The sequence below is a fragment of the Arachis hypogaea genome, chromosome 13 (genome assembly GCF_003086295.3).
Source record: "Arachis hypogaea cultivar Tifrunner chromosome 13, arahy.Tifrunner.gnm2.J5K5, whole genome shotgun sequence".
NCBI lineage: Eukaryota > Viridiplantae > Streptophyta > Magnoliopsida > Fabales > Fabaceae > Arachis > Arachis hypogaea.
Window position 1 is genome coordinate 30285301 of NC_092048.1, and position 72089 is coordinate 30357389.

General features: G+C 33.2%; 2 protein-coding genes and 1 long non-coding RNA gene across 4 annotated transcripts; 1 reads left to right on the forward strand and 2 right to left on the reverse strand.

Annotated features, from left to right (window-relative positions):
• Positions 1-7286: 7286 nt before the first annotated feature.
• On the reverse strand, positions 7287-12040 carry LOC112733280 (peptidyl-prolyl cis-trans isomerase FKBP62-like). The gene is made up of 12 exons (XM_072210648.1): positions 12034-12040; positions 11596-11635; positions 11407-11528; positions 10901-11161; positions 10722-10817; positions 10580-10660; positions 10461-10474; positions 9586-9708; positions 9345-9491; positions 9129-9267; positions 8628-8735; positions 7287-7348 (listed from the first exon to the last, which is right to left on the reverse strand). Exons 1-12 carry the CDS (start codon positions 12038-12040, stop codon positions 7287-7289), a joined length of 1200 nt encoding a protein of 399 aa, XP_072066749.1.
• A 31477-nt stretch (positions 12041-43517) lies between these two features.
• Positions 43518-53967, forward strand: LOC112737905 (protein SEEDLING PLASTID DEVELOPMENT 1). Of its 2 annotated transcripts, none has more exons than XM_072211563.1 (9): positions 43518-44176; positions 46046-46260; positions 48780-48930; positions 49908-50099; positions 50700-50862; positions 50938-51164; positions 51988-52167; positions 52286-52408; positions 52822-53967. In XM_072211563.1, exons 1-9 carry the CDS (start codon positions 43778-43780, stop codon positions 52828-52830), a joined length of 1659 nt encoding a protein of 552 aa, XP_072067664.1. In that variant the 5' UTR covers positions 43518-43777; the 3' UTR covers positions 52831-53967. The 2 variants fall into 2 exon arrangements, with proteins under 2 accessions (XP_072067664.1, XP_025643841.1); XM_025788056.3 differs by having other exon boundaries at positions 53452-53967.
• Positions 53968-62782: 8815 nt separating this feature from the next.
• LOC112737906 (uncharacterized) lies at positions 62783-65115 on the reverse strand. The gene is made up of 3 exons (XR_003169145.3): positions 64897-65115; positions 64245-64330; positions 62783-63430 (listed from the first exon to the last, which is right to left on the reverse strand). It is a non-coding gene; the product is annotated as an uncharacterized lncRNA (long non-coding RNA).
• Positions 65116-72089: the final 6974 nt, after the last annotated feature.

Genomic DNA, 72089 nt, shown 5'->3' on the forward strand with positions numbered 1-72089 from the left:
AGCCTTTAAATTTGCATTGTTTATCTCGTGGGTTTTGGCGGGAGACTGTTTTTTTTTTTTTTTCTTAAAAATAAAAGCTCAAATTTTAACCATTCTTCTTATTATTTACTTTGAGATAATATATCGATACCCAAATGATTTAAACGCTAACAAAATAGTACCTAAAAGACGTTATTGACAAAAAATTTTTTAAAAGATTTTAAAATTTGACAAAATAAATAGACGTTAATTCCTTCTGTTTCCATTAACGAAAAATGCTGAGATAGCTAACTCTCCCAACAATATATTTACCTAAAATTTTTAATTAATTTAAATAATACCAACGTGGAAAAACAATAAATTCCTAATAGAAGAGAGAGAAAGCTAAAATAGAGGAGAGAGAAAGGAAACGAGAGTGATACCGAGTGAGGCAGCCATCGATAACGCAGAAAAAGAAGACGAAGATTTTAAAGCGTAGCCATATCTCGATATGGGCACGCTCTAAAACCGTAGTTATATTTGGCACATATGGCCACACTCTAAAACCGTAGTCATATCTGGCACATATGGCCACGCTTTTAAAGCGTGGCGATAAGTCACAAAAAACGTGGCGATAGAGCAACCAGCACCCTCGCAGATGTAACCCTTTCAAAAGCGTCTCAATAGCTCTAAAAACGTGACGAAAAGCTATTGCTTCGATTTTTCAATTTTTCGCTACGCTTTAAAAGCGTAACAAAAGACGTGTTTTGTTGTAGTGACAGGTTGAGAAGGCTCGATACAAACAATATATTTTGTCCGCTTATTATAAACATAAGAACTTCAAATGAAACATAAGAAAACTAATTAAAAAGATATAAAAAAAATTACTAAAGATGTCAAGGTATCATATATATATATATATATATATATATATATTCTTACATTGGTAGAATACCCAATCTGAGTCACTTCACTTTTTAGTTTGAGAAGGGTAGCAGAAAGAATATCTAAAGTTATTAGATTAGCGAAGAATTTAGGGTTTAGTTTGAGTTACTTTGTAGTTCGAAGAAGATTTGAGCAAATAATATATCATGTTTTTTCTAAGGTATCCAATCTAACTCTTATTTGAGAAAGTTAGTAAAATATTAAAAATCCTTAAATTAGGTTGTAATTTAGTCTGAGTTAAAAGTACAGGCTGAGAAGGCTCTATACAAACAATATATTTTGTACACTTATTATATTTGATGAATGCTCAATTATCATTTTAAGCTGAACAATTATATATTGTGGTGTACTTCTTCTTAATCCTTATCTCTTGCATTTACTACCTACTTATTTTTTTATGTTTAAAAGCCTTTCTGTTACATCTAAGATAATTGAAATAACCACCTTAAAAGTCGTCTAAAGTTTGCCAAAATCAAAGAAAGTGTTTTTTTGAAAACCCAGTATCATTGAATCTATTTTAAAAAGAACTCAAAGCCATCTTGTCTATTTTACACTAACTTGCATCTTCTTCACACAAGTCTAAAGACTTGAAGTACTTTTAAGTTTTTGTTTTAGATAAAAAAAAAATTTCAAAGTACAATTCAATCCCTTCTATTTAACTCCCTTTCTCGTGTGCTTTTCATAGTTTTAGTTGAATCATGCTTTGACTTAAATTACTTTCTCAACCCTTATCAAAGTAAGCATTGACTTAAATGGAATTGTAGCCCAATTTTAAAAGTAAAGATAATATTATTTTTTCTCAAATCTTCTTAGAACTAAGTAGTGATTTAGATTGAATACTACATCAATTTAAAAACTCTAGATATTCAACTCACTAATATAAGAATATTATAAATTCTTTCGTTGAGCCTTCTCAGGACTAGAGGTCACAAAAAACTAAATCAATTTACATAATGATTAATGAATTACATAGACTCATAATGTTTACATAGGAGTGTTGAGAAGTTTGAAAATTAACAACTCGATTGGAAAATCTATCTTAATTTTGAGTTAGTTCAAAGATGTTATCAAATGAGTTTATAAATAGTACATTTTATTATTTATTAAAATATAAATTATTTTAAATAATTAAAAAATATTTAAAAATTTATATTATATTTTAATATTAATAAAATATAAAATATTACTATAATTTATCTGAAAAATATTTTATATTTTATATTATATTTTAATATCTTATAAAATTTTAAAATTTGTGTGTTGATATATTTTGTATCGTATCCTATGTTGGTATCTTATATCCGTGCATGATATCGGAGGCTAACATTTGGGATATAAGAATTTAAACTCTCACACGATAATATATATATATATATATAGCTAGCCATTTGTGGTGATGCTTTTAGCTATATATATATTATTAAAATCTTCTAGGTCATCATTATATTACTGTTTTCACTAATAGAATTCGAGTGTAGTGTTACATAGAACAACCATAACTTCAGGAGACCGGCTCTTAAAAGAGAATACTATATTATATATGAGCCGCAAGAGACTAATATTTAATTTGGAAAAAAGGCACTATATATATCATGACTCATATGTAACAGCTATCCCTAAGTAAAGACATATATACGTTGCTATCTGATGATCGAGAAGTTTTATTCTTCTCATGTAGTTCATATATATTGGAAAAATTACTAATGATTCCTTAAATCTTGACAAAATTAAATCGTCATGTTTTCTGTCCAACTAGCTTTTAATTTTGAAAAATCGCTTCGACACGAAAAATATTCGTGTCACGATAATATGCAAAAAATAAAAGGTCAATTAAGAATTAAGATGTAGTTAGGGGCCTCGTTAGCATGAAAATTATATAAAATTTTGGTGCATATCAAACATCGAGTTGCTTATATATAATTTGAATTTGTTAAGTACGAATAGGCAGGGTGCCGTCTCAATCATGCATGGCATTGTGGGGTTTGAATCGTGTAACTACTCATTATATGTACAGCTAGATGGAAAAATCCAGGTATAAAATAATTAGTATCTTATTTTTGTTCATTTAATTTATAATCATTATAGGTTAGATTGTATTCCCACTTAAATAATGTACTTATTTCATTTTAATAAGCTATAAAAATTAATTAAATTGGTGTCTCTAATAGAAATTAATTGAAGTATATAATAAACATTATCAAAAAGAAGGAAACTAATTATAGGTGACAAAATACATGCAGACAAACATATATACATTGTGATCATGACCAATTATAACGTACGATAAATCATTATTCTAGTGAGCAAGACCTATCAACCAACATCAAGTTTGAAAATGCAGCAAATATATTAAACAATCAATAATTGTACATCTAATGATTATTAAGATCATATTAATCAAGTTTGTTCGTAAAAGAATTTATTAATATATACTGTCAAATCAAATAATAATAATTAAAACTAATTACTTTATATTCATTTTTGAGGTTCAATATGCAATTAATGAATGCACTGTCGTTTCTTTGAACCTTTTGCTGCACGAACCTCATAAAGAATATAAAGAAAGTATACATATGTAATATTATTCCATCCTTCATAATCAATGCATCAACATCAAATCTGATTCTTCATACATTATTTGCATGGTACACACTTCAATTCTTTTTTCTGTGTCATTATTATACAGCTAATGGTGCATCAAGTAGTGTCGGGTGGATATAAAAGGCGGTATTCGTGTGCAAATTAACCAATAAAACAAGAATTTAATTTGAATGCAATATAAATATAAAATACATGTGAATTTAACTACGTAATTATGTATTAATAAAAATAATTATTTTTTATATTAATTGTATATATAATTATTTAAAAAAATAAATATAATTAAATAATTATATAAAATATTTTATATTATTATGAGTGCATCAAAAGTAAACAATAAAACAATATGAAATTAAATTAAAGAAAGAAAAAAAAAAGTAAAATATAAATGAATGATTTTTATCTAATAATAAATACTTTTTTCTTTCTAGGTTGAATCTCATATTTATATTTTTTTTCCGGCCCCAATCTTGTTATTCTACTATTAATGCTGCATCGTGACTAATATATTACAGTTTATAATTCGGTCAAAACAAATTTATTTTTCATGCCGCTTTCACGTTTAATAAAAATTATAAACAAAAATGCTATTTGAATATTAAAATAAATTATTAAAATTAATTATTATATATTTGTATATATTGTTTAACTTAATTTTAATGTATGTTTTGTATTTTAATATATAATTTTTAGATTTTTTAAATAAATAAAATAAATATTTTAATTACACTATACGTTAATTTGAAAGTATATACAGATTTTTTATCAAGTGACTTATCTCGTTTACAATGTAAACGAGATAAGTATGACCATATCTTGTTTATATTGTAAATGAAATAAGACACGAACACGTGGCAACGTATCACGTTTATAAATGTGATATCTAAAAAATAGCTATTTAGTCATATTTCGTTTACACTGTAAAGGAGATACGTGGTATTAAAAAATATTTACACAATAAACGAGATAGAATATGACAAAAATCAACCCCTTATAAAAGGATCAGAAAATCGTTGGTATTCTTCATAAATCTCTCGATTCTTCTTTCTCTTCCGTTTTTCTTCAAAAAACATAGCAAAAATGTCTAATAGCAGTAATTTTTTTGTTGTGATGGTGTATCCCAACTATCATAAGAGAAACAATGACAGAGGGGTTATATTTGAGTTATGGTGTATCCTAACTCTGATTCGGTCAACCAGTTCACACTTAATTCACACAAATCCTAAAATCCAGTCTTCTTCTCCTTCGCCTCTTCTCCTTCGACCAGGTAGTCTCCGCCGCAGCCGGCACCGGAGCAGGCAACTAGCACCGGCACCCTGTTGTCTCCTTCAACGTTGAATGGACCTCACCTCTGTTTCTCTTCTTCTGCCTTTGGTCTTCTCCGCCGTCGTCTTCACCGTCGCCGACTCGCCGTCACAGGTGTGGGCTTCCGGTTCTTTTGCTTTTCATTTGCCTCTAGTCGTGCTTCTTGCCTCTAGGTCACAGCCTCACAGGGTTAGTACCACCCATTTCTCCTTCTTCTTACTTTGCCTCTGCCCATGTTTAGTTGTTGTGCTATCATTTCAAAAGAATAATATAAACTTACCTAGAAACCCTTATTTTAGTTTATCACTCTAGTGTGGCCTAAGAGGTATGATTTTTTTCTCTTTTTCTTTTTGACTGTAAAATTGTGATAAACTTAAGTTTGGTGCATTTTGTTCTTGTAAGTTTTCAATTGCACAGTTTTGTATGCAATGTATCAATGAACATAGCCAAAATTTCCTTTTTCTATTATGTTAAGAACATCTGTTGATAGATCATGAACAATACACTTAGAAGTGTTTCTACTTTTTTTTTCTGACTAAACATGAATTAAGTTTTAAAATTAAACGGATTTTTTGTGTGTGGAATTTGACATTGAAATTACCCAAATGCAGAAAAGTTATATATTTCCCCTGTAACTATGGTGGGTTTGGTTTACTGATAACTAAAGTTGATCTTAAAGTTGTACCATTTTAAAATTTGAAATATTTTGTCTAGTTGGGATGAGATCCAAATTGTTGTGTTTAACTTTCATGAGATCTATAATTATGTAAGGTGGAAAAAATATAAGTGGGGAAATATACACTTTTGATACTTGATGTAAAGTAGACAATGAGTCTGCTTATTAAATGCTATTAGGTTGCTCTTAAACTTCTCTAAGATGTAGTTTCATAGTGCTAATCCTTTCATAAATTAAGTACTAACTAGGCAGGATGATTGTTTATATGTAATTATGTTCATGAACTTGTGGTTTAAATTTATTCTTTCATTTCTATATGTTCTGAGATCAAATGAACTGTGCTTGAATATAATGCTCTGTAGCTATATAGCTTACAAAATTTATAAGTTCTTCTTTTAACTTCAGTAATCTTTTCTTGCTTCGGGTACTTGCCTTATCACTGAAGAGTGTCTCTTGAACAAGAATAGGAATCCTCATATGAGTAAGAACCAAATAGAGGATCAACTTAAGACATATCTTGGAGTCAGCAAGATTATATGGTTGCCCCGTGGATTGTATGGTATATAAACTTGATGCTGATCTTTTAGACTAAGAATCCTCCTATGAATTGATATTATAATGATCAGAATTTTGAATTTGGTGTAGTCACATATTTTTGTAAAGACCGTTTAAATTGGATTTAAAAGTGGTTTTAAAAGTGGGTTTTTTGTTAAAAAATCTGATTTGGAAATTGGATTTTAAAAAATTAGTTTTAAAACTGGATTTTTTGTTGAAAAATCTTGTTTTAAAACTGGATTTTTGGTTAAAAAATCTGGTTTTAAAATTGGATTTTAAAAAAAAAACCAAATTTTAGATTTGGATATTAAAAAATTGGATTTAAAACCGGTTTGTAAGTAAAACTGGATTTAAATTCTAAAACTGGTTTAAAATCGATTTTTGTTTTTTCAAACCGATTTAGAACTGGTTTTTCTCTTCAATCCAGTTCCGGTTTGGTTTCATGAACCACAAAACTAGTTCTGAAGTGAATCCAGTTTGGATTTTTAAAAATCCAAACCATGCCAACCCCTATCGATAGCCAAAAAAGTGGTTCCTCTGACGATGACGACGACAATGAGTTCATACCTAAGACTCCTGTTGGTGGATCAGTTAGATACCTTTTGCCTACTCTACCTCCAACTCCAAAGTTATCATCTGTACCCAGCCACTATCATATTTTGGAATTAGATGTGATGCATGAGGATACTCTGTATTCGAATATGGTTGCCAACAATTACAATACCGACGGTAGTGTAGAGTTTCGGGTTGGTTACAAATTTCAGAGCAGAGAGGCAGTGCTACAAGATGTGAAGAATTACAGCATCCGGGGAAGTGCCGAGTATTGAGTAGTCGAGTCCGATCGGTTAAAGTACCACGTACGTTACCAGCAATTAATGGATGGTTGTCCTTGGAGTCTCTGTGTTGCCCTCCGATGGTGTAAACTAATCAAATCAAAGTAATTAGTTATCTAACTTTCACTATGAGTAAATTATACGCCTAACTCATGTTACTAATTTGTCAATTAACCTAAACTGTGTTACCTCAATATTATCTAGTTTACTCATGTGTTAAAACACTAAATCTATAAAAGTTCTCAAAATAAAATCACATACACTTATTAATTTAAACAATACACTACAACAGTACCGACAAATAGCGGCAGTTCCGGAGGCATATTGCAGCGGTTTTTGCCCGCCATTAAACATATTGCGGCGGTTAAATACCCGCTGGGAGATCGGCCGCAGGCAAGCGGTTAGCGACGGTTTTAGCTAATCGTTGGAATAACCGCCACGTAATAAGAAATGGTTTTGCGACGATCATTACCCGCTGCCATAGGGGGTTTGCAAAATGTATAATAATTTTGCAAACCGCCGCTAAATAGCAGGAAAATGAAAACAACAATCGTTTTGCGACCGCCACCAAATTCCGGATTCCCATTAAAGTTTTAGCTTTTTTCATTATTTTGCCTCTTTTATAGTTGTCTGTTTTATTCAACTTTAATTTATTAATTACTGATTAATTTAAATAACTTCCAACCAAATAAAACAACAAAATAACATAACAAACTAAATTATATATATATGCAAACATAACATATATAATGAAATTGTCATAAGTGCATAATTTAATATAAAGTAAAATTTGATAATTTCAAGAAAATAAACATAAAATATTTAAACCATTAATAAATTCAATAGTATCTAATAACATTGACTGAAAGTCGTTATTTTTGTTGCAGGTTATGATTGCCAGAAGAAGATGGCCTTGCGTGCGATGAGCTTGGTGTACTGCCCAAATATTCCAGCTCACTACAAAAAATTATGGTAAAAACGGCGGTTTTTTTGGTATTTACGGTGGTTTGAACTGCCATTATTACCAATAATGGCAGTTTCGTAAGGCGACGTAATTCTGGGTGCCATTCTGGTTATTACGGCGATTTTTTGAAAACCGCCACAATTTCCTGGGTTAAAACGGCGGTTTTTGAATAGGTTAAAATGGCGGTTCAAAACCGCCGTTATTTCCAGGGTTAAAATGGTGGTTCTTAGATATGTTAAAATGGCGGTTTGAACAGCCATTATTACCCTGACAGAGTGGCATTTTGGTTGGTTAAAATGGCAGTTCAAACCGCCGTTATTTCCAGGGTTAAAATGGCAGTTTTTGGATAGGTTAAAACAGCAGTTTGAACCGCCATTATTACCCTGACAGAGTGGCGTTTTGGTTGGTTAAAACGGCATTCTTGTGTGAGTTTTATCCCGGGAACTTGTTCCAACATCTTTGTTTCTTGCTCCATCTTGTAAAGAGAATCTGAGATAGAAAATGACTCAAGTTCAGAAAATGATCATATACTAAGTGTATATGTATACAAAAAAGATGAAATACACTCTAATTATATATGGATATGAATGACATATGGAAAGCAGAAAAAAATAATTAAGATATATATATATATATATATATATATATATATATATATTATTGATCTTTTGGGTACATTATTATAAGGTTCAGGGATGAGAGAAAATCCAAAGAACGAAAGCACAAAGGAAAAGCACAAAGGGTATGAGATGAATGGCCTTTTCTCCTTGGGACTTATAATTAGACTTACCATTAATAAGATCGGTGATGCTCTCCTTCTTGCTATCATCATCATCAGAAACCGATAATAATGCAGAGTACAGATTACTATTATGCATTACTGGCAATCCAACTGAAGCTGTAGTTGACAAATCAATGAAGAATGTTAATAGGATAATTCTATGGTAAAGAAATTTGTGTAAAGAGAAGTGTATAAATTTATTTTTAAAAATTAATAACAATAAAATGACACATTTTCCTAAACTAGTATCTAACTATCTATGAGAGTAAATCTTCATCTCTTCACCATTTTTCCCCTTCACAATAACATGCACCTTAAAAGAAAAGATTCATTAATATGGAGAGATGAATAACACAAGATATAGGATAAGAGAAAAATCATAGCTTTCTATGTCTTAACATATCAGCGGAAAAGGAAAATTCCTCTACAAAAAATGATGAGCATCACACCAAATGGATGCCAACTGTCTAGTCACATAGAGGTGAGATTAAATATAAGTAAATTGCAAACAGAAAATATACCTGTTATTAGGGTCAATCTCAAGTGCTTTCTTGATATCAAATTCTGCCAAATCCAAGTCAGTTAACTGGATATATGCTTGTGCTCTTCTATAGAGTGCTTTCACATTTGTGCTCTCAAGGTCCAAAACCTGAATGTCCGCACACAAAAAAAGTTGTTTATTATGCAAGGGTCGATACTATACAAGATGTGATACGAGAGCCATACCTTTGTACACAATTTCTCTGCTTGTTTATAATCTTTCAACTTCAACTTGCAAGCTGCATCATTCAAATTGCAAGCAATCTTCAAGTCCTTGGCACTCTTCTTCTCTTTAATGCTGAAGTTGGTATCATATTCTATGAACTTAATAGCCTGCAAAAAGGTTTTAATAGTAGAAGCCTCAAATTACAATGAAACTGAAATTGAATATATGTGTATATTCCTGTATATGTGCGTGCATGATTACCTTCTCATATCTTTTAGAAGCTTTTGCATATTTACCAGCTCTAAACAGTGCATTCCCTTCTTCTTTCTTCTTACCAGCAGCTTCAATTTTCTCTGGAGTTTCTATGTCCCAAGATTCCTTATCCTATAAGAAATCATGAAGATTGTTCCAATGTGGGTATATGAATAGATACAACGAATGGATAAAACGGGATAGTAAAATGGTATGCCATTATTCTTATTTTGCCTTTTGTGCCAAGAACAGCAATTCTCTAGACAGATTTCCCCAAAGTTACTGTATATTTGACTGCTCCTATGTTTTAGGGAGGATATGCAAAACAGATTTAAGAATGAGTAGAGAAATCCAATTAATCTTTTACACTCAATTGGCAAGGCTTGACGAAAATTAATTAGTATATAAGAGATGGTTCTAATTCACAAGTAACTTGTATATAGGAATAAAAACAAGCATAAAAGGAGAAGCATATCAAATCTGGAATTTGCAGGTAATATAAGAAAGTGCAGTTTTATTATGCTATTTTTTTCAAATAATCACTCATCAGTACTTTCTTTGGAATTATGTCCAACAGCAGTTGCATGCTTAATATGAACGTTTTAAAAACCAAAGTACCGAAAATGGATATTAAATCACAGGATCTCTATTTGGATTTGTACTGATCATATCTCTGAGAACCTGTGATTGAATTGTCATTGAACTGGAAATTTTTCAAACTAAAAACATGGCCCACGTTCTGAACAGTTCAACCAATCAATTCAACCCAATTTTTAAATTATTGGCAAGTCTTACTTTACAAAAATATAATTTCTTCCACTGAAATTGAAACACAAATATGACCAAATCTTAATAGATCTCACAAGTCTCAGTTTTCGGCATACCTTCATAAAAGATACTAATTCAACCTCATAATAAAATGAAATGAAGTTATGAACAAAATAGCATTCATATCTTTCGCCGAAACACAAAATAAAAAATCACCAAATCATTGACAACTCACATTGTGGCTTTACAGTCAAAATTACTTTTTGTCCCTTCTTCATTGTTTTGATGGCCTTTGACAATGCAGGGTAAAAGTGACCTATCATAAAGTAACGACTAACATAAGATACAACACAAGCATAAGTATAAATTGAGATAACAAAGATGTGTGCCACACTTACCGTCTTCTACTGTGAACTCTACCCCATCAGATTTCTTTACAAGTGTTCCATCTTCAAGGCGTGCCTCATAATTAACTGTGGCACCAAGAGGGCAACACATAGTAAGGTACAGATGTCGACGAACTAACGGAGAAATCAAATATGAGAAATATGCATACCCAGAACTTCATCAGGATCCTTAGGGTTCTCCCATTTCTCTCCCTCAACAAGTATCTTCTTAAACAAACCACCATCCTTACATATGTCCTTCACACTAGTCCAAGACAACAGCTCAACATCAAATTGAAGAGTTGCTTTGGGCAGAATTGTGGGAGGAGAACCGGATTCACCATAAGCTAGCTCAGGTGGGATGGTGAAAAGGGCATTTTCACCTTTCTTCATGCTTCTAATACCTTCATCCCATCCTTTAATTACTTGCCCTACATATTTGAAAGTGTCACTTAGAAATATATTAAATGATGACTAGAGGTGCATCTCATAAATCAGCTACACATTAGTAGTATCAGCTGCACAAAGTTGATTTCAAATTAACAATCAAAACAACACAAAATCCATCAAACAATCCTGCATTGCTAACAGCTAAATCATTTCATAAACCAATCAAGCAGTCACTCTTCCAAATTCCAAAGCTTTCAACAAAGATTAAAGCAAGCACATCACTCACCTTGTCCAAGTGTGAACGTGAAAGGGGCTCCCATATCTCTTCTGGAATCAAACTTGGTGCCATCAAGCAGAGTCCCGGTATAGTGAACTGACAATAAATAAATAAATAAATAAATCAAACAACTCTAGTAAATTCCTTAAAAAAATTTTCTACAAACAGAAAACATAAAGAATAGATCTACTTGTTCACCTTTCTTTCAACTTCGGATCATGTATTCTTGGGTAAGGTCCTGCAGCAATTTTATGCAAATATAAATGAAAATCAAATAAGTAATAAATAAAATATTACAAGCAAATAAAATCCATAAAGAAAGGGCACAACAGCGCACAAGGATCCTGCTTGGTGGGCTCTAGGGAGAATGTACACAGCCTTATATTTAAAATCATTCAAAACTAATAAGTAAACTTGTGCTTTAATTAAATTTGGAGTAAACTTCAGATTAGTTTTGATTAGTTATCCTCTCAAATTGTTTGAATTTCAGTTTTCTTCATGGCATAGATTCTAACAAAGAGCTGAATTTATTTCATAGCTACAACGACAATAATGAAAAGTATGCCACCAAACAAGGAGATTGAAATTTATTAATCTCATATTGCCAGAGACAAAAGGAAAATGGAGATTAGCTACCTCCCATTTAGATCCCCACACCATATCAAAGGCTTGTCTGAATTTTGTGTAACAAATTCTAGAATCCTTTTGTCCCATTTTCTTCTCCTTTGAAATGAGTTTGGTTCCTCTTTCCACCCATTATTTGGAGCATATGTATTCAACAACCGAAGGGTTTCGAATTCAACCAAGATTACTCTGCCATCTGGTTCATGCTTTGAAGCTGGCAGCAAAAAAAGTTTTCTATAAGCATTAAAGAAAACTTATTGGTTAGAATATAAAATATAAAATATAAATAATACAATAGTTTAGAAAATAATTGTAAAATCTCACATTCTACAAATAATTCAGCCACGTAAGATCATGAAGGAGAGATTAAACCACCAATTTAGAAGCACAACAAAAGCTGATATACAAAACCACCAATTTAGACACATTAACCATCACACACACATAAAAACAAACACATGGTGCTCAAAACTCAAAATAAGCTACAATTCCTATCTCTCAAAGCCCTAACAATCATACAATTAAGATTTCATGCCTAAACTTTAATTATTAATCAAATTGAACAATCAATATAAGAACAAATATATAGTAATTAATTATATTATTATACCGCAAAATAAAAATAAAAAATTAAAGAAGGGACAAGAGAAAGGACGAGAGAGATCTATAATACTTATAGAAGAACTGAGGAAGTATGGGAGAGTTGTGCTTGTTCTGCTTGTGATGGCTTGGATTTTAGAGATCTTCAATAGAAAGATGTCACCAGAGAAGACGCTGAGGGAGGCGCTGAGGATTTTGGCGGAGAAGGCGCAGAACTAGGACGGAAAGGAGAGGAAGTTGGAGGTGATGTCACTAGAGGAGATTACCACGGGAGGAGATGTCGCCGAAGGAGGTCGTCGCCGGAGAAGATCCGAGATCCGAAAGAAGATCCGAGATCGTCGCACTAGCTAGGGACAGTGACTATGGGAAAACAACTTCGACAATGGGAAAGAAGGAGTGTGTGGCTTGGAACTTTCGACAGTTGAAGACGAAGCGGTGGTGGTAGCAATGGATTGAGGAGGACGACAAGGGAGAGATAGAAGCGAGATTGAGGCATCCGTTTAACGTATATTCACAGTGTTTCAGTTAGGGATTGCTTTTTTCATTTTATATATGTGGGATAATGGCGGTTTAAAACTGCCATAATCACTAGAACCGCCACCAAATAGAAAGTCAGTTACGGCAGCAACAAAAAATGTCATAATGTTTGAATATTACGGCGGTTCTTCAAACCGCCGTAATATAAATGCCATTTTAAACCATTTTTTTGTAGTGGCTCTTCAGCAACGTCAGAGGGCAAATCGTCTCCTTGCTATCAGATTAGATATCCTAAAAGCTTCTTTGTCGATTGTCTCTTCGCCTTTTCTTCTACTACCTCAGCCTTTAATTTTGCAATCATCCTCTAATACTCTTCAGTTAGTACACTAGAACCCGACGGTTGTGCAGCAGCATTACCAAAAATTTGGGTGGGACATGGTCCAACACCTAAGGCACGAACTCGTCCTGGGTGCTCCTTTCCAAGAACTTGTGCTAGCAAATTATTTTGTGAAAGGTTCTTAGAGGATCCATCTTGGCTCACGATATTCGCAATTGCTTCCTATAGATATACAAGAAATTAGGTTATGATGATTTAAAATTAGCATGATATATACAATAAGAGAAGTTTAAAATTTTCAAACATTACTTACACCAACAACATGCGCATCGACATGGATATACGAGCCATTTTTTTTCTTATGAGTGATGATAAACAACTCTCCTCTACCAACGGGCCTTCTTTGTACTTTCTCTTATAATGTTGATATCGACATAATTATATAAATAACAACACCATATTCAGGAAGATTAAGCAAAATCTCAAAGCAAATAATTATTTATTACCACTTCGTCTTTTTTCTTGCTAATGTTTTGGAGCTCCCAGTATGTGTGTAAAGTTGCTTACTTTGATTTAAAGCGTTTTGTTTACACTTTTTCTATGAAAAAATAACAGAACAAATATAAATGAGAATGAGATGTTGAATATAAAATGTAAGGAGTCTATTATGTATACACATGTATGTTTTCGTGGAAATAATAAAAATTACCAAGGCTTACCTTTGTTTCTTCCTTCTGGCGATATTCAATTAACTATTTCCAGTGATTTTCTTCTATTCCTGAAGAGCAATGCTTAAGATTTTCCTCAAGAGTCCTTGTTTCTTCATGAAACTTATGATACAAGTTGTGTCTTATATCCTTTCAGTTTTTTCCTATCCTTTGCATAATTTCCCACTTTATCTTTCCTCTGGCATCATGCTCATACTGAAAGACCCGCTGTAATTATTTGCCATTGTCATTGACCAAAACCAATCAACAAGCATAAGATCGGTAATTTGAAGAATATCAATAACCAAAACATGCTACTTTAAATTGAAAAAGTATAACACTCACATCCAGTACAAGAAGTCGCAATTACATATAAGATATAAATGCTAACATAAACATGTGAAATATGAAATATGAAAATTTAACTAGCAATATAATTTACCCATGCAAAAGTTCTTACCCAAAAAAATTTGAATACTAAATTTTCTTAATATGTTGAAAATAAAAGATGTACCTTATTCATGTCGTATGCATGTTCCTTCTTAGCTTTGTTCACGTGCTTCCAACTTTCTTCACATATGGGAAATTGGGAATAGTCAGCGCCGCCTAAACTCCCTAAAAAACCACTTAATAATCCAACTGCCAGACCAATTGGTTGCAACCCTTTGTTAAATAGGAGTATTATCTTTGTATTGGAAAGAAGTGCTATAGCCTCCTTCACGTTCAACTTAGACCCTTTTCTCATGCAGTCCTCTAAGAAGTGTATGGAAAAAAAGTACTATCTAATCATTGCACAAAAAGGAGATAGAAGTAAAGGACTTTTCAAATAAATATTAACTAAAATAGGAAGAAAAAAAAGTATACAGATGACAGTAACTTCCCAATAATATGTATCTTTATGCTTCTCGTTGTTGCTCTGATCTTCGGCTTATTGGGCAGCAAAAAAGTCATCAATATGGTCATCAAACGATTGAAATTCATCTGCCTCCGGGTTGTAATCCTCATCCTCTGATTGATGATCAGCCACTTCATCGCGATGCCGAGTCTTTGTGCGTTCTGTGGGAGTTTGAGGGTCATCAGCTGTACTTGATGGCGCGAGCCTTTTATCATTGTGCGGTGCACAAAATGGTTCATTGACACAGGATGCCGAAGCTCTATTAGCTGAGGACAAAAATGGAGGAGCTCTATCACGTGGTTGCTCACGTGATATCTGAGCTCCTCTAATCATGGATCTAACTTTAAGGCAATATGAAATCATTTAGAATTATATTGAACAAAAATAATTAATTTAGAATATTAATTGAATTCATAAACTAGTAAATTTCTGCAAAAAAAAAATTACAAAACAGCTCAATGATACAATTGAAGGCTACATAATTTTTACATAAGGTTACGTAAAGAAATGTTAACCACAAACACTTACCAATGTGTTTTTAGCCTAGAATTCGTACTTTATGAAATTCGATTTTAATATAAAGCATGAATGTTATGTGGTGCCAGGTTCCAATGGAAAGTATGCTTCATTCAAAAGAAATGAAGTTGCTTGCATGCGCTCCCATGTTTCAGGCAAGACGTTTTGGGGCGTACAACATTAACGGTTACAAGTTTAAAACTATCAAAAAAGAATACAAGCTAAAAACCTAAAATAGTGGAGTATATGTATCATCTAATACAAGAAGTTATGCAAGCATGCGTGATAATACAGTGGCTATTGGTAGTGTTCCGTATTATGGAAAAATTATGGACATAATTGAATTGAATTATAGCTGTCATTTCACAGTGGTATTGTTCAAATGTGTTTGGGTTGATATCATTACCACCAGAGGCATCAAACAAGACCATTTGAACCTTACCAGCGTTAATTTTTCTCATCCGATACACACTGGTGATTAAGAAGACGATGAACCGTATATATTGGCATCAGAAACTCACCTTGTATACTATGTGGATGATGAAGTAGCTAAGGAATGAAGTGTTGTGGTTCATGTGAAACCATAAAATTTTTATAACATGGGAGAAGAGAATGAAGAAGCTAAAGTTGGATTTTCTCCACAGCCAGGGTTGAGTATGTCAGCGGAAGGTAACATTGGAGATTTACAATTTACAAGGGAGGATGATATATAAGAACCCACAGAAAATGCTTTAGAGAATTTCGATGATGTTGGGTAATGCTTATATGAAAAAAGTTAACGTAATTTAAAAAGGATTTTTGTGTCATGAATAAGTTAAATAAACTCAACAATGTATATTATTTTCTTTGGTTACAAAAAACTTGTGCATTTTCGATTTGCAGTTAAGTCTTTAACGTATTGTGCGTTTTTATGAATAAAAGCAGATGTTCCATTTCTTTCAATGGTTGTTTTCATCAAAAGTTAGTTTACATTAAATCTTTAATGTTGTTTTAGTTGTTGTTGTTCTTAATGTTGCAGTTTTGATAATCTTGATATCTAATATTCGATAACAATTCCAATAGTATTACGATTTTTAAACATTAGTAAACATAACATGAAAGTGGAACAGGACAAATAAAAACTGAGTTATTTTCATCATGTTGTGCAAGCACAACATTTGCTACAGAGCTTCTATCTAAGAAATTTGCCCAAACTACCAACAAGAGATGTAATTGTCAATAATTTACGTTTAGTTTTAAAATTGTCTTAGCATATTGTCATCCATTTTTTTCTAAATTACTATTTAATGACTTGGGAGTTCTCAGTTTCTTCTAGGTATACTTATTTTATTGTATACATGTTGATATTTTCAGTATTACCTGAATATTCTGGGAAAATAGTTCCTAACAATCTAGATGGGGAAGAGTTTGATTCAGAAGACAATTTAGATGATATCTCCTCTGTTGAAATTAATAGATCCATGTAGTTGATCTTAATAAGATTCCGAAAGAAGACAATGAAACTTTAGAAGACCAACAAAGAGAAGATGATATACATGTTACGAAAAGGTGCTTTAATATGAACAAAAAACCTATGGTATGGAGATGAAATATCAGATCTTGTAAAACGTGAAGCCCATAGATTCTTGATAGAGTATTTTTCTCCAGGTCAATACGATGTTGAGAATATTTGACCTTTCATTATAAGAGTTACGTTGATTCCATTAATTTAATGGTTTGGGTCGCAGTTTTACATATTTATCTACTTTTAGAATTTCTTGATTTAGGTTTATTAATGCATAACTTCGAAGAAGAGTAACTTTAATTTATGCTCGTTAGAACTTTATTTTAAGTTTATAAATTCAAATTATGACTTTATTTTGTTCTCTTACATTTATGTTTGAATGCAAATTTAAATGATAATATAGTAAACGAAGAAATCTTATTGGTAAATTTGTTCACATGAGTTAACATATATAACTTATTTAACTTGTGAACTTTTTTACGTAAAACGATACTAGAAATAGTGTTACGAGTTTAAGTAACAATGATTTAAATATATATATATATATATATATATATATATATATATATATATATATATAGTTTAAAAAAGTAGTGATAACTTAACTAGATTATACCCAGAGGGTTATTACTAAAAAAAAATATTAAAATATGTAGTTAAATGCATTTTGCGGCGGTTGAAAGAAAACCATCGCAAAATATAAAATAATAATTCAGCCCAAGTTACATATCGTAGAGGTTCTCCTAGAACCGCCGCTAAATATAAGGTTGATTGCAGCCCCATTCCTAACTGACGCGATATGCGCCGCAATTATTTCATTTGGCGGCGGTTTTATAAAACCGCCCCAAAATTTCCGCCACTATCTGCCGGAAGTGTTGTAGTGATAAAGATAACACTAACCTCAAAGTTGATAGCTCATGTAATATGCCAACCAGCGTTGAGGCGGTTGATGTCAGGGTCTCGTATGTCTGTGTGTGCGTCCCTGTATGCCATAACGTCTGGAAAACTAATAAATATCAAGAAAACAGTGCAAGAAAGAGAGATGAGAAAAATGTGGGGTTAGGAGCACTGTGAATGACTACCATTTATAGTTGCTCTCTGGACTTATCTCGTTTATGTATGACCATATTCTTATTAAATGAGGTAAGGTTCGTGTCATATCACACTTGTAAACGCGTATTCGTGTCTTATCTCGTTTACAGTGTAAAGGAGATATGGCCATACTTATCTCGTATATACTATAAACAAGATAAGTTACTTAATAAAAATCCATAAATACTCTCAAATTAACGTATATTCGTAATTAATATATTATTTTATTTATTTAAAAAAATTCTATATTTTATATTAATAATTAATTTAAGTGGCTGATTTTAATGTCTACCTAGCATGATCAAATTATGAATTGAAAGCCTTAGCTGCAAGACAATAAGTCACTAATGAGTACAACAATGATTTTATATATAAACATATATTTTTATCGTAAGATTTTAAATTGATGTAAAATTTTATAAATTGATCTAAAATATATAAATTTTTAATTCAATAATAAATATTTAAAACATAATTCGAATAAAAGCTACTTTAATAGAGTAACATTTATTCGAATCGTGTACAAAATTGTAAGTCAAATTAAACAAGTAGTAAATTCCTACCAATTTTCACGTTGATTAGAGAGGAAAACAAAATATACCTTATAAGATATATATCACAACCAGAAAATTGCTTATCACAAATAGATTTACAAACAGATTTGGTCTTTTTTACTAACAAATTTTTGGTTACCGACGGATTTTGTCCCTCTGTAAAAGCTTCGTTGGAAATTACTTACTGACGGATTTTTTTCTGTCGATAATTTATCGACAGACTTTTTTCTGTTACCGACAGAAGTTTCCTCGATAATGGTCCCCTTTTTGCCCAAAAACCATCTGTCTGTCAGAAATTTACTAACAGATTTTTTTCCATTACTGACAATTTTTTCTCGGTAATCGTCACTTCAATTTCGCTTAAACCATTTGATTTTCTGACAAATTTTTCGTCGGTAACTAGCGTCAAATTTTTCGAGAGATTTTTTGTCGGTAGTTGAAACCTGGGAAAGCACTTTCAACTCTGAATACAGATGAAAATCTGTCTGTAAATCTGTCAGTAAGGTAAAATAAATTTTTTTTAGATTTTTTCATTGCAAAATAAACCTGATTTAATACAAAATAAATATAAATTTAAATAAGTTCATCATATTATCAAACTAAAAGAAAAGTACTATAAACAAGCAAGTCAATATAGTTCAAAACATAAACAAAATGTATAGATACATCAACTATAATAATAAGTAACAACCATACATCAACAAAGTGTATTGATACATCAACTATAATTCAAAATATAAACTCAGTGTATTATTCAACCATACTACATCAAAAATAAAAGAAGATTCTGTTTTTCAAAATTTCACAGTTTATTGGCAGCATGCAGAAATCTTACAACTGATTCAATGCAGTGCAAGAGCTTATATTATGCGGAATAGGCCCTGCAAGATGGTTGTTGGCAAGATTCCTGAACATAAGAAACAGGAGGAACTTAATACAACTGACACACAAAGAAGTGAGTCTATTTTTTTTTCTTTTGAAACAAGAATGAATCATACTCACATTTCAAAAAGGTGTTCAAGTTTTCCAATCTCATTAGGAATTCTATCCACCAGTTGATTTCCATTTAATTGCATACAATAACAAATTAATTTTCAATAATTACATGCAGTGAAAAGAGGACCAAGATGATACAATCAGAAACAGACTCACAAGTAGCTCAATTTCTGTAGGTATTGGACCAGTAAGCTTGTTTCCATGAAGGTACCTGTATAATCAATGTGCTCAGGCAAGAACAAATAGTGAAGCAATTTCAATCTTCTTTTAAAACTATGATTTTTTATAACATTTTTCCTTTTATTATAATGAAAATCTAGCTTGATTATATAATCTTTAAGAAATTTGGTTACAAATGTGAATATGTAATATCGCAACTTGTAGTACATCACGCTTAAATCATAACAGTGCTAATCGCAACGGAGTTTTCAATTTGTGAACTTATAATAATCTTTACATATACCTATATATAGTTCTTATGGAATATGAGATTGTAGCATTAGTCGGTTATAATGTCCAAAAAGATTAATTTTAAGCATCACAAGGCTAGTAAGGAGAATAAGTAGCAAATATAGATATAATAAGCACAAGTCTAATCTACAAACAGTCATAGCATACACAGTGCCACAAAGGCTTAGTATATACATCACAAGAATTTCAGGAAGTCACAACAACCCATATATAGTCATCACTTACAATGAAAGATGTAAAGTATATAGTATATGAACATATAAAACCACAAATCTTGATTCATGAAGCAGCCCTTAGTCTAGATCTCCGGTTAACTAAAATAGGAATATCCTATCTCTCAAACAAAATGCTAACAAGAAGAGAGAAAAAATACTCTAGCCTCCAAAACGTCATGTCATATCGGATGCCTTCAAAAGTAAAAAAATATCTCTCAACTATATAATTTTGACCAAGCATAATATAATACCTGTATCTAACTATCTACCGTACCAGCATATTACTCCCTACATTCCTCATCAATTCGTTTGACTTGTTTAGAACATTCATAAATCAATGTAACAGGATAAAACTTGTATCCAATACATTGAAATTATATCATATCTTATATAAGTCAAAATGGAGGAAGTACAAAGCATCATATATAAGAATGCATGTCTAGTTGTCCACTTCCCATTATTGGACTAGCAAGAAGTGTGTGCGTGTCAAAAATTATAGAAAAATATTACTATTGGCTATTTTGTTACGACTGTTGTATACTATATTACTATTGTGCATTAATATTCTCCACCAAAGCATGAAACAACTTAAAAAAGAAAAAAGAAAAGCATGGATGTGACAACAAAGAAAAAAGTTGACAAACCTATAGATCATTAGATCCTAGCTAAAATTGGACAAGGGATGTACAGGACATAAAACAACAGTTATTAGGACAAAAAACTCCTTTAAAATCACAACTAAAATTAATACAATTTCTAAATAGAAGCTAGAATTGTACTATGGGAGGAGTTATTTTAAAAAAATGCAAATTTGTGATAGTTGGATGGAGGACTAAATTTGGAAAAATAATAACATAAAGCACGAAAAACAAAATGCAAAGAAGAAGTAAGTAGTGTCCATCAACAAAAAAACAATTTGATATTTCTGCTAATCAAAAAGTGAGTGACTAGTCACATACTTAATAAGTTCATGCAATAGACAACTACTGACTAGCCCCTAACAAAATTGACATACTAGATTTTGGGACACCAAACAAACTATTCAATGCAAGTACGGGCTACCTAGCAAACATATAACCATAATGCATTCAAATATCTAGAATGATATCAAGTCTATGAAAAAGCTCAAAGAAGAATAATGAGCAAATAGATTGTAGTATGTCTTTATTTACTCAAGAATTGAGAATGTAAACTAGTGACATGAATACTTTGCAATACAAACTTGATATAAAATCATCAACATATTCAGCAGAAATCTTTCCATGAGCCATTACACCAACCTCAATAACAGAAGCATACAATTGATCATTATTTCATAATACAATCTTCCAAGCTGACATGAGACAAAAGGTATTTCCTTATCATGTTGAAAACAAGTAGTCTACTATTGCATTTTATAGTAAGTGATATAATCAACACTACCAGCTTATGAAATAGCAACATATTTTCTATACAAAGCCTAAAAAGAACCATATTAATTGTGCTTCATAATACATTGAAACTTGAGAATCATGTAAACTAAAGTTCGAAGGACAAGTACCTTGCAAATTGTATAAAAGACAACATTGGTTTCAACAAACTGGTTCTTAAGATCTCCATTCAAAGTTACAGGAACACCAACCACCTGCACAATCCCGAATACCTTAGTCTTTTATGACATAATAAAAAAACTAACGAGTTATAAACCAATCAATTTGAATAACAAAAGATATTATGCTATTGTTTCGCACATAGGTCGACATTATTACAGAAGTCCAGGGCCACTAGTAATATACCTTTGTAGGGCATTTTGCTACTACAAAAGTTTATACAAGCTACGCAGCATCCGTGTTTCATGTAACACCTAAAACATCATACATCTCAATGGTTAGAAATCTCTTTTGAAGCTCAACGCTAAGCAACATATGAAGTTCCAAAAAAAGTAAGTATACCTCCATTGATAACAAGGCCATCAAGCTTCAAATTGTTGCATGCAACAAGTATAGCATTAACTTGTTCTGTTGTCCTAATATGATCTTTTGTTCGTCCAAGCAAATCATAACCACTTAAAAAATTAATAGCCATAGAAAGATAATAAGTGAAAGAGCCTTCGGTCGAAAGCAATGGCCTACCACTAAGTGTTCTACCTAAAAACCATGAATTTTAAGTCAAAAAATCTTCGATTGCAGAAAAAAATTAATCAAAATCAGAGTAAACCTGCAGATTCATAAAGCAAAAAGCAGAGTATGATAAACCTAAAACTGGCACAGAAAAAATAAACCCTAAGGTTTACCATGAAGAACAGAATCACAAAATCAGGATATATATACTTGAAATTCGAGATGGTTACGAGAAGAACTAAGAGAGCGAGTTGAGATTAGATGGAAAATGTGCCAGAGGAAACAATGCGATGAGAGCGGCGGCGAAGAGAGCTTTGCGATGATGGGAGTAGACGCGACGAGAGCGGCGGCGGAGGGAGCTCGTGCGACGCAAGGGATGACAGAGAGAGATCGTGCGACGCAAGCGGTAGCGGCAGCAGCAGAAAAAGCTCGTACGATGGAGAGAAGAAGTAGCTCGTGGACGGAGAGAGGAAGAAGCTCATTTTATTTGTGTAGAATGTGAATAGAGCTCGAGAAAGTGGGGGTAACGTTAGGTTTAATTCAATATTTTTTGACGCAATATTTTAAATTACAAATAGATTTTCTGTCTGTAATAATTTATTAAAATGCTGTATTTTTGTTCATTTAAATACAGACGGATTTTTTGTCGGTAACTATTTCCTACAAATAAAAATTAATTTTTCCGATAGAATTATCGATAGATTCTCTTTTTTGTCTGTAATTTATGCTAATTCATTTTCTTTTGTTTTCGAAAAAAATTCTCTCGCAAAATCTGTCTGTATTTTCGTGGGATAAAATCTATTAAAAATATCCATTTGTAGTAAGTAGTTTTCTAGTAGTGATATCACGAGAATAATGTTAGTAATTTGAGTTAAGTCTTAAATTAGTCTCTAAATTTTCAAATGACTTAATTTGATACTTAAATTTTTATTCCATAACTCATATTAGTCTATCGAATATTTTTGCTTAACAGCATGCTAATGTGAATCATCAATATTATATGTCAAAATGTGGTTCAACCACGTGTAAAAATATAATAATGTGTCACTTAAGAATACGTGGCATTTCAATGTGAAAAGTTGTATCATGTGTTATAACATTGTTTGTCGTCCATGGATTACAGCATGCAGTGACAGATCCAAAAAATTTTGACAGTGAGGGCAATATATATATATATAATATAATATAATAATAATTTTTATAATAAAAATATTATGTGTACATAAAAATTAGTTATCAAATTATTTATTAATCATTATGTATTCGTATATAAATATATGTATTATTTAATTTATTTTTAATGTGTATTTTTTATTTCGATATGTATACACAGGTAGTTATTTTCGATGTAAATATAACATGATTAGTTTTTATAATATCTAATTTTACAAATTAAAACATTAAAATAATCATTTATATAAATAGGGTAAAGTATATTTTTTGTCCTTAAAGTTTAACAAAAGTTTTAAAAATATCCATAAATTTTATTTTGTTTCAATTTTGTCCCAGAAGTTTTTGATTTGCATCAAATATACCCCTGACGGCTAATTTTTCAAAAAATTTAAGATCGATTCAACAACAATTTCATAAGAATAACTCCTCAACACAAGCAAATCAAGCATAATTTTCATGCATTATTGTTATATTGGTCTTAAATTTTTTGAAAATTTAGCCTCCGAGGGTATTTGATGCAAATCAAAAACTTTTGGGACAAAATTAAAACAAAATAAAACTTAGGGGTATTTTTAAAACTTTTGCCAAACTTCGGGGACAAAAAATATACTTTACCCTTACAAATATCTGTCTTTTTATATAGGATAATGCTACATATTCATAATTTTTTTGTTAATTAAGTCCAATCAAATTTGTCTAAGACAACAAAAATCAGTTATGACTAATATTATTTTAAATTTTATTGTTTAACTTAGTTAGACTTAGTTCATAAAAAGACTTGGATGTGTAGTATTTCTTTTACATATATATAAGTAAATACTTATTTAAAAATTTACTTCTTATACAATTAGAAGTCAATTCTTATTGAGATTCACAGTTGAAAAAGTTCTTTCAATTAATGTAGTTACAGAAAAAAATTAAAACTAATATAAAAAAAGATAAATAATACTCTTTCGAGTTGATTTCTAAGAAAAACACAAATTTCATTTAAATTGAGAATTGATCATTCTAATAACATCTAATATGAAATTTTTAAATTGACTATGATGTACCAAAAGTTGAGTAAAAAATTATTGTGGGGTCAAATTTAATAATTTAGTGGGGCAAATAAATATTATTATCATATATTACTCAAAAAAATTTCAAATCGTAGTGGGGGCGATTGTCCCAACACTCATATAAATACATCCGTCCCTGACAGCATGATTTGTCCATGTTTCATTGACATATCATTATTATAAGTGACTTTGAATTTTGTTAAGTCACTCAATTTAGTTCCTAAAATTAAAATTCGTGAATCAAAATAGTTCCTACTAGACCAATATTTTTTAATTTTTTTTTCTTAAATTCAAAATTCTCATTATTTTTTTAACCTACTCATTTTTCATTTATTTTTTACACGTAACTTAGTCTATATAAAAATAAATTTAGAATTTTTTTAAACTATTTTTCAAACAAATTCTTTTTAATAATTTTTATATATATGGTTATTTTTATTAATTAATTACAGATCTAAGTAGTCTCATGTATATTTTGATATGAGTATGTATTTTAGTGTGAGATGTATAAATATTCAAAATTATAATTATTCTAATATTTTTTGTTCATTTATTAAAAATATATTTTGTTTACGGATAATTTTTATTATTTAAAAAATATTATATATTATTATTATGTATTTATTTTTATGTTATAATATTTGACTAATTTAATTAAAAATGTAGGATTATATATATAAAGTGAGGGACATAATTAAGGTTATGCTTATATAGAGTAGTTATAGGTATACAATGTTGTTACATTTCTAAGGTGATACGATAGTAAAGATAAGTATAGCCTATTCTTTTGATTTCTAGTAAGCATGAGTGATGAAAATCGTAGCCTTTAGTTCTCAAGCACATCACTTGAAAAGCACAGTCTATTTTAAACGCCAAAAGCATAATTTTTTATACAGAAAAGTGTAGCCTTTGAGAACAGATAATGTCTGAATAGGCATCCCCTACTAAAGCGTCTCCAAAGCAAAAAAAAAAAAAAAAGCATAACTTTTGTCAAAGACATCATTCTTTTTATTTTTAACTACACTTTTCAAGAGTAGTTGAATGGATGATTTTCTTGTAGTAAGATAATGGTTCTTAATAAGTTAGATAAAAATTAAATAAATTTTCTGTAAGACTTCGAATTTTTGAAAATTGAATATTAAATTATTTGTGATTTAGTATATTTATTTATGATTTTATTTTCAGAAAATTATTTACAAAAAGATAATTAAATCAAAGTTACGAGAGTTTGAGTTTAAAATCAATTGGGATTTATATAGTTTTCATAATGATCGATTATTTTCTTATTTAAAAATTCAAAGTTTTAGTAATTCAAAAATAATAAAAATTTTATATGGTTTAAATTGAATATTGAGATTTTGAATTTTATTTTGATGAATAAGAGAAAATTTATTTGGTTATCTCTAATTTTTTAAATTAGATTACTTATTTGAAAATAATTTATAAGTTGATAAATAAACAATATTTTTGAAGATGGTTATATTGAGTTACAATTGATTTTCAATTACTACCCTACCCTTACCCCTTCCCCTTTTTTTAATTCAAAGAAACCCTAACCATAAAACTACCCACACACTATCATTAACCCTGAACAACACACCCAACCGCCACTCTCACTTCTCCTCTCTCTCTCACACACACACACACACGAGCTGAAAGAAAAGAAAAGAGAGAAAGAGAGGCAACGAGAAGAAGATGGGAAGGAAGGAAGGATGGTGGTAGCGGGGCTGGGAGCCGCCATCACCGTCGAACACGAGCAAGAGGGAAAGAGAGACAAACAAGAGAGAGAGAGAGAGAGAGGCCAAACAAAGAGCAACGCGCAATCAAAGAGGAGAAGGACGCTGCCCCCCCCCCCCCCCCCCCGTGCACCGTCCTCACTAGAGTAGGGCCATCGTCATGCCTGTCGCAGGCGTGGAGAACCGTCGTCGTCGCTGATGGGGAGCCGAGGAGAGACAGGACGCGAGGAGATGGAGAGAGTGTGTGGTGCTCATTGCCACCGCGCCTTGCTGCCAAGCTGCCATCGTCGTTCCTCGTTGCTACCAGAGCCGCCATGGAGCCGTGAGGAGTTGACGTTGCTGGAAAACACTACCGTCGGAGCCACTACCCATTTGCCCTAGCTTCCCTAGCTTATGTTGGTTATGTCCTTCCCGGTGAGGGACACTAGAGATGTCGCTGCTCCATTTTCTTATTTATCTTAATTTCAATAAGTTGTTTTGCTCTGAAACTCTTATAGTTGTTGTTCTGTTATATATTATTGAGGATTTTGCGACGTTAATGTCTTAGTGTTGAGTCACGATACTTGCATGCTGTGTTTAATGGTTGTTCCTACTGTAGAAAACGGTCGAAATTGATGTCCTTCTCTATCTTTTTTTCCAGCAACAGGTTCTCTCTCTTTTTCTATTCTTTTTCTTTTTTTATTTTATCATTTTTTATTAGGGATAACTTAGTTCAGAATTTTAAGATTTAGGTAAAAAAGATGATTTTAAAACCAAATAGAATGTTAAGATAATTGAGAGGATTCCTTCCCTACTGCCTCATTGTCTCTCTCTTTGTTGTGCTCGCCATGGAGCAAGAGAGCAATGGAGAGAGAGACCAAGTGAGAGATAGAGGAACAAAGAGAGGGAGATCTCTAAAATAGAAACAACAATGCTATAATCAAAAGGAGAGATACAGGAGAAGAGGAAGGTGGCGATGACACCGATGATGGAATATGTTGCGCACCACCGTCATCGATTTTGCTCCTGCGCCAACGCGTCCATGAGCAATTAGAGGAATGCAACACCAAACGACAGTTTCATGATCCACGACAACATGGCGGAGACGACGTCGACACAAGAAGATCAGACAACAGAGTCAGAGTTACGTAGGTGGCAGAGCATGGTTGCGATCATCTTGGATAAAAATAGAGCTAGTTCATTGCTATGGAAGCGTGTGAGAAGTGAGAGGAGGTTAACACATTGTTTTCGGACCATGATTTGGAAGAAGAATAATTATTGTAGATGCAAGAGAGAAAGAAGGATAATGATTCAGGGCTGAGAGTTCTGGCGATAGACTCGAGCTCCGCTGTAGTGATGGTGAGCGTGTCGGATGATATGGAAAAAGTGTGGTGATAATGGTAAAGATAATGGTGAATAGGGTTGCATTAAAAAAGAGTGGTGGTGTTAGATGAAGAAAAAGAAAAAGAAAAAGAAAAAGAAGAAGAGAAACTGGGTATGTTGGTGAAGAAGGTTATTGAAAAAGAGTTGTTTGAGAAGGGTATTTTAGTCCGAAAGAAGATTTTAAAACTAAATTGAATGTGAGGATTAAATTTAAACACAAAAAAAATCTTGGAAACAATTTTAATTTTCAAACTAAATCATATTAGACAAAATCCTAGTTAACCCATATATATATATATATATATTGCATCGTCTGCTTTTACTAATATAGGAGGAACTAATGAAATCGAACACTACAACCAAAGCTATCATTAAGACAACTTTTATTTTGTACCTTTCTAATTTTAAATTGCTTAGCTTCAACACATTTTTGCATACGCATGACTGCATGAGTGTAAATTTTTAAAACTCACATACGTGGACCATCTTCGCGTATGCGAAAGATTTGGGCAGTAGAGCTTGCTCGCATACGCAACCCATGTTTGCATATGCATGGGTGTGGGCAGTGGCCAACTTCTGTGTACACATGAGATATCACAATGTGAAAAAACAGATATGCTGTAAAAACCAATTTTTCAGTCCAAATTTTAAACATTTATATCTTTTTCCAGTTAACCATTCTTGAACCGTTGGACAGATCGATAAATAAAATTTCATAAAAGTTCAACTTTGAAATATTTTCTACTCCGAGAACCAAGTTATGGCCCGCCAAAGTTGGCCAAAAATCAGTTTTAACCAAAAATAGAATTTACCAACTTTTTCAAAAGTTCACAAGCTAAAAATAGTTTTAACTCAACAAAATAACCCCAAACCATTTCAATCCACACATTCACAATTAACCAAACTCAAACCTACTCCATTCACACATTTTAACTCAAAATTTATCCACTTCACATCTCAATTTCACTACTCTGACAATCATTATCAAATCTTACACACTCAAAACCAAATTTTCCATTCAAATTCATGCATCATCATACAATACATTCACCAACTTACCATTCTTACCTTTTTCGGCCTTCGACCCAATATCCATCAATTCAATACATAACTCATAAATGCACAATTAACCATCCAATTCAATAATTTCAACAACACATCAACTACACACATCAATCCCAACCAAATACACAATTTAAGCTTATTCCTATGGGTCATATCTAACCTAGGATTTCATATTACAATATACGATATTTAAATGGAACTTAAACCATACCTCTTGAAAGCCAAAATCAAGCCTTTCACTTGTGAATTCCCACCAGGCCTTAGCTCCAAACTTCACCAAGGATCAATTTAATGGCTCTAACACCACTCTACATTATTTTCATACAATTTACACAATACTCAATACACTAGGGTTTCATAAAACACCATAAATACAAGAGAAGTGGTTCTTATCTTTTGCCCACTAGAATATATGATGAAACCCAGCTAGAGCTTATTTTAGAGCACCCATAAACCATCAAAATCACAAGATTTCTCAATACCTAAAGCTCAAACTCAAATTTAACACATACTGCAAAAATGGGGTAAGAGAATTCAAAATTGTTACCAATATTTTTAGATAAAATTATAGAGGATGAGATGGGCTTCGCTGGCCACAAACAGTGCGGTAATCAGAGCTCCAGAGAGAAAGTTTTGGTGGATTGAATGTTGGTGAGCTAGAATTTTCTCTCTTCTTCCCTCTCTTTTCAATTTCAGCACAAAGCACTAAATGAATGGGTGTTGGTGATGAATGGCCATTAGTAAGGGTATATATATGTTGGGCTTGGGCCCAACTTGAGTTTGGTTCACATATATGGCCTGTTTGGCCCAGCTTTGGGCCAAAATCTTTAAGATTAGCCTTTTAAGTTACGTTAATTTTTAACTTTTTAACCTTCTTTACACATAATTAATTTTCTCAGCCGCAGTATCGTACAGATCTAAGCCGATACTGCCGGTCAAATTTTTAATGCGCGTTTTTACGCGAAAAACTATGTTTTTCGACTCAAAAATTCTCTGAGTCAAAATATCATCTTTAAATTTTCAAATTACGATTGCTACATTTTCTAACCCATTTTACCCTTATTTAATTAATTACTTATTTAATTATGGTTTGACCGGATTTCACGTTCCACTTGCTCTGGGTCAGTGATTGAGACACCTGATAGTAGCAGTAGTAGTGGTTTATTCCACTTGCTTTGAGTTGAGTCGGTAAACACCCGCCTGTGTAGTACGCAGCAGTAGTGGTTCGTTCCACTTGCTCCGGGATAAGCGGGTAGTATGCAAGGAGTTATAGCTCAGTCCCACTTGCTCGGCGAGGTGGTGTTTCTGTCCATGGTTTGCTACTGGACATGTCGGATTTGGCTGTATAACCGACAGATGATATCTTCGGCCATAGGGCAGACATATATCATATGTACTTGTATGTTTTATTTGAGTATACTTTGTTTTGACTTGCCTAATTGGTTAACTGTAGTTAACTGCTACTTATCCTATCTGCTGTACTTGCTATCTATATTTTGTGTTTTTCTTGATTGTATTGTATGTGTTTGCATCTGAGAGACCCCTCATATGGTGGAGGCATGATGGGGGTTCTTCCACCTGGTGTTTAGGAGATGTGAAGGAAATGGAAGGTGAATAGTTAGATTAGAACTAGAATCCCTTAGATAGATTACCGATATTTCTGGTTAAGAAACAAATTTTAAGTTTGATTCTGAGTGTCAGAGTTTTAGGAACGCCTCTGCCTTTTTCGAGACCTTATATATTATCTATGTGGGCACCTTTACCATACATGTTATTTTCTATATGCAGGATATGAGGCGCCTTGCTGAGCGTGCTGGAGACTCTTTCAGAAGTGAAGATATACTTTTGAGGTTTTTTTATATTATGTACTTAGCTTTTATATATATATATATTCTACTGTTGTATTAAAAACATATTTTGTCCTTATTAGAAGTTGACTTTGGAGAATTAGGATTTTATATTTGCCTTTTGATTTACTTTTTCGGGTTGTATATATATATATATATGGCCTTTACTTCACAGGTCGAGTTTAGAGCTTGATTTTGTATCTATCTTTTGAAATTCTATTTATATACTTGTCTCTTTGATTTTCTATATAAGCCTTCTATCTAATCGCTTTTCGAGTGTAACTCATTTTCGGTCTTGTTTTCATCCTTTCTTCCAATGCTCCTAGTTAAACTATTCTTCATATATATCTATTTACGTATTTTTTTTGTTTTAGAGGTCGTAGCGCCTCAACACCTTTGATTTACGTCCTAAACATAAAGGTTTGTGTGGTAGAGTGTTACAAAGAATAGGATAGTTGATGCGAGCGACAATGACCTCTTGTTGGAGTACTCTTATCACTCATCATTGATATGAAAAAAAAAAGAAGAATGAGAAAAATAGGAGGAAGAATAACTAGAAATTAACGTTCAAATGAAAAAGAATTAGGGTTAAATAGAGAAATAAAGACTAAATCAGTAATAAATTGCAATCTGTCAAACTAGCCATTAGACCTTCGAGTGTGGCACATGATAGCTACGTCAATATTAAAATTATTGAGTAATCACTAAAAAATAATAAAAAATTATTATGATATCCAAAACTCAATCTTAAATACTATTATAATAAAAGTTAAAATTTGAAAAACTAAGGCCCAATTTGGAAAAATAACTTAATTAAGCTCCTTTTGAAAAAATAGCTTAAACAATAAATGATTATATTAAAAGTAGCTTATAAATAAGTTATTTTGTGTTTAGATTTTTAGTTCTAAAAGTCCTTATTTTAAAATGTGATAATAAGTTACTTTTGAAACTTCCCAAACGGGCCCTAAGGACTTCTCTCATAATACAACTACTTTTGATCACATTTCTATAAAATAAGCACTTTTAGAGCTAAAAACCCAAATACAAAATAACTTATTTATAAATTACTTTTAATATAGTCATTTATTATTTAAGCTATTTTATCAAAAGGAACTTAATTAAGCTATTTACCCAAACTGAGTCTAAGGGCTCATTTGGGAAACTTTAAAAGTAATGTTTTTGAGCTTTTGACTTATAAAAAGTAGTAGTATTAATGTCTGGTACAATTTTTAAAACCAAATTGTAACTTTCTAATAAGCTATTTAGGAGTGATAAACCACTATTTTATGGTTTATCTTGTATTTAATTGAGTGGTTTCATCAAGTCTTTACCCACTTATTCATATGATTTGCATGATTTTACAATTCCTTCCTAGTTTTGTTCTATGGTTGAAAACTTGCTTCCTAGAGATCTTTAATTTGTATATTTTAACTCTCCTTTATACCATTCGATGCCGTGATCCGTGTGTTAAGTGTTTCAAGCTTCATAGGGCAGGAATGGCTTAGAGAATGGAGAGGAAGTTTACAAAAATGGAAGGAACACAAGAAACTAAGGAGATAACCAGCGAGCGCGCGATATGAAGAAATTTGCAGCAACGCATGTGCGTGCCTGACGCGTACGCGTGGATTGGAGTTCTGCAAGATGACGCGTGCGCATGCCTGACGCATACGCGTGACAAGGAAATTCGCCAAATGACGCGCACGCGTGACTGACGTGCACGCACTGCAGAAATAACAGAAAACAATGGGGGCGATTTTGGGCCGAGTTTTGACCCAGTTTTCGGCCCAGAAACACAGACTAAAGCCAGGGAACATGCAGAGACTCAACACACATTCTCATTAGGATAGTTTTTAGTTTTAGATCTGAATCTAGAGAGAAATTACTCTCCCTCTAGGTTTTCTTTACATTTATAGTTTCATACTTTTATGCTTTACTTTGGATATTGAAGAGTCATCACATCCGTTGAAGATACTATTCTAGTTTGTTTTCTTACTTCCTATTTATTTATTCCATATTCTTAATTCTTGTTTAGAGTAACAATTGGATTATTTTCATGGATTGTTAATGCAAAGAGTACTTTTCCTTTAATTAAATTTCAGATTCTTATTTTATTTAATTTATCATGTCTTCTTCTTATACTTCTATGAGCGTTATATTCATGTCAATGGAGTAGAATTCCCACTTGACATGGGGGTTGATTAAGAGGAGACACTTGAATTGGAATGCTCAAGTGATTAGTTAAATTGGAAGTTGTTGGCTAATTCTGTATTTACTAACGCTAGACCTTCCCAAGGGAGAGGACTAGGATTTGCGAATAAGAGTTAGCTCAATCACTTGACTTTCCTTTATTTAGTAAGGGTTAACTAAGTGAAAACAACAACCTCTTTACACTACACTTGAGAGAATTCCAACAAGGATAGAACTTCCAATTAATCATTCCCCCAATAAAGGCTTTTTAATTAGAATATATATTTCTCTTTTAAATTACAATTGTTTATTTTCTGTTACTCAACTCTCAAATTTCTCGAAAAACTCCTGATTAATAACTTAGCACCCTTTCTAACAACTCGTTGGGAGACGACTTGGGACTCATGCTCCTAGTATTTTTATTCTAAACTTTTGTGACAACCTTTCTAAATTGATGAGGCGGATTTTTGCTGGTTAAGAGCTTTATTCGTAACGCTGTTCTTATATTATAATCTCTTAATTGGTCTAATCTCCGCCGCTCATCAATTTTTGGCGCCGTTGCCGGAGAGTTACAATTGTGTGCTAAATTACTAATTAGTGTACATATTTCTATTTTATTTGCATATTTTATTTTATTTTATTACTATGAGCTGTATGTTTCTTTCATTGAATGACGCGTTCACTGCCTGATCCGAGCTTAGCTGCATTTGATCCTGAAATTGAAAGAACTCTTTCACATATTAAGCGAGCTCGGCGCAGGTTAGCCTCAGAGGGTAGTGAAGTGATTGTTATCGATTCACCAGTCTCATTTGAGGGCGAATCTGAACCGTCATCTGAGAGCGAAACAAGCTCCTTTACTACTTATTCAGTTGATTCACGTGCAGATAAAATGGCAGCACCTAGAAGGATTACTCTCCAGGAAGTTGAAGCCCCAGACTTTACTCTGAAACTGTATCAAGTGCGTCATCCAAATCTGGCTGAAGATTTTGAATTGAAGACTGCACTAATCAACTTGATGCCCAAGTTTCATGGCTTACCTGCTCAGGAGCCTATCAAGCACCTAAGGGATTTTCAGACAGCCTGTTCTACTGTTAGGCGTCATGGTACAAATGAAACTTCTATTCTGTTAACCGCCTTCCCGTTTTCTCTGGAGGGAAAGGCGAGGGAGTGGTACTACTCCCAACCTGAAGCAACTGTCACCAACTGGGATATGCTCAGGAGAGAATTCCTGGAAAAATACTTTCCAGTTAAAGTTATAGATAGATTGAGAAAAGAGATCTTCTGCATTGTTCAAGGAGAATCAAAGACTCTTTATGAGTACTGGGAGCACTTTAAAAATCTTTTGGACGCATTCCCATCATATGATTGACAAGTTAGTATTGATCATCTACTTTACCCAAGGCATGAAGCCTCGGGATAAAACTACACTAGATGGTGCTAGTAACGGTTCTCTGAAAAAGTACAAGATCACAGATGAAGTATGGCAACTGATCAGCGACTTAGCTGAGTCCACTCGGAATCACAGGCACAGGAACAACCATTCAAAGGCTGTTGCAGAGGTTTTCTCTAGCATTGAGACTTCTGCTTTTACACAGAGTATATGTGAGATGACCAACCTACTAAAGCAGATGCAGTTGAATCAACAACAAACTCAGCCCCCCACCACAACAAAGCCAACAGTTAATTCCCCAAAGAGTATACAGAATTTGTGCTAATTATAGTCACTACACTGATGAATGCCCGCAGCTCTAACAAGAAGACAACACTGTGGCAGCTACTCATAACTTCTATGACCGCCTGAATCAAGGATACAATCAATAAGGCGGCAACTACAACCAAGGTGGGAACTATAACCAATGATGGCAGGACAACTCCAATCAAGGTTGGAGAGATAATTTCAACCATGGCTGGAAGGACAACTATAACAGAGGAGGCAGAGACAACAATAAAAATCAAAGGTGGAATAACAACAATAGACAACAAAATCAGAACCAGCCTTACAGAGCTCCTCACATAAGGCAGTTACAAGGACCCCAACATAACCAACAATAGGTCCCACAGATCACCTATCCCCCTTCCTCATCAAATGACGAGATACTTCGTTCTCTTGCACAAGGACAACAAGACATGCAGACTACGCTGAACTCTACTCTAAATAGTCTGAATGCCATTTTACAAGCTCTCGTCTCCCGAATAGATTCATTACCTGCTTCCACCAACCAGCCTTCAAGCTCCAGTGGAATTCCTTCTCAACTCTTACCTAATTACAAGGGTGGCATCAATGCCATCACTTTGAGGTCCGGAACCACACTGTCAGAGAGGAATAATGAGGAGCCAAGCCCACCAGAACACGCCCCAGCTGAGGATGTGGTAGAAGTAGAAGATGCTAAAGAGGAAGAGAAAGTGCAAGACATGGTTGAAGAAGAAGTAGCTCATCCAAGGAATGAAGCACCAAAGGAAGCAGAAGCTGCAAGTGGCGCCATTCCTATCCCATTTCCACACCTTGCATGGAAGTCCAGAAAGCAGATGGAACTTGATCCCAAAATGGTAGAAATTTTCAAAAAGGTTGAGGTAATTGTTCCCCTTTTTGATGTTATTCAACAAGTACCTAAATATGCAAAGTTTCTAAAAGATTTATGCATACATAAAGAAAAGATTAATGAATTAGAAACTATTCCTTTAGGTAGTTCTATATCTGCTTTAATGAGAAGTATACCTGAAAAATGTAGTGACCCAGGTCCATGCATGGTTAACTGTACCATTAGAGATGTAATATTTTCTGATTGCATGTGTGATTTAGGAGCGTGTGTTAGTATAATGTCATTGTCTATATATGATGCTTTGAGGCTCCCTCCTTTAAAAAGGTCAGTAGCTCATTTTGTGTTAGCAGATAAGAGCATTATTACAGTAGTTGGAATTGCTGAAGATGTATTAGTGAGCATTAAGGGGCTCACATTTTCCATTGACTTCTATATCCTGGAAATGCCCCCTAATGACTCAGGAAGACCCTAATCAATCCTGCTTAAAAGACCATTCCTGAAGACTTCGAAGTTCAAGCTGGATGCATTCTCAGGAACTTACTCCTTTGAGATAGATGGCAGAGCAGTGAGTTTCAGTTTAAATGAAGCTATGAAGCACCCACCGGAAGATCATTCTATCTTCCAGTGCAACATCATTGAAGAAACTGTAGCTGAAGTTCACCAAGAAGAAATAGAAGAGAAGCACATGGAGCAAGGTCCAAGTGTGGGGACACCCTCTGAACATAATGAGGACACTTTACCATTATCATTAGCCCCGGATGATCCAGAACCTAGCCATGAGCAGAAATTGGAATTGAAGCCCCTCCCTCCACACCTCAAGTATGCTTACCTTGAGGATAATCAGAAGTTCCCAGTTATCATTGCAAGGGAACTCACTTCCCAACAGGAGAAGCAGCTGCTCAGTGTGCTGAGAAAACACAAGAAAGCGATTGGGTGGAGCTTGGCGGATATAGTAGGCATCAGCCCTCAGGTTTGTAAGCACAGGATATTCTTAGAAGAGGGATAAAAGCCTGTCCGTCAACCCCAAAGAAGATTAAATCCCACCATCTTAGAAGTTGTCAAGAAAGAAGTGACCAGGCTACTTGAAGCAGATATCATGTACCCCATCTCAGACAGTGAATGGGTCAGTCCAGTACAAGTGGTGCCCAAGAAGTCCGGAAAAAAAAAACAAGAGAAAGAGAGAAAAGCACGCGACGTGCAAGCGTCGCTGACGCGTACGCGTCATTAGTGCTTTCGAAACAAAGAAGAAAAGAAGAAGAGAGTCACGCGGGAGCTTGGCTGGAGGCGTGCCTTAGGCACAAACACGCCCACTCGAACGCGTCCCTGACGCGTCCGCGTCACCCACGCGCATGACCCTGTGAAATCGACGTAAATGGATGTATGGCAGAGAGTTATGATGGAGTGGGGCTGGAATTGTGCAAGAAGCCCAAGCCCTATCACGCGTACGCGTCCCCCACGCGTCCGCATCGTTTTTCAAAATAAGACCATTCACCCGTGCGCGTCTCCCACGCGCACGCGTCACCCTGAATTTTGGCAATGTGCGTATGAAACAGAGAGTTATGCATACGCGAGGCTACTCTCGCACCAATAGCACAAATTAAGTCACGTGTACGCGTCACGTGAAAATAGCGCCAACCACGCGAATGCGTGATTCACGCGTCCGCGTCACCTACGCTGCACAGTTTATCCAAATCAGCACCAGAATTCCTATCTTTTCTTCCCCAATCCAAATTTTTCTTTTCCCTTCTTATTTCTTTCCTATTCCTTCTTTCTTCTTTATTCTTTCTTACTTTTTTTACCTTCTCTCTCCTTCTTTATCATCATCATCAAGGTTCTTTTTCTTTTCTTCTTCCCTCTTTACTTTTCCATTATTATTTTTATTTATGTTTTTTCTTCTTTTTCTTTTCACTTTCATTATCTATGTTTCTTTTTTCTTTCTTTTCTTTTTTATATTATTTTAATTGGTGTTAGAAATTTAAATGGGTGATTGTTTTCTTCTATAATTGCTTGTGGATTATTAAAGAATTGTTTGACGATTAATATTACTTCTTAAGGGTTGCTTGCATGTTCAAATTTAATACTTTTAATAACATATTTACCATGCATGCTAAGTGTTTGTGAAAAAATCCGTGTGGCATTGTGTATATTTAAATACTCTATTCTTCTACTCTAATACCTGTTTTTCACAAAAGCCCTTTTTATATTTTATTGATTGAATATAATTATCAATACAAACAGATTGTTAGTTTGAAACACTTGATAATCAAATTGGGCAATTAATGCTTGATCTATGCTACTCATGCCTTTGTCGGCATGCCAATAAACACCTTGCATTTAATTGCCATAACATGCACTTGCTATATTTCCATTGATGAACTTTTCACATGTAGTCGCGACCATGTGTTAACGACATCCTTCTTTACCGTGCATTGATTATCACTTGTACCATTCTCTTCCTTACTCTAACCCTTAGCTTTAAATGTTACTTACTTTTTCCCTTTTCAGGATGGCTACCAAGAAGGGTAAAGAGAAAGCTACTCCCAAACCACCAGCAAGGAAAGGAACAAAAAGAGCACTAGCTGCTGAACTATCTTCAACAGCAGTAAATCCCTCAACAAAGAGAGTCAAGAGGATCATCAAGGTCGATGAAAAAGAGAAAGCTTTTTCAGCAAAGGACACTGCGCGGTTCACTAATCGCTACTGTGAGCAGATGTTCCCCATCCTGGCTGAGCGGAACTATAATAATGAGTACCTTCTCATCCTCCCGACCAACATTGTTGAATTTGTTGAGCCCCGAATTGAACGAAGACAATGGGTATTCCTACGGAGACAGCCACGGCAGGTCAATCTTTCATGGGTAGTTGAATTCTACTCAAACTTTCACATACCAACCCTGCAGTCTATCTATGTCCGACAGAAGCAAGTCCCCATAACTAAAGAAGCTATTCAGCAAGCTTTAGATCTTTCGCCTGCTCCAGAAGGATTGGACGTATTCTAAAAAGTATCTTTTAAGCGCCAGACATACCAATTTGACTGGGACGCCGTTCTCAGAATTATAGCACAACCTGGCAGCAGATGGATTTATGGATATCATCGATCCCGACCTAAGGGAATATTGGCTTCAGCACTCACCTTGGAGGCTCGAGTATGGGCACAGATTATGTCTCATTACGTTTTTCTGAGCACTCACGAGTCCTCCTTCACTGCAGACATGGTTGTTCTACTATGGTGTATCCTTACAGACCAGCCTCTCAATTTACCAAGACACATCCGGAATGCTATGGGACACGTACAAATTGCGGGCAACCTACCTTTTCCCGCTTTGGTTTCAGATCTAGTCTCAGCAGCCGGAGTCTCCTACAGAGTTGGGGACACCAAGACCATGATTCTGCGGGATGATCAGTACGTCCCCAACGGGAAGTAGGGGTGTGCATGGGCCGGGTGAAACCGGGTTTGATGTGACCCAGACCCGGTCCGAAATATATACCGGGCCTATTTGTTAGACCCGAACTCGACCCTAGACCCGATGAAACCTATACACTTTCGGGCCACGATTATACCGGGTGAAAATCGGGCCGTTAATATTATATTACCTTGATACCTTTTTATAAGTTAGCATGTAAAAATATCCAAATTTCCAAGACTCCAACCATTATTTGACATGGTAAAATTCACTTAGAAAAATATAATAAGAACTAACTCTTCTCTAAAATTAAAGTATAACCATAATCAATACTAATATTGCCTAATAACACCAAATATTTAAATCAATACAAATAACACAAGATTATGCATTAGTCTAAAGTCTTATGCATTTTAAACATAAAATATTAACTTATAGTCTTATATATAATGACTAATAACACAAAATATTAAGGTTTACAATACTTAAATTTCACATAATAATAGCCATCATCCATCACTAATAACACAAAATATTAATTGTGTATGATGACCGGGCCACCAGGCCGATTTCGGGTGACCCGAGCTATGGCCCGGACTCGACCCGAAATAATGACCGAGTCTACTTTTGAGACCTATATCCGACCCTAGACCCGATGAAATCACATCAAATTAGCCCCTAAAGTGTTCGGGACCGGGCCGAGTCTTCGGGCCGGGCCGGGCCATGCACACCCCTAACGGGAAGTACATCAGACCTCCAGCAGCCACTATCAACCGGACCACAGAACCGGCGGAAGATATTCTTTCTCATTCCACATCACAAGAACCTTCAACAAATCAGCTACTCCTACAGATAATTCAAAGATTAGACCGACTAGACCGGCAGGGAAAGCAAAGAGAGCGCCGTAACAAGCATTGATTTACATACCTCAAGGAGCTGATTGTTGGTAACCACCCACCTGAAGAAGGCCCAGACACTCCGGACTCCACTTCATTTACCAGCATAGGGAGCCATGACGGCCCCAATTGTGGAGATGCTGCTACCAGCCCCCCTTTGTTCCTGACTGATGGCACCGAGGACGGTACCAAGCTTTAAGTGTGGGGAGGTCGGTCAGTACCTGACTTCCGGAAGTAATTTCTCTTTCTTAACATTAATAAGTTAATTTTATTTTGTTAGAATAGGATAAATTGCATAGTAATAGGTATTTGCATGCATGTTCTAATTGGTTGAAAAATAATAAGTTTTCTTTTCAAGACTCTATTTTGAAAAATTTCACTAATTTAAATCAAAACCTTTGTGTTAAAACCTGTTTGAAGACTATAAATTGGAACATAAATGATAGCTAAGAACACACAACCCGTGAGACTTGAGCTTAATTACATGGTTACATTATTTAACCATAATATTTTATTCTTGTGTGTTTGCTTCTCTATGATTGTAATCTATATTTTGTTCCATCCTATATGTCCAATGTTTAATGTGTTATATGCATGCATATGATTGAGGCCATTATTTGTCTATTAGCTCACTTATCCCAAATAGCCTACCCTTTCAATTACCTTTGTTAGCCACTTTGAGCCTTTTTATCCCCCTTGTTCTATATTTTACCACATCACTAGTTTTAAGCGTAAAAACAATTAAATACCCCAAATTGAATCTTTAGTTAGCTTAAGATGGAGATTGTGTGTCAATTAAGTGTGAGAAAATTGTGGGAACATGGATTAATAAGGGGATATGTCATGATAAAATATTGGAAATTTGGGTACCTACTCATGTGAAACTAGAAAAATAAAAAATCCACGAGCATTGATAATGTTATGTTTACCTTTTTCCTTTAAAAAAAATCCAAAAATATTCAATAATTAAATAAATAAATAAGGGGACAAAATTACCACAGTGCTAAGTTAAGTTAATGAAAAGATCAATGCATATGTGATACAAATTAAAAGAAGAGTTGATGCATGAGTATGTAATGCAAAAGTGGGAATTTTGGGTAGCTAGGCATGAACTTAAAAGTATGTAGAGTATGTATAGGTGAAGCTTAGGTTGATCAAGGATTCAATTTATAGCTCACTTAGCCATATGTGTACCCTTACCTTTACCTTGGCCCCATTACCACCTTGAAAAGACCTCATGATGTTTGCATTGATACATTGAATACTTGTTGATTGGGTAGGTGAAGAACAAAGTTTAGAAAGCATGACTAGGGAAGAGTAGAGTGATTACCCTATACACTTGAGTGATTAGAGTGCACCTATACTATCAGTGAGGGTTCAATGCTTGATTCTATGTTCCCTCCTTTCATGAGCTGTCTTCTTACAAGTTTACTTGTTTTTACTGTATAATTTGAATTAGTGAAATTTGAGTTATTTTTATCTTGAAGAACTTATTTATTTTTAATCAAGTAGGCAGAATCATCTCAACATATAGTTGCATTCATATATAGGTTGCATTGCATTACACGAGTCTTACTTTTCTCTGCTCATTTACTTTATCTCCTTGAGCTAAGCATGAGGACATGCTAATGTTTAAGTGTTGGGAGGTTGATAAACCACTATTTTATACTTTATCTTGTATTTAATTGAGTGGTTTCATCAAGTCTTTACCCACTTATTCATATGATTTGCATGATTTTACAATTCCTTCCTAGTTTTGTTCTATGGTTGAAAACTTGCTTCCTAGAGATCTTTAATTTGTATATTTCAACTCTTCTTTATACCATTCGATGCCGTGATCCGTGTGTTAAGTGTTTCAGGCTTCATAGGGCAGGAATGGCTTAGAGAATGGAAAGGAAGTTTACAAAAATGGAAGGAACACAAGAAACTAAGGAGATAACCAGCGAGCATCGACGCACACACATGGCTAACGCGAGCGCGCGATATGAAGAAATTTGCAGCGACATGTGCACGTGCCTGACGCATACGCGTGGATTGGAGTTCTGTAAGATGACGCGTGCACGTGCCTGACGCGTACGCGTGACAAGAAAATTCGCCAAATGACGCGCACGCGTGACATGCGCGATCTGCAGAAATAACAGAAAACGTTGGGGGCGATTTCGGGCCGAGTTTTGACCCAGCTTTTGGCCCAAAAATACAGACTAAAGCCAGGGAACATGCAGAGACTCAACACAAATTCTCATTAGGATAGTTTTTAGTTTTAGATCTGAATCTAGAAAGAAATTACCCTCCCTCTAGGTTTTCTTTACATTCATAGTTTCATACTTTTATGCTTTGCTTTGGATATTGAAGAGTCATCACATCCGTTGAAGATACTATTCTAGTTTGTTTTCTTACTTCCTATTTATTTATTCCATATTCTTAATTCTTGTTTAGATTTACAATTGGATTATTTTCATGGATTGTAAATGCAAAGAGTACTTTTCCTTTAATTAAATTTCAGATTCTTATTTTATTTAATTTATCATGTCTTCTTCTTATACTTCTATGAGCGTTATATTCATTTCAATGGAGTAGAATTCCCACTTGACATGGGGGTTGATTAAGAGGAGACACTTGAGTTGGAATGCTCAAGTTATTAGTTAAATTGGAAGTTGTTGGCTAATTCTGTATTTACTAATGCTAGACCTTCCCAAGGGAGAGGACTAGGATTTGCGAATAAGAGTTAACTCAATTACTTGACTTTCCTTTATTTAGTAAAGGTTAACTAAGTGAAAACAACAACATTTTTACACTACACTTGAGAGAATTCCAACAAGGATAGAACTTCCAATTAATCATTCCCACAGTCAATGCTTTTTAATTAGAATATATATTTCTCTTTTAAATTACAATTGTTTATTTTCTATTACTCAACTCTCAAATTTCTCGGAAAACTCCTGATTAATAACTTAGCACCCTTTCTAGCAACTCGTTGGGAGACGACTTGGGACTCATACTCTCAGTATTTTTATTCTAAACTTTTGTGACAACCTTTCTAAATTGATGAGGCAGATTTTTGCTGGTTAAGAGCTATACTCGTAATGCTGTTCTTATATTATAATCTCTTAATTGGTCTAATCTCCGTCGTCAAGGAGCTTATAGAGAAGTTAAAAAAAAATAACTTCTCTCATAATACAACTACTTTTTATCAGATTTCTATAAAATAAACACTTTTAAAATTAAAAATCCAAATACAAAATAACTTATTTATAAGTTACTTTTAATATAGTTATTTATTATATAAATTATTTTTTTAAAAAGAGCTTAATTAGACTGTTTAGTCAAACTGAGCCTAAACACTTTGTTTGGATGTAAAATGAAAAATGGATGGAAAGAAAATGAGAGGAAAGAAAATAGAAAGAAAAATGAAGAGAAAATGAAAGAAAAGAAAGTAAAAAAGAATTTTCTTTTTGTTTGGATGGAAAGAAAAATAAGAAGAGAGAAAATCATACCTAAATGAAATTATATTAATACCATTTATAAATTATAATATACTAATGTTATAATGACAAATTTGTAATTTTACCTATTTTTTCACTCCAATCTAAATTTTCTTCTCAATTTTAAAAAAAAAATTAACATGAACCCCACATATACTGTTATATTTTTCATTTATTTTTTTTCATCCAAACAATAAAAATTAATTTTTCCATCTATTTTCTTTTCCTTTATTTTTTTTTTCCTCCAAATTCTTCTAAACCAAACAAAGTGAAAATGATAATCCATGAATTTAAGGAACCAATAATTTACAATTTACTCCGTTTCCTTCTCTTCAACATTCATCTCCAATTCATTTCCATTCGAAACGGATATTCTGATAGATTCCGTTTCATTTCCGTTGGCTTTCTTCCCTCTTAACATCCAACCATCCTTCACCAGTTTCTCTTTCCCTTCTCTTCAACGTTCATCTCCCGCTTCCAAAAGGAAAAAAAAAAAATACTGACTTTCTGAAAACCAAGTTCGCTGTTCTTCCCGCCAAAGCAGATGCTCCTTCAGCTTAATCTTCTTCATCTTCCTTACTACCACCAACCTTCCCTTCCGAACTCGATAATCCTTAAACTCCTCACTCCACCAATTTCTTCTCTTCCTCAATCCTTCCCTCGAACCGGTTCCGGTCGGCGAGCGAGTCTTTCGGCTTGCCACAGTTTGGGTTCACCGGTTTTCTCGTTGCCGGAGGATGAGTTGGACGTGGAGCTGGGTCGGCTTCTGGCGCTGTTGCCGGAGGAGATGCGGCGGCGGGTCAGTGATCACCCGGAGCTGCACCAGCTGATGGAGGTGGTCATGGATTTGGGTCGGAAACCACTGGCTAGGTTTCCGTCCGGTGATTTCGTGATTTCGGAGTTTCCAATAACGGTTCAGGATATCGAGCACGCTACGGCACAGGTACGGTGCCCTCTTCCCACCCAACCCTCGTCTGTTTGAGATATTTCCGTTGGCTACGATTCTTTGTGCTTCTTTTAGTTTTGGGAGAGTGTTAGATACAGTTGGTTAGTTATAGAAATTATTAGTTAATAAAACTTATGAGTTTCACTGTAATTAGTTAGTTGGTTAGAGTTTGTTGTTGAATTAGATTTAGTGTTAGGAATCTGTCAAAGACTGCACTGCACTCTGTGGCATGTGCCTGATATGTATATATATATATATATATATATATATATATAGGGCAGCCTGAAGCTTAGTCCCTTAGTGAAAATTCATTTCCCGTATTAGTCTTATAAGTTTTTTGTTCGGAGATTATGTAGGGTGGAACTATATACGGAAGAAAGACTTAAGTTGAATGGATAAGATTAGGTGCAAAGTGCAAACTATAGAAGTAAGTGATGAAAATTAATTTATTTTTGAATTATAGAAAAATGGAAAATGAACAAATCTATGTTCGGTTCCTTTTGGGTTTCAGTGTTATTCGTTAGATGTGGATCAAATTAATCTGAAGGCATGTAATTATAAACTTTCAGTTTAGAAGAAAAAGGAAAGGAAAAGAAACAAATTTCATATGTATAATTTACTAAGTTTATATTTACTGTTATTTCTATGGATAGTTTCAGGCATATTTGATGTTAATTGCTAATGAAATCAATTAAGTGAAGTTATAGCATTGAAGGAAAAAAAATTGGATACAGCCTATTAAAGGCACACCAATTGGCTTCCAAATTCCGACGTAGGAAATTCATTTGGTTTGGTTCGAATTATTTAAAATTTTCTCTCAGTCTAAACCTTGAACACCCATAGATAATTTTGTAGGGGATTTAGATTCTCTAATTTTTCTTTAAATCTTGATCATAACCTAATCTATTAGAAAGAAAAATCCTGATCATGTCATATATCATATTTTGAAAGAAAAACACACAAATCACTTGTCTGTAGGTAATTCTTGGTCCCTTTACTGAAAAAATCATGTTTATAATCCGAACATGTCCATTGATGCTTTCATGTTGTTAAGCAAAAGAGGATTTGAATCCTTGTTCTGGACACTTCACATGAAGTGAGTGTGCTGTCATTGACGTTTTGCTGAAGCACGTATGAGCAATTAGCTAACAACAGGGAATCCTATTAGGTGCCACCAGTGCCTAGTTGTAGTTGGGTGTGTGGGAATATGATTAAAAAGTCCCACCTTCTAGAAGTTTTAATAACTCTCAATGCAACATAAAAGAACAATCCGGTCTTTTTTTGTCAGGTGGGTTGACATCATACCATTAATAATTGTGCTATATCATAAATTATGTGCATTTATAAAATTAAAATCTATGTTCTTTTCAATGGTTTCATCTGAGTTCTTTCTAGTTCTCACTCTTCCTCTACTTATTTTGGCTACCCTCCATCTGAAGTATTCTACTTAATTGGGCTTTTGTAGGTCTTCCTTTACTTATCCAATTCCACATCGTTATTTATCAAAAATTGATCTTATTCTCTTATTGGTTATTTTCTGTTCAACATGCAATTGTAAACATTATTTACAATTTAATAGTTTAATACATAATTTTCTTATCAATTTGAGTCATAACAACTCTAAATCTATCCAGGAGGAGAAGAATGTTATATAGGTTGCTTAGAAGCAAGGAAATTGGAAGTGTGAAACAATTTTCTTTTTCATTTGCCTATTTGGTTGAGAAGAATGTTGTCTAAGTTGCTTCGAAGTATGGAAGTATGAAAGTTTGAAAATAATTTTCTTTTTTATTTGGGCTAGGACCATAACTTCTAATTGATCTTGGAAAGCTGTAACTGTAACTGCCAATTCACATAACTATAATGCAGGTTGGTGATTTTGCTATTGATAATCGAGCTGGAATCAGTAGGACTTTACACCGGATTAGTGCTATCAGAAACCGTAAGGGGGCAATCATTGGCCTAACTTGTCGAGTTGGCAGGGCAATTTCTGGGAGTGCTAAATTGTTGCAAGATTTGGTTCAAGATGGGGCTTCTTTGTTGCTTATTGGGCCTCCTGGAGTAGGAAAAACTACAATTATTAGGTGAGTGATTCCTTTATTTTATGGTAAAAGTATATGAATGGAAGTGATGTCCCTGAAGTGTGCTATTTTGATGCTTCCTTCCACTTCTTGCTGGATGTGTGAATATTCTAGATGCTAATTTGGGGATGGCAATGGGGCAGCACGGGCAGATATTTGATTACCTATACGGCTATACCTACCTTGAACACCCACACATCGCCCTACTCCCTGCCCCATTCTGTTCCATACCCAAACCGGCGAGTATAAACCTGTTTCACTCTGCCCGGAACAAGACCCCTAGATAGATTTACAAACATCTATAACATGATGATTAAAAAATTGAAGAATTAATCAATAAAGTTCCCAATATGATTAAGTTCTTAAAAAGCATAATTAAGCACAAATATAATCCAAATTGTTCACAACACATAGAATAAAGATAGTCTCACAACAGATCAAAATAGCTTTAAAATATCAATATAATCTTAAGAGGTAAATACTAAATCGATACTCAAAAAGATTCCGACGCTAAAATACTGAAAATAGTATTTGACTTTTGTTATTGACAAAATGGTCCCTGAAATATTTTAAAATTTGATAAGCCTGTCCCCGAGTTTGCCGGAGATGTTCTCCGAGCACCATGCTGACATAGCCATTGTGTTTTAATGACCTAGCAAAAACCCCCAACCTTGATCCTTCCCCTCCCCAAGCAAAAACCCCCAACCGTGATTTCCAAGCTTCTGTTTCCAAACCCTAGAGCATCAATGGCGGATCTCACAGGAAGGTGGCGGATCTCACAGGAAGGTAACAATGTCGGTCATTACGGGAACGAGGTTCGTGGCGAAGGTGGCGGAGGAAGGAGGGAAGGAAGAAGCGAGAACCGCCATGCTGTGCGGCGTTGAGACCTTAATCTTGCGGTCGAGGCTGTCGGCGTCGAGGTGGTCGTCGTCATTGTCCACGGTCGTGGTGAGGTACTCGTAACCATAGCATTTCGTGATTTATTGTTAAATCCACTTTGATTCTCTATGAACTAACAATTTTGGACCATTACCATGGTTAAAGCAAAGCTAGGCATAGGCAGTTTTAAATCTAGACGCAGCTGGCTGTCTCTGCACCCCTACCTCCTTTATCACTGACCAGTCATTTAGGGGCCTTAGCTGGTGATCTGGGCTGTTTCCCTCTCGACGATGAAGCTTATCCCCCGACGGCAATGGCGATGACGGAGGTGGCGGGCAGGAAGGGGAGGATGTGGGTGGAGAGCCAGGAGTGTGCAGCGGAGATGTCGGAGCTGATGTTGCGATGCGAGAGTTCTCGAGGGAGACAATGAGGTCAATGGCGGTGTTGGGGAAAGCTTGGAGGATTTCAGTGTCATAGATCTTAACCTTGTTGATGAGTGTTGACTGAAGAAGCTTTGCTACTTTCTTTGGTGATGGAAGGTTGTTACCCAGCGTGAATAGTTAATGCCCACTCCCGAAACTGAAACTGGAACCATGAGCAGTGTCAAAAGCAGCAACACGGTGGGGAGGGGGAGGGGGAAGGGGGAGTGCGTTGGGGAGGGGAAGGATTAGGGTTGGGGTTTTTGCCAGGTTATTAAAACACGGTGGCCACATCAGCATCGTGCTCACTGGAGATGTGCTCCGTCGAGCTCGGGAGCACACTTGTCAAATTTTAAAATATTCCAGGAACTATTTTGTCAATAACAAAAAACAGGTACTATTTTGTCAACGACAAAATATTTCGGATACCGATTTGGTATTTACCTCTAATGCTAAACTAAAGGAAGCTTAAATTCATCACAACACAAGAAAATTCACCAACTTTGTTAATCCTTTTCAGACATTCATTCATGGGTATTTAGTTGGAGCAATCTTTGTCTTTGAACACCTTCAAAAGTATCTGTAATTATTCATAAAGTACATAAATTAGAATCTAAAATAATCAACGTCTCCAAAAAAATGCTTTTAAAATTATGCAAAATGAAGTAATGGATCTTCAATATATATATATATATATATATATATATATATGAGAAGATGGCCATTACCCATACTCACCTCATACTCAAATAGGAACAAGTGGGTTTTATCCAAACTCGCCTAAAAAATCCAGTCAACTGTTGAATAACTGACCCGAATAGAGTGGGTTGGGTCAGGTCAAGTCCGCGCGAATTGCCTTCCCTTGCTGGAAATGATACATTTCGAAGTACACACGTTACTATAGTATATAAAGATACGCTGGTTTTAGTTTTTCATAACTAATTTGGAAGTAGAAAATCATGCGCCTGACTTTTGCAATTTGCTGTTTTCCATTCCTTTGTGATCGTGATATCTTTTCATCTAACAAAAATAAGTACATGAAATTTTTGTTTATGCTAATGCTTTAATTATGTACTTATGGACTTCATAGAATAAGGGCATTGTCGGCAATGTATACTTGGCTAATGTTTCTCTGATGATACATTTTTTATATTGTTTTTCTATTGGTGTGCCTTACTTCCTGATTCAAGTTGGAAATATTTGTATTTTATTCTATATACACAGGGAAATAGCTCGGATGTTAGCAAATGATTATAAGAAGCGTGTGATGATAGTTGACACCTCCAATGAGATTGGTGGTGATGGGGATATACCACATGCTGGAATAGGCAGTGCTCGACGTATGCAAGTCCCCAACGCTGATATGCAACATAAGGTAATGGCTGTGCTAAAGGTTAACCTGTTGCTTATTTTGTGGATAGTTTGTGTAACTGTATTATCTCTCTATTTTCAATGATTCAGTGGTGACTGAGAATGAATACCTTGGGGAGGGATTGCAGGTTATTCTGACCAGATAGTTAGGCTTTTCAAATTATTATCGAATGATTTAATGAGATTAGATTGTCATTTTAAATATAACTACCTATACATTTCCACTCCAGATTCTCTTGTTTCATACTTATACAATGATATTTGATTTATTATGGAAATCAGCTGAAAATTTGATCTGGTAGGTTCAGATTTTACTTGGGTAAAATTTTAATTCTGTTGCATTTGAGCGTATACCAGTTTTATGAATTAAAAAAGGCATCCCGGTGCAAAGCATCCGGCTTGCGCAGAGTTCGGCAAACGGCTGCATCCAAAGGACATAATGTAGGTAGTGCAACTTGATGGGTGGCTGATTCCATAGCTTGAACCTAACTTGAGGTCATACATAAATAACTGGATTGTTGTTCCAAGCTTTCCTTCACCAATTTTACTCATTGTGATTTAATATTTACCTTTCGTCGAGTAATAGTTGGGATAGATACAACTCTAGAAGTAAATTTTCCATCATTAAACTATGAACCAATTACCAAAATTTTCATTTTAGGCTACCACTCCTAAACATAAACCTCATTGTTTCTCAAGATTTATTTAAAGGTTAATTTATTCCATATTACCTTTCTCTTGACTCACATTTTACATCAATTATCAAAACACACTAGATATATTTCCAGACCATGTAATGTGTAAGAGATATTCTTTTTCTTTTTTTCTTTTTTTTTTCCGCCGGGGGGGGGGGGGGTAGTAACAATAAAACAGAATAGTTGATGAAAGTCGTCATTCTCTTGGTGGTGTTTCTGATTCTCTATCCCTTGAATTTTTTTATCTTCCTCTCACCCGATTTTTGGTGCCTATTGTATTGTTCAGGTATTAATAGAAGCAGTTGAAAACCACATGCCACAAGTGATTGTAATAGATGAAATTGGTACAAAACTTGAAGCAATGGCTGCTAGTACTATCGCACAGCGTGGAATCCAGCTTGTTGCCACTGCTCATGGAGTCACAATTGAGAACCTAATAATGAATCCTTCATTAGAGATGCTAGTCGGAGGAGTACAGGTGAGGTATAATGCAACAACTACATCTAAAGAAAAATGACAAGTTGATTGTCATAACATTTGATATAGATTTAGTTTTTGAAATTGTGTGTGATCTAAGGTGACCATGCTCTTAAGGTGACACCCTCTTGAGTTCTTGTAGCTTTGAACAACATGGGAACATGTTCGGATCCAAAAATGGAACTTTGAATGTGAAACTAGGGTTAGTGTATTTTATATCTTTATAGGATGAGTAAATAGCCATTTTGGCACTTGAAAGATTCAGATTTTGACAAAACGGACCTCCACCATTTGTTTTTGACAAAATCTGCTCCATTTGACAAAATTACCTTATTGTTAACCCATCACTCTGCACGATTAGGCTATTTTTTCAAATGGAACAGATATTTGGAGGTTCACTCTGCACGATTAGCCAATTATTTGCTTTGTTGTCCTAAGAGCATGGGCTTTTGAGAGGAAATGGTCTGTGACTTGAAGTGTAGCCAAACAATCATGATGTTATATTTTTCTTCATCCTCCATGTCCTATTTACATGAGCAACTAAACCTACGGGCATACATTTATTCTTTTTGGTTACATCAGCTCTACTATCATTTTCTAGAGTGTGACACTGGGGGATGAAGAGGCCAGTCGCAGGGGTGTCCAGAAGACTGTGTTAGAGAGGAAAGGGCCATCAACATTTAGTTCTGGAGTGGAAATTATCTCCAAGACACAGCTGAGGATTCATCGTAGCCTTGAAGCAACTGTTGATGCTATTCTTTCTGGTAATTTTTCTTCATGGCAAAGTAATTGGTTGTGGATTGATTTATGACTCCATGCTATTTGTCTTGTTGGTATAGGTCGTCTTCCAAATGTTGAAGTGCGCAAAATGAAATCTCAAGAACAAGAGAATTCACCCAAGGGACCTGTTATTAACAGTTCTCCTAATGGCAACGTTATGTATGAAGATGCAGTAGAGCAGGCTGATGACCAAAATGATCAAAATGTATCTCCTTCTCAGTTGCCTAATGATGTGGTAGAGGATTCATGGGAACACAAAGTGCCACTTCGCCTGTTTTGTTATGGGGTAAGGCATCATTTTCCAACAGCTTTTACAATTCATGATATCAGATTTTTTTTTTTTTTTAATCTGTATAATTACATTGAGTTTGAAGTAGATGACAAGGATATTTGCACATATGAGATGCAACAAATTTGGTGGTTCAGTGTTTGCATCAGAAGAAACAAACTAAAATTTTCATTTCTCTGAACTTATTAAATATCTTCCCATGGTCAAATCTCCTAGTTAAGCCCTGCCTTGATGATTATCCAATGAACTTATTCATAATAACATGTTCTCTGCTATTGCGAGTAGTGATTATTTTTTTTTGACTATTGAGGAAAGAGATATGAAAGGAAACAGTGTCTTCCCATTCCATCTGAAAAGTAGATAGTTCTAAAATTATACATAACATATATTTACCATTATAATAACTTTTTCCTCCTCGTTAAAAGAGAGATCAATAGATAACAAGAAAAGGAAAGGTATTAGACTATTGAATGACGGAGGGATCCTACCTCTTAGAGAAATGAATAGATCACAAGAGTGACGATATTGAAAGACATAAAACTAGAAAAAGATATCTAACTGTTATCTACAACATTCTACCATTTAGGATTTGAATATGTGAAATATCTAACAAAATATCAGAAAGATAAACAAGAAACCCAATGAGGGAGATTGCATTCTTCTGTTTGATTGATGTAAAGAAACCAATGAAAACCAAAGCAATGAACAATGCATTTCTTTTTCATTTATGTTTTGTTATGTCCTATTTACGATGCATTTTTTTTTTCATTTTATGTTTTGTTATGTCCTATTTAACTTACAGAATGATCATTAATTATAGATTTTAGAGGCCACTGTTATGCAAGGGGTCAAACAGTTGAAAATGAATGATGCAGCCCTTCAATTGACTGATAATATTAGTGAGGCACATGCCTTACTTGCCTTGCAAGCAAAGCTTAAAAAGAATCCAAGGATCCAAGCTGCTGCTAAATCTCATGATATTCCTATATATGTAACAAAGGTAACAATTACCTAAAATTGCTATGTTATTATAAAATTGCTATATATGTAACAAAGGTAACAATTACCTAAAATTGCTATGTTAAATTTTTGCTTAACATTGTTTTCCCACTTTGTAGACAAGTTCATTGGAGCAAGTAACAAAAGCCATACAGGCATTAGTAGATGATCATGAAAATGGTTTAAAGGATTCTGTATCAATGGATAAGATTAAACTATCGGAGAAGATTGATGCTTTGGAGGTAAATATTGTAGTTTGATATAGTTCTCATTTCCAATACAACCCCCCCCCCCCCCCCTTCTCTTCCTTTTTTTTTCTCCTCATGCTGTAGGAAACAAGTAGCTTGACTCGGTTGATTGTCAAGTCGGATTTTATAATTATGGGCACTCCTCATTCTATATCACATACATATGAATATACAGTTTATTCTTGGGTTACCATCATGACTTCCCACAGCCCATAGATGGGTTCCTCTGTATCTACAAGTCAAATCACTTAAACAAGATAATCCATAACTTTTAAGGGTGTACATTACATGAAGGACAATTGCAATTTTCATTTCATTCTTTCCATTTGAGATTATGTCATAAATAATTCGTCTCTTAGGTGATAAGTAGGGTGTACACAGTTGGGTCATTGGTGTGTATGGTGCAGGTGGTATAGCGTATCATGGGGCTATTTTGGTGGATACTGTATTGAGAGGTCGTTCTGGTGCTGTTGGTGTCATGGTGGTTGCCGGTAGGTGGAAGGCTGGTCATGGCTTTTGGTGTTTGTTGATGAAGGAGCAACTGACAGTGAGGGCGGGCATGCTATGCAGGCAGGAGCACATGTGAAAAATATGAATAAAGTGAATGCTCAAAATTGTCAGTGACATTGTAGCAATAAAATTATCTTGGCATAAGTAGAGTAGGACTTTTATGGCTCTAGAGAAATACTAATAATTTACTGGTTTATGGTATAATAAATATTTTAGCCATGGGTGATGCAACTGAATGCCGGGTTGCAATACATGTGATAAGTATAGAAAATTGCCTAACGAGGCAATGATAGATGGAGCAGGATCACTGTAACTGGAGTGAAACTGATGGAAAATGTCGCATTGGGAACAATCAACTGAAACGGATTCCCATGGTAGCAATGACAACAAAATGCTGCTTATATGTGGCACACATTGAAAAATACCATTGCCCATTGATATCACATGATCTTTTACAACTGAAATTCGTTATATTTCAGTCAAATGGACTTGCAAATATCTGACACAATATCTTTTTCACCTTTCAGGAGGCAAGAATGGCTATCGAACATACTGTAATTCCTAAGGGAGAACCTGTGGATCTACTTCCAAGGACATCTCACATACTGTCACTTCAGCTGGACCTCATTCGTAAATACCAACTAGAAGCAAGGAGAATCGCTGGAGAGTCAGATGTACATTTGCGCATCCTTCCATCCCATTATATGACAGATGAAGAAGCAAAAACTGATGAAATATCTGAGTTTGATGATTTTGCTTCCAATGGCAGCGCCAATGGCTCACCATACAGCTTGGACAGATTGCCCCTTCTGCCTGAGTAAGTAGTATATGGGTTTGGTTAGTTGTATATATTGTATTCAATTATTCATACATACTTGAAAGATAAGAAATAATTTGAATACTGTGTTATTCACTTATTCTGAACTGTACGGGACCTCTACAATTTCTATACTAATTTGTAAATTATACATGTAAAATCATGTTTACAATAAATGGAGAAATACAGGAAATCCAGTATGATAATCTCACTTATTAACAGCCAATGAATCTGGTTTGGTTGTGTTGGTTGGTTGACATGGTGGCAAGAAAAGGTGCCAAGTCTTGGTGAAGTAAAAATATAGTTGGGAATTGAGAAGGAAAAATGGAGGGACGGCGGGCAGAGGTTCAGGAAAATCAGTGAAAGCTAGGGGGACGGAGAGGATGTGATTATGCTTCCAGATCGGAAACTCATGCCAGTTTGAATGAGAAGAGTAATCTGAATTATTGAATAACTTGTGTGTTACTCTAAACTGGACAGGATGTCTACAACTTAATACACACTAGGATTAGGCAGGAGACTAAGATAGCTATATATACTTTCATGAAGTATATAAATTAATTTAAGATTTAATAACTATAAAAATAAAAAATTTATTCATAAATTACATCATATATAAAATTGTGAAAATATAGAATTGAAATATGTTCATTTGACTTAATGTAATCATTTTTATCTTTGTTTTCTTAGTCATTTTTATTTGTGTTTTTTTTTTGTCTTTCTATTACATTTAAATGTTATAGTGCAAGAATGAAACTATTAGATAAAACGCTTATATTAGATAAAATGAAAATATGAATATAATGCTTTAATAGCTGAAAATTAAGTACTATTTAATTTTCTAATTTTATTTTGAGTAAAATGACAATCAGACTCTTGAAGATTTTGATTTTAGACTAATTAATTTCTGAAAAAAAAAATACTAATTTAGTCATCCATGATTGTAAAGATTTCGATTTTAGATTAATTAATTTCTGAGAAAAAAATACCAATTTAGTCATCCACGTTTGTAAATGGTGGACACGTGATGTTTTTCTATCAATTCATTACGTAAAATTTAACGGTGATAGTTATATGTATAGTTAATTACTGTGATGTGTCTATTTATAAAAAGTTGTCATGTAGATAACTTTTGGAGTAAAAATTTACCTATTTTAGTAAGATTCATAATAGAGAGCTGATAAAAATTATATAAAAATTCAAAAGATAAATGATTTACTGTACAAAATTACATCATTTCTATGCTTGTGTGGCAGTAACGAGACACATACCATTGTAGATAATGAAATACATAGGCAATTTCATTTTGTTTTACACTATCCGTTGACAGAAGGACATACATGTCTCCCGTTTGCTATCGTGAAGGACTTAATTGGTACTTTTTTAGGACTAATTAGTCCGAAGTCGAAATACTCTATCTAATTCTCACTTTACTCTTTTATTTTTATGAATCATGACACCCTATATTTTCAACAATATTATTATAACTAAGTGATATTTAAACCAAAAATGTGAATTGTTAAAAGGAAAAAAGAAGTGATATATAATTGACAAAGATAACATATAACTAATAAATATAATTAGGCAAAGAATGAAAAAAATAAAAAAAATAATTATAAAAACATTATACATTATATTCTAGTGTTTTAAGGAGTTCATCATCCAATACATATGCTTAACAAACTTAAAATAAATAAATAACTATAGTCATCAACCAGATTTTTCTTATAGCTTTTCAAAATATTCATAAAAATAGAGAAGAGTGAAAGACATGTGATTATTTGAGAGAAGATAAAAAGGTGAAAAGTTAATGTTAATTTAAATAGTAAACATAAAAAAGAGTAAATATTTTAGAGATGATAAATTATATTTTATTATTAATTTATACCTATTAAAGAGAAATAATGTTAATATTAAAGACATAAAATAACTTATCTAAACATAAAACATAAAAAAAAAATGAAAAAGTAAGGCCAAGTGTTAATTTCTTTCAAAAGAAGAATGAGAAGAAATTGACTTTATATAACTGAATGAAAACAAATTTTATAATTCAATTATATCTATTAAAACAAAATAACATTAAGACTGAATATATAAAATAATTTAAAGAGAAATAATTAATTAAAAAAATATAAAAATAGAAAAAAAATTCTGGACATATAATATAAAGATAAAAGATTATGAATAAATGAAAATACGATAAAGATAACATAATATAATATAATATAATATAGGAAGTTATGCTATTTAAAAAAAATTATGTAACAAAATATAAAAATGTCAAATATTTAGAGATGATTTTAAAATTATTATAATTTCCCTTTTAATATATTCTAAATAGATAAATAGATGTTACAATAATTCTCAGATAATTATTTGATACTAATTTTTTAAAGTACATGTACCAAAACCTATCACGCTTTTTATTTTTAATATGGCGGAAAGTGTGGGGTGATACAGCGTTATGGAGAATAGGGGTGCTTTCCCTACATGTGGTGTCAGGGGGCTGAAATCGGACCGAGAGATTTAGAGCAAGAAACTCGGACGGTCCGATTAGAGGGGATCTACAAAAAAATATTTTTTTAATAAAACTCAGAGGGTTCGTTTTGATTTTAAAAAAAAAAATCTAAAAACAGAGGGTCGTTTTCATTTTAAGGAAAAATTAAAAAAACAAAAATTGTAAACAGAAGGTCCGTTTTCAGTTTAAGAAAAAAAACAAAAAATATAAACGGAGGGTCCGATTTGATTTTAAGAAAAAAAAAATAATCGGACGATCCGATTTATGGTCAGCAAATTTTTTAACAAAGAACTCGGACGGTCCGATTTCTCCCTGTCCCACACTTGTATCTAACACCTGTATACACCATAACCAAGCACAACTCACACATTCCTGCAATATAGAAAAAATTAGCCAACATATCACCAATAAAATAAAGATAAATTGGCGTGATATGAATCATATCTTTGTACTTCCCATCAAACCGTGAATGGATTATCATTTCTTGATTGTGCATTAGTTTTTAAAGTTGTTTAGTACAGTAAATAGACTGTTGGTGGTCAACGCATCTTCTAACAGTAGTTTGAAAGAGAACATGCATTGTAGTTGTTGACTTGTTGGTGTACCGTCAAGCTTCTCCTTGATAAAAAGATTGGTCAATTTTTGTCCCATTATGTTGGGACAAAATTATGAGGTCTGCTAATCCTTAACTATCAGGTAAAGAGTAACACTCCACTCCACAATGAATATATACTAGTTTATTTAATAACAATAAAACTTTTTTTATTGTGCAACTTAAGCTATCTAGATTCTTGGAAGTTAATTACATTTTAATTCAGGGAAAAACTTTACGTATACCTTTTAACACTAATATTTATTTATTGAACTTCTTATTTTAATACTGCTTAATTTATTTTTCAATTGTACTATCGTTGTTCTAATCTATGACAAAAAATAATCTTTTAACTTTTCTTAAGCCTCGTATAAATAGATACATACTATTATTCGAAGAATAAAAGATTTGGTCATTAAAATAAGAAATCAAAACTTGAGCAACGCATGGTGTCTCTTTCGAGCAGTAAATTCTGGTGTTATTTGCCCCAATTCATCAAATCTCAGTGAAATTTTCTCTCATGCGATGTGATAAAGCAAATTGCGACATTCAATCGTTGATTCTGTTTTATTAAACTACTCTTCTATCTTAATCCATGACAATAATAAAGAAGTCTCGTGACTCACAAATTCAGCCCAATATAATACATAAATTTAGTTACAATTTTAGTCTTTAATATCTTATCTTTACTTTTATCTTTCATAGGTAATGTTCTATATATATATATATATATATATATATATATTTAATTTTACCTTCATAATTTATAATTCAATTCAATACAATTCAATCAATCAATAATCAATAAAAAAATTTATCTTTTCTTTTCTTTTTCTATTCTTTTACAATTTTATCATGGTATCAGAGCCATTTTTCTTATTCAACATTCTCTTACCTTGATTCTCTTTCATGCGTGCCTTTCGAAGAGAGTGGTGCAGTTTCAACGCTTTGGATAACCTCTCGAGTACCGCACGGTCCTTTTTGCAGTAAAGCCTCTTATTTGCCTTAATTGCTGTCCGGTTCACTTTGCAGTACTCCGGATCCTACAGGGACACTATGACGTCAATGCTTGTAAGGCGAAATGGATTCGGAGCCATAGCTTCTATTGTTTTCAAATCCAGGTTCAACAACTCCTTCAAAGTTTTCTTGTTTCTCATCTTGGCAACCATGATGACATTAAAAACAGTTTTCAAAAAGAGGTTAGACTTTTTTTTTTCTAAAGATAAGATAAGATAAGAAGATAACATAAAGATAAGATAAGATAATAAAGACTAAAATTGTAACTGAATTTATGTTTGGACTGAATTTGTGGGTCACGAGATTTCTTTGTTGTTGTCATGGGTTAAGGTGGAAGAGTAGTTTAATATGTTTAATCTTTCCACTATAAGAAATTATGTCAAATTTCATAGAAATGAAAGAAGTAAAATTTAGAGTTGTGTTTGATTGATTCACTGAGCTTTCAGCTCATGGATTGTTCTCTGCCATTAAATCGAATAGAAAAAGCTCTGATACCAAAAAAGATATCAGGCTCTGATACCAACTCTTCATATGGGGATGTATTTGATCCCACAACACGAGATCATGTTAGCTCACCAGTTCCCTCACTTGTTGTACGGTTGTTTTGTTTTTGATGTGATTATATATTTAAGAGGTAGCCATCATGGCAATCACTGATAATGGCCTAGTCGCCATTACTAAATCTGCATTTCACCAAGAGATTTTTCAATTTCAGGAACATTTTATTTAACAGATGAAGGAATAAAAAAAATAGAATTCATACAAAAAAAATTGATATAGTAAAAAATCTAAATAGCAAAAGAAGATGCAGTATACCTAATGACGAGTAGATGAATTTCAGCAACAGAAAAAATATAGCAAAAATAGAATTTTAGAAGAATTTTAAGAGAGAAATAGAATTCATACACAGAAAAATTGAAATAGTATAAAATCAAAATAGCAAAAGAAGATGCAGTATTCCTAATGACGAAAGATAGCAACAGTAGAAAATAGCAACATAGATAAAAGGTTAAATTACACAGTTGGTTCCTATACTTTCAGTGAAATTACAAATTGGTCTCTACACTTTAAAAGTTTGTAATTGGATCCCTAAAGAGAATTAAAATTTGTAATTTAGTCCCCGTCGTTCAAAAAGTTTTGATTTAACAGAATATTCTCAGCATATGCTGAGAATATTCTGTTAAAATAGAGAATATGCTGAGAATATTCTATTAAATCAAACACTTTTTGAATAACGGAGACTAAATTATAAATTTTAATTCTTTTTAGGGACTCAATTACAAACTTTTAAAGTGTAGGGACCAATTTACAATTTTACTGAAAGTATAGAGACCAACTGTATAATTTAACCTAGATAAAATAGCACAAAAGCAGAATTTTAAAAGAATTTTCTATGATTTGGAGAGAAAAAGAAATGAGAAAAGAGAAAATTATATATAATAAAAAAGATTACATTAATATCTTTATGTCTTTTATTTTTTTAATTGATTAAAGGGTAAATTAATAATTTTATATTTATTTACACATTTTTTTTATTTTTATTTCAATTCAATAAAATTATTTATATAAAATTATTTACACATTTTTTATTCATTTTATATATGTTATTATTATCTTAATTTTTTTAAAGAAAATAATTTCATAACAATGTATAATATCGATAAATAATAATTGAATGTATAAATACAAATATTTTTATTATAGAATAAGTAATGTTATTGTTTAATGTCTTCCTCTTAACTAAAGACTAAACCCAGAATTAATGAGACAAAATAATACCATTAAAATTTATAAAAAAAATAAAATTTAACTAAATAATTTAAGTAATAATATAAATAGTATGACAAATTATAATTTTTTAAAATATATAAAATTTATAATACTAATTTATGTATTATAGAAATTATACTCTTATAAAAAGATTACACATATAAAAAATTTTATTATTTTTTTATTTTTATTCACTTTTAAAAAAAAAAATTGGCATGACATATCCTAAAACTAAGGCTGATTCACTAAAATAAAATAAAATAAAAAATTGTTAACTATTAAATCAATATAATGCTCGAAAAAATATGCTAGATTCAATTTAAAGAACTCGACATATCTTATATAATGTTTTATTTTAATTCATTTTTCATGAAACATGGTATGAAAGCTATTTTTAGATATCCTACAAAATATCATATCAAAAATTGATCTTTACCGTCATTTTTTAGAATATGTATTTAATAGATAGTTATTTTTAATTTATTACATATTTAAATCTTTCAAAGACTTAATTTATTTGTCTTTCGTATCTTTTGAGATTATATTTGTTATCGATGTAAACTTTCGAATACCAATTTGGTAGTTTATCCTAATATTCTTGTGTAAACACCAAAAATCTAAGTACTTCATAAAATATTTCTGTAAACTAATCAATAATGATCTCTAATCTTGAGAAGGCTAGGAAAATATATCTAAAAATCTTAGGAGGGTGGAGTATCCAACTTGACTCTTATTTAAAAATGTCTTTATAATATTTAAAATTGTTAAGTTAATGGATTATCCAATTTGAGTTACAACTTTGTTTTAATAAATCTTGCAGAAAGAATATCTAAGAATTTTAGGCAGATAAGGAAGAGTTCATCTAATTTAACTCGACGAACTAAAAAGATTTGAGGAAATAATATCTAATGTTTTTAGTTTGGTGAGATATCCAACTTAAATCTTGTTTAAAAAGGTCAAGAGAATATTTAAAATTGTTAGGTTGGTTTCAATCCAATTTAGGTCAAAGCTTAACTTGAGTAGACTTGTGAAAATAATATCTAAAATTTTTAGATTAAGTTATAGGTCAATCTGAATTAAAACTTTATCTTAAAAAAATGTTTAATGTAAAAAACATCTATTTGTAGATTTTTTATGAGTAGATCTCTCAAATTTTCTCAAAGACTGGATGTAAGTGTTTTGAGTAGAGTCAATATATAAAAAATCAAATGTAGATCATAATAAAACTAAAGATGAAGTTTTAAGCATTGAAGCAATACAATGTCAATCCAAGAAAGTGAAAACCAAAGAAGGATCGTCCTCTTAATAATGTTATTAGTAGAATAATAAAGTGGTAACAACTATATCTTTTTTTTTTTTTTAAACTATGCATGTGCACAATATCTTTTGGTAATGCAAGAAGCGTTTAACCAATTTAAATAAAATGATGTTCGGGTGTTGGTCCTTAGACAGAGTGGTCATACAATCATTGAAACCAAATGGGCGTTTAGAAAGAAATTTGATGAAAATGGAGTTAGAATTAGAAAAGAGGCTAGATTAGTAGTTAAAAGTTATAATCAAGTATGATGATTATGCATAGGTAGCAAGATTAGAAGCTATTAGCATAGAAAATAGATTCTCTCCAATTTTTTTAATATTTGATAGAATACAGTATGATTTCTTACCTTTAATTCTATAAGTGGGACCAAAAATAAATAAGAGAGAGAGCAATGAATGGTTAGATTAAAGACTAGATACCATCCAGTTTTTTTTTTTTATTGGAGAGAATCCACTCCCATTAACATGTTACTTGTATTTGCATTTTTATATGATTTCGAAATTTGTTAAATGGATGTTAATAGTATCTTTTTAAATGGTTTTATTCAAGAAGTATATGTTGAACAACTATTTAATTTTGAATATTTTAAATATTTGGATCATGTTTTTAAATTAAAAAAAAAAAGCTATTTATGATCTTAAGAAATTTCTGAGAACTTGATACGAGTATGAGCAATTTTTTATCTGAAAAGTGATTTTTAAGATGAAGTTGATACAATATTATTTATCTTAAATAAAAAGAAGAGATAAGCTTCAATATAGTCCCTGAAGTTGCAAGCGAGCCTCATAGTAGTCCATGAACTTAAAAGTTTCTCAAATTCATCCCCAAACTTACACTTCGGGACTCAAAGTTGTCCTTCCAGCCATTTCTGGACACCTAGCGCAACCGAAAAGCTGAGCTGGCTGTCTTCGTGACACGTGGGCGTTACAACGGCTAGCTAATGTGGCAGAGTAAACTCTAGCGCATCAATTTGGTCCCTCAGCTGAAGTTAAAATCCTAATCCCCAAATTTGAAGGCCACAGTGCTAGCTCTGTTTTCTTCTCGTCGGTGCTGTGTTCTTGTCTTCTCCATCTTTGAAGTCCGACGGTTATAGCAACCACGAGCAATGCAGTTGGGAATTCGAACAACCCACGATCTTTTGGAAGCATCATGAGGAGAATGAACAGAAACAAAGAAGCTCGTTTGCAAGAATGGTGTGCCTGCGGATCGAGACCGGTGCTGCGGTAGTCAGGGACGGATTCTAATCCAGGGAGACCGTTCCTGGGTTGTCCAAACTACAATGTAAGTATTATTGTTGTTGATTGCTATATTTATGGATATAAATTTTGCTGATTGAATTTTTTTGGATGTGCAAACTGTGGGTAAGAAATGGTGTGGATTGTTTTTGTGGGTTGATAAAGTTTTGGAAGATGTCATGCCATGTGATGATAGAACAAGACATTCAGTTGATGATGAAGAATGGAAGATGAAGATTGCTTGAAAATTTGGTAAATTAGAGGCTGAAATTAGGGTTCTAAAAATGGGAGAAATTCTTATGTTTGTGTTCATGCTGTTGATTGTAGTTGGTGTTCTTGTATTAAAGCTGGATAGACAGCAGGGTCAACTGTATCTAGCAAAAAATAAATGACATGCATGTTATATGCATATGTTGTTCATGTACTTGTTCCTATCCTTTTGTTTGAAAGAAATGCAAATTAAAGTGTTTGATTATATGCATACTTCTGTTCCTGCACTTCTTTTCAATGAAATGGAAATGGACAGGATTTGAATTACTCTTAAGTCTGTAACAGAGGATAAAACATAACCAAAAGGCTGACAAAACTCAATTCAATAAAATCATAATTCATGTTGGTAATGTTTCATTCAAAAAAAGGCATTATAGAGCCAAAACACCAAGTATATCAAAGTTGTTAACATATTGACCTGATAAAATTCAAATACTAAAATCCCAACACTAGGACAATGTTTAAGGCATTGTAAACAACTTCAGCAAAATAGATACAAAAAAAGCCTTCTCTTCTATAATCATATCTTGTTTTTGTTGACTGATAACTTTTCCTTTCTTCAGCTTCTCTTCTTCAATCATATCTTGTTTTTGTTGACTGATAACTTTTCTTTTCTTCAGCTTCTCTTCTTCAATTATCTTTTGTTGTCGTTGATTGTTGATTTGTCTTTTATCATGCTTCTCTTCAACCATCTTATGTGCCAGTTGATTGCTAATTTTTCTTTTATTTAGCTTCCGTTCTTCAATAATATTATGAGCCTATTGATTACTTTTCTTCACTCTATTTATGCAATTCCTAAGCTTTTTTGTGGCTTTGTATGTATCATTTTCTAAGCTTATGAAGTCACTATTTTCGGGTGAGGCTGAAACACATATGTCAAAAGAAGATGGCTTCACGAGCTTTACTTCACAATCCTCACAAAACCATATAACTTCCTCCCAAAACACCACAGGACCATTTAAACAGTATCTGAAAAACAAAGTTAAGAACTCAGAGGCCAATAAAGGCCATATGATCGCAGAAGTAAAAGAAAAAAGATCAATTCCACAAATATTTCTATTTTAAAAAAGCTTTTTGAGAGAGAGAGAGGCAGGGGGGTTTAGAAGCAGTTATAAATCCAAGTCATTAAGATCATTTTGTCATGTATCAATTCAGCTTTCTTTGGTCTACCAGAACCTAACGATAATGGTTACACCAACGTATACCAATAGAAAAAGGAACATTGTTATGCAATAGAAGAAAGAATCAAGCTATGTAGTATGTACAGATGACATAAAAAAACTACTACAAAGGTAAATCAGAATTCCAAAAGCACATTTACTAAAATCCAAATTCAAGTTTCTCTTTTGTAATATAAACAAATACATCCTTTAAAACTAGTTAGGATGGGCTTCACAGTTCAGAAAACTTCATCCTCGGAATTGGGACTGCTATGGAAATATAAATACATTCTCCAAATAGGCAGAGTTTCAATTTATAATTTCACATATGAAGATGACACTTTATTATTTTACTATACATATTAAAATTTAAAAACACTACATTCTATTTGCAAAAGGTGGTTAAGGTATCAATACCAAGTATTGCTTCAATTCAAATTTTTAGTTATCATTTGGATTATCCAATTACAATGAGTACAATCCAACCTCCAACACTCAAATAGATATTCAAAAGAATGTCCACAAAGCATATTAGTAGTGGCATCTAGAACTAAGTATAAAATATGTACTTGCTACAAAAAGGGCATTCAAGAATGCAGAGAGAGGAAGTAAAGAATAAGTACCTATGCAAAGCACAAGCCTGATACTCTTTGCAAAAAACCAACGTCTCTGGAAAACCTTCGCCACCACACTTGAGACACACAGTTCCCTACAACAAGTTTACAAAGTTAGTTATATTCAAGTGGCTCAAAACTCATAAGACCAAAAGTGCTCTCAGCACTCTTTTATGCACTATTTGTGATTCACAAATAGGCTTTGTTTCAGCAGTCTTGTAATAATCACCATTCTAAAATGCTGAATAAAACCCATCCCTTTTAGTGTTTCGGCATTGTAACTACATTTCAGAATATAAACACTTGCAATTTCTCATCAGGAGTAGCAAAAAGGGAACAATTCACTTTCCCTTCAGAATCTACATTGTCCTGAAACACATTAACAATTTGAAAACTCCACAACTAACTGCAGTAAACCTTAACACATAAAGAACAACTTTTCATATCATCAAAATACAAGAAATACTCTCAGTCTATAATTTTGTTGGCCAAACCACTAACAAACCTAGTAACTGATCAAACCCTAGCACAGAGCACAAAACAGAGGCGTTCATAGCCACAGATTACATTCGAAAGAAACGGCCTGAACTTTGGTGAATGTTAAACTAACAACAATATCAAAACACAAAGAAAACACATATTTTTTTTATTTTCGGCTTACCTGTGTTAGAGAAATTAGCCTTCCCAACTCTGTGTATGAAGGAGATGACAACAGCGATGCTCCAGGGCCTGAGTTTTTGACTGAAATCAGTGCGGTTAACGCAATCGCACATGCACCATTGGTGACTGTCTCGGAGAAGAAGAAACCTCACTATCTGTTGTGTTTTGAGAGGAAGGAGATCATACGTTAGAGTTACGTTGAGGGAGGGAGGCTTTCAGCATGAAACGACATCGTTTCATCTCATTTTGGCACCACAGCCAAAACGGCGTCGTTTCAGTAAGGCCCATGTGTCACGAAGACAGCCAACTCAGCTTTTCGGTTGCGCCAGATGTCCAGAAATGGCCGGAAGGACAACTTTGAGTCCCGGAGTGCAAGTTTGGGGATGAATTTGAGGAACTTTTAAGTTCAGGGACTATTATGAGGCTCGAGTACAACTTTAGAGACTACATTGAGGCTTATCTCCAAAAAGAAAGATATTGTTTTGATATAAGTTAGTGTTAATGGCATTATATTTGGTGCTACGAATGAAAGTTTAAACAAGTATTTTTCCAAACTTTGCAAAGTAAATATGAAATATTTATAATGGAAAAATCTAATTTCTTTCTCAAATTCCAAATCAAATAATCAAGAGAAGGACCTTTCTTGAGTCAAACCAAATAATCAAATAATCAAGAGATTTGGAATGAAAACTGCTAAAGCCATAAAAACTACAATGTACACAACTTATTATCTTGACAAGGATGAAAAAAAATAAGTAAATGTAAAGAAATATCGAAATATGATCGGACTTTTATGCTATATTTGTTTGAAGGAAAAATAGAAGGAAAGAAAAAGGAGGAAAGAAAAAGAGAAAGAAAATTATTATTGTTTGGTTGAGAAAAAAAATTAGAGAGTAAAAAAAAGAATAAAAAAAATTAGTGGGACCCATCAATTTTTTTTCCAACATTGGAAAAAAATAAAGAGAAAATTAATTTTTCTCTCTTTACTTCTAATATTACTCCTTTACTTTTTTTTTCAACATATTTTATAACATAAAGATAAAATTATCTTTTCATAACATTTCTTTTCTTCTTATTTTCCTTCCATCCAAACATATCTAAAGAAAATAAAAATTCACTCAATTTCTTTTTTTTTCTTTCTCTCTATTTCTTTCCTTCCAACTAAACATAGCCTTACGCTGATTTTAGACAAGTAGGCCGGACATATTTTTTACTGTATCTATGTGTGATAGATACCAAACTAATCTCAAAGAATCTCACTTAAATGCGGTTAAAAGAAGAAGCTTTTTTCGGTGGAAAAAGAATAATTTGAACCTTGAAGGACCAGGTTATAAATTCAAATAATAAAAAATGTATGGGTTGGTTCACAAATAAAGTAGAATAATGGTTGAGAGAAATTTGAAAAAATTTTAGAATTTCTTATTACAAGAAAGTACCAACGGCGCATCATGGTGGAGGAGATCTGCACGATGTCATCGCTGCCTCGTCTTCCCCGACAAGTTCTGCCGCTTGTTCTGCTTTTGCGCCGACAGATGTGAAGCACTCGGAGTACAGTTTGGGCGTGGACTCAGTGCCGCTGGTTGAGGAGATCTGAGAGAAGAGCAAAACAGAGAGATTCAGAGAGGAGAGAGAGCTCGCCTCGCCGTCGTCTTGCCGTCGCCACCGCAGTTCATCACGTCTCCAGATCTGGTCGCAACGCCCAAGCCTCTGAAGATGTTCCATTATGACCTCCTTGACGAGACGCAGAACAAGCTCGATTATATCCTCTCTCTCTCTCTCTCTCTCTCTCTCTCTCTCTCTCTCTCTCTCTCTCTCTCTCTCTCTCTCTCTCTCTCTCTCTCTCTCTCTCTCTCTCTCTCTCTCTCTCTCTCTCTCTCTCTCTCACTGTTGAGAACTTCCTCTTGTGCCGCTTCCATATTCTTGTCTTCAAGTCTGGCATGGCCAAGTTCATCCATCAGTGCATATTAGGTCTTTTTACATCTTTTCACATTTTTTTCTCAATTTAGGGTTTTTAAATTCCTAATTTTCTATCACTCATGTTTCTTTATTTTTTTGTGCTTACTTTAAAGTTTAAAATCTAATTTCTTAAACATTCAAGTAGCTCAAAATTTTAGTCTGATCTCTTTGTTGGTTTATAGGCTTTTGATAAATTATTTAATTATGTATTTAGCTTGGTTCAAATGATTGTAGATGAAGGATGATTTCAAGAAGTGACACAAATTTTACTGTGAGCAGCTTTTTAGCAGACCACAGAGGAGGTTCATTGAGCTGGAAGCTCTGGAGAAAATCATACAAGAAAGAATATTGTCAGTACTGAAAATTTCAGTGGAGGCTCTCTTGAATATAGTATGTAGTCTTGGGAGTTTGTTGTAAAACTTTTATCACAAATAATGTTTAAATCTCCTTATTTGGAAAAAGAAGTGGAGATTGAATGTTGAAGTTTTGGCATTTAGCCCATGAGTAAGCAATTGTGGCTTGTAAATGAGAAGTTCTAATTTGATATTTGTCGTTAATTTCTTTTTACTGTTCAAGGGGAAACACTCATATTGTTCCAAAATTTTCATCGAAACTTTATTGATTGAATACAGCTCCACTACAATTTTGCAAGGTACCTTTCTTCAGCTTGTGTTATAATCCAAATAAAAGATTTGCAATAACTCAATGGATTGTGATTCTATCTTCTGATAGGATCTGAAAGGAAAAGTTGTTGTCTTGGATTTCTAGACTTATTGTTGTATAAACTATATGCATGTCACAAGAAGGTATTGATTCAAATTGATATGTTAAATTAATGAAATATAATTTTGAGATATACTGATACTTGTAGTCATTCTTGTTATAGCTATTAAGCTTATTACAGTGTGGTGATTTAAAAAAGTTTTACATTGTTCCTGATTTGGAAAAGATCTTGATGATTTTGTGGAGGCATCACTGATGTTTTATGGAAAATGTAATTTATTGGATAATATACCAATTACGTTGAATTTGGAGAAAGATAATGATCCTCGGCTTTCAGCATCTCCATTGAAGTTCCCTGAAAAACTAGCAATTGATATCCTCACCAACAGGCTTTTTATTTCTATCTCTTTCTTTGTCTCTGTCTCTCTCTCTCTCAACTTCAAATTAAATCTCAAATCCCAAAATGTATTCAGGTGGTTACCGACCTTGATAGGGTTGGGAGCAAGGTTTGCAGGATGGTTCATTTGATGATGCCACCTTTAACAAATTGGTGACAGTACTTGAAATTTAATGGAGATATGGAGGAGACAGAGGATTCGATAAGCTGATCAATCTTGTTATTCTTTTTTTTATTAATCAAACTAGTATTTTGTGGATTATGTTGGTATATAAATTTTTAGGAATTCTATTACCTGATGTACTCATTCTGTTCAAACAAGAGACCATAGTTTTTGATACGCTATTACTATTAAGGGTGAGTTTGACAAACACGTTGAGATGTTTGGCAACTTTTTTTTTTCTCTGAACCTAGACATAATTTTGTATTCTAAAAGCGCGTTTACTTCACGCAAGAAACTGTAGCTTTTGCATACTTAAAGTGTGTTTAGGTTTGTTATTGATCATTATTGGTTTTAATAATTTTCTCCATAATTTTTTTTATCATTTTTAATACTTTCTTTTATATTTTGACTTTTTATTTTTTTTAATTAAATTTTTTATTATAATTTTGTTATAATATGAATTATTAATTTTATTAAAAATGACAAAATAAATAAAAAAGTAATCATACATAACAATAGAGTCATAAGTAATAAAATGTTATCGTCCAAAATAATACTAAATAAAAAATATTGAGAATATTAAAAAAATTATAGAATATTTTTTGTTTGATATTGTAAAATTTATCATTGTAATTTTTGTGTATTATTTATTATTTTAATTTTTTTATAATATGTATTGTTTTGTGTATGATTTATTATTTTAATTTTTTTATAATATGTATTGTTGTTCCTATTAGAAATGATAAATTAAATCACTTAGAATTTATTATAAACTCTTTTTCATTTTTTCAAATTTTGCCAGAAAAAAAAAATCACATTTCAATATAAAAGATGAAATTGTACAGGAGAATATGTGTTTGATTAAAATATGTAGTATTTGATCATTAAAATATAGGTAGTAATTCAGGCTGTTTTGGGAGTATGGATTTGTATTACATTATTTTAAGCTCATGTTACAAAAAAAATAGTTGGTCTAAAAAAAATCAATTTTTTTTAAAAAGTCGGTCTTTAAATAGTTGGTCCAATTAAATTATAATGAATCGATCTACAAATTCATTAAATTTTGGGTTAAACATAAAATTATTTTTTGTAAAAGATAATTATAAAATTAAAAAAATGAAGAAAAATAAAAAAGAGAAAAAAGATGCAGATATAAAAAAAGAAAAAAGAGTCGAAAGAAAAGGAAGAAAATGGTGGTGCCAATAAAAAAGGGAGCTAGTAAAAATACTGCCAAAATAGACTATAAAAGAGAGGTAAATTAGGGGGAGGGGGGAGAGCAGAGAAGAGAGAGAAGAGAAGAGGTGGATAGTGATGTGTGGTGGAGTGACAGTTAGAACAAGTCCAACCATTCAATTTTTATTATATTTTTTCTGTTAAAAGGAGAAATCAACAGTTGAAAAAAAGAAAAAAAAGTCTCTACATAATTTTTGAGAGGAGAGAATTCCTCTCAATAAAGACTTGTATTGTTATTATAAAAATAAATAATTCTATAAAATTTTAATTAATTAAATAATTATATTAAATAATTATATCTCTTTTTAATTAATAATTTATATTAATTATTTAAATAATAATTAATTAAATAATTATATTTTTATTTAATTAATAATTTATAGTAATTATTTATATTATCATTAATATTAAATATTATTTATATTATTATATTAAATTTAATTTTTACACCTTATAAAATAATTTTTAGTTGGGTTAGTTATTTTTATTTATAAAATTTAAAATGTTAACCATATTATTAAAATTAATCCTTGCAAAACTAGCCGTTGTAAAATTAGTCGTCAAAAACTAGCCGTTACTATATTACCGTTATTATTAATAAATTAATATTTTATTTCTCTATATATACTACTTACATACACTTCTATAAATTGCCGTTTTCAATTCAATTTAGTGCATCAAGACATAACTCATCTGGTGTTGGTGACTCCTCTAACCCATTCTCTCAGACTCCGATACAATCTTGTCCAAATTCACAATATTCAAATTTTGCCAGCCTTCGTGAATTATATGCTATCAACCTTAATGATGATGATATTGAAAATCGGAAGCGAAATAGTATTCAACACTGCCATTGGAAAGAGGATGAGATATTGATAAGTGCATGGTTAAATGTTTTAACTGACCCTATAGTTGATACCGATCAAAAGGGCGAAATATTTTGGAGTCAAATTCATAACTACTGTGTAGAATTTTGCACCGACATGACAAGGGGGTAGTTGCATGTAAGAAACAATGGTGTAAGATCAACAAGGTTGTTGCACAATTTGTTGGTTGCTACAATCAAGCTAGTCCAAACATAAGGAGTGGTTCGAATGCTGATGATATAAAGGAGTTGGCTTATAAATTTTATTCCACAAATTATGATCAAAGATTCACTTTTGAGAGGAATTGGAATATACTTTGTTTGGAGAAAAAATGGAGAAGCCAACTACCTACACAGAGTGGAGGCTCAAAGAAAACTAAGATTAGTGCAACTAGAGCATATTCATCCTCATCAAATCTAGAAACACCGTTGGTTGACGAAATCGGTGTGGACTCTCCTGTTCGCCCACAAGGATCAAAGAAGAGCAAGAAAAAAAAGTAAGGAAAAAGCACAAATGTCTGAAGATCTTAGCGAAAAGAAATCATCGGTTGTTAAAAAACTATCTCTCATGAAAGATATTAAGAATGTTAGAGAAAAGGAACTAATGAATATGAAAAAAGAAAGAGAAGAGGAGAGAGAACATAGAGTAAAGATTATGACAAACAAAGAGAAGGAGTTACAAATACAAACGGCAATGAAAGAACAAGAATTACAAACTCAGAGCTATATTAAAGAAATGGAGATAAATGCAAAAGAAAGGGAAATGGAAAGGATGACAAAGGAAAGGAAAAGAGAAACGGATATGCAAATACTTAATACTGACACATCTACAATGAGTAAAAAATGACGAGCTCTTCATGAGATTGCATGTGAGAAAATAATCAATAAGTGGCTTACTTAATGGTTCCTTATATTCGTAGAGTTAAGTAGTATGTTTTTATTTTTATTACGTATTACTGGTATGTGATGTAGTCTGTTTTATTTATTTCTGATGTAACTTTTTAAATTAGTCAATATTATTGTGCCGTTATTGTTTATGAAAGTGCCCGTTGCAAAACTAGCCGTTTTAAACTTATGCAAGAAAAAATTAGCCATTAAATAGCCGTTGCAAAACTAGCCATTTTAAACGAGTTAAACCCCAAAATAGTCCTGAGATTAGCGTCGTGCACTAAAATCGTCCTTGAGATTCCAATTGCACCAATTACGTCTCTGAGATTGAAAAAAATGCACCATATTAGTCCTTGACCTATTTTTCATTAACGACGTGATGACATGGCATGATGACATGGACTGTAAGTGACACGTGTCACTTCATGATTTGGCCACGTGTAATGGTATGATGATGTGGTGACCGGTGACACGTGGCATGCTAACGTGGATGGTTGTGCCACGTGTCACAATGTTATTTGGTCACGTGTCTGTTTGTGCCACGTGTCGCAACAGTATTCGTCCACGTGTCATCCATTATGTCATCGTTGTATATGCACCAAATTAGTCCCTCACTTTACATTAAGTGACTCATTTTAGTCCCTGAAATTGAATGTCGTGCACTAAACTAGTCTCTTCACCAGTTTTTTCTCATTTTTTTCTATAAATTCAAAATTCTCAATATTTTTTAATGCATTAATTTCAATTCTATTTTCACATGTTCTTCAAATAAAAATGTTTTTAAAAAATATTTTTTCTCTTACGAATACCCTAACTGCCGACTTAGAGTTGACGTGAAGGCTTTTCAAGCACCTTCACTGCCATCTCCGATCTCTTTCAATACTTTTATAAAATATTTTTTTCTTGTGGATATCCCTAATAACTGCCGTCTTGGAGTTGACGTGAAGGTATTTCAAGCTTCCCTCATTA

What these genes read in the sequence shown, in the direction of transcription:
- LOC112733280 (XM_072210648.1), bottom strand. An exon ending in CACGTTCACACTTGGACAAG is followed by an intron (nt 11,162 to 11,406) that starts GTGAGTGATGTG and finishes TCAAATATGTAG; the next exon opens with GGCAAGTAATTAAAGGATGG. An exon ending in TAAGTGTGGCACACATCTTT is followed by an intron (nt 10,661 to 10,721) that starts GTTATCTCAATT and finishes ACTTTATGATAG; the next exon opens with GTCACTTTTACCCTGCATTG.
- LOC112737905 (XM_025788056.3), top strand. Translation starts at nt 43,778, where the DNA reads ATGCTCCTTCAGCTTAATCTTCTTCATCTTCCTTACTACCACCAACCT. An exon ending in TCGAGCACGCTACGGCACAG is followed by an intron (nt 44,177 to 46,045) that starts GTACGGTGCCCT and finishes ACTATAATGCAG; the next exon opens with GTTGGTGATTTTGCTATTGA. An exon ending in TGCTAGTCGGAGGAGTACAG is followed by an intron (nt 50,100 to 50,699) that starts GTGAGGTATAAT and finishes ATCATTTTCTAG; the next exon opens with AGTGTGACACTGGGGGATGA.